General features: G+C 34.7%; 4 protein-coding genes, 1 long non-coding RNA gene and 1 other non-coding gene across 11 annotated transcripts in view; 2 read left to right on the top strand and 4 right to left on the bottom strand.

The window, feature by feature from the left end:
* The window catches only part of LOC131651321 (uncharacterized), a 1,764-nt gene extending 1,054 nt beyond the window's left edge, over positions 1-710 (bottom strand). The window contains exons 1-2 of the mRNA XM_058920986.1: positions 295-710; positions 1-208 (exon numbers count right to left, since the gene is read on the bottom strand). The exon at positions 1-208 is cut by the window's left edge and continues 378 nt beyond it. Coding sequence (XP_058776969.1) covers positions 1-208; positions 295-710 — 624 coding nt within the window. The remainder of the gene's footprint in view (positions 209-294) is intronic.
* Positions 711-21,450: 20,740 nt separating this feature from the next.
* Positions 21,451-22,361, top strand: LOC131653875 (uncharacterized). The gene is made up of 2 exons (XR_009299142.1): positions 21,451-21,708; positions 21,798-22,361. It is a non-coding gene; the product is annotated as an uncharacterized LOC131653875 (long non-coding RNA).
* A 4,734-nt stretch (positions 22,362-27,095) lies between these two features.
* Positions 27,096-30,558, bottom strand: LOC131653874 (receptor-like protein kinase HERK 1). 2 transcript variants are annotated; one of them, XM_058924195.1, is made up of 3 exons: positions 30,343-30,558; positions 30,277-30,299; positions 27,096-30,177 (listed from the first exon to the last, which is right to left on the bottom strand). In XM_058924195.1, the coding sequence occupies exon 3, from the start codon at positions 30,110-30,112 to the stop codon at positions 27,578-27,580; it is 2,535 nt and encodes an 844-aa protein (XP_058780178.1). In that variant the 5' UTR covers positions 30,113-30,177; positions 30,277-30,299; positions 30,343-30,558; the 3' UTR covers positions 27,096-27,577. The 2 variants fall into 2 exon arrangements, with proteins under 2 accessions (XP_058780178.1, XP_058780177.1); XM_058924194.1 differs by having other exon boundaries at positions 30,277-30,558.
* Positions 30,559-62,934: 32,376 nt separating this feature from the next.
* On the top strand, positions 62,935-69,500 carry LOC131653876 (probable NOT transcription complex subunit VIP2). 4 transcript variants are annotated; one of them, XM_058924198.1, is made up of 15 exons: positions 62,936-63,300; positions 63,396-63,499; positions 64,743-64,851; positions 64,930-65,108; positions 65,241-65,289; positions 65,404-65,616; positions 66,517-66,726; positions 66,807-66,902; positions 67,419-67,507; positions 67,613-67,792; positions 67,960-68,385; positions 68,477-68,529; positions 68,622-68,663; positions 68,973-69,117; positions 69,204-69,500. In XM_058924198.1, the coding sequence occupies exons 2-15, from the start codon at positions 63,482-63,484 to the stop codon at positions 69,261-69,263; spliced, it is 1,869 nt and encodes a 622-aa protein (XP_058780181.1). In that variant the 5' UTR covers positions 62,936-63,300; positions 63,396-63,481; the 3' UTR covers positions 69,264-69,500. The 4 variants fall into 4 exon arrangements, with proteins under 4 accessions (XP_058780180.1, XP_058780182.1, XP_058780183.1 ...); XM_058924197.1 differs by having other exon boundaries at positions 62,935-63,300; positions 65,241-65,616; XM_058924199.1 differs by having other exon boundaries at positions 62,935-63,499; positions 64,729-64,851; positions 65,241-65,616.
* On the bottom strand, positions 64,771-64,851 carry LOC131654489 (small nucleolar RNA snoR35). Its single transcript, XR_009299514.1, has one exon. It is a non-coding gene; the product is annotated as a small nucleolar RNA snoR35 (small nucleolar RNA).
* A 1,447-nt stretch (positions 69,501-70,947) lies between the features above and the next one.
* The window catches only part of LOC131648238 (ankyrin repeat-containing protein At5g02620-like), a 3,151-nt gene continuing 2,009 nt past the window's right edge, over positions 70,948-72,089 (bottom strand). For both annotated transcript variants that reach the window (XM_058918012.1, XM_058918011.1), the window contains exon 4: positions 70,948-72,007. In XM_058918012.1, the coding sequence (XP_058773995.1) occupies positions 71,129-72,007 (879 nt within the window). In that variant the 3' untranslated portion in view covers positions 70,948-71,128. The remainder of the gene's footprint in view (positions 72,008-72,089) is intronic.

Genomic DNA, 72,089 nt, shown 5'->3' on the forward strand with positions numbered 1-72,089 from the left:
TACTTTAGCATGATCCCATCCAATCCACATTATGCCATTTAGATGTTTTTGGTAATTGTCAATGAACTTATCTTTAAGGTGGGACTTACCTCTAATGGCAGCAACCTTATTAATCTTCACACGCGTTTCTAGCAAAATCATAATCTCTGGTTTTAGCTCTTGGAGACGGGAGCAGATCTCCCTAAGCTTTCCACCCTTATTGAGCCCCCTAACATTCCAAGAGATTAACATGGATTAAGGATGGAAGCTTGGTGGTCATTCAAAACCTCTAAGGCATCAAATCCATTAACATACGGAATAACTTGTGATTCACTCCTTAGGATGCTCTTCCCTCTATCACGTACTGCTTTATTTTCTGTTGTCCATTGTTCTCCTTCCTCCACATTGTCAGGTTTGCTAGTGTCGCCAATTGCTTGATGTACTACCTCCACCCTACATGGTGTCACGACTTCAGAAGTGCTTGGTTTGTTCAATGTTGGTGTTTTTGGCTGCCAGACTTTCTTTTTGATAGCATCACCACATTTGTGCCCCACCCGTTGACATTTATCACAGAATTTGGGACGCCATTCATATTCAATTGCCTTCTGTAGCTTCCTACCATCATTGTCTTTTATGGTTATTTCATGAAGCAGTTTGCGTGTGATGTCTATCTCCACTAAGATCCTTGCATATGACACTCTTAACTTGTGGACAGTGCATTCATCAGTCATCAATGGAACTCCAATTGCACTCCTAATTTTGTTCAGGCTACGTGCACCCCAAAGTTGGAGAGGTAGTTGAGGGAGTTCAACCCATATCGGGAGGGTTCACAGCATATCTTACTTTAGGTTAAACTCTGGTCTTCACTCTTTGAGCAGCATTGGTACATTTCTTATCGTATATGGTCCTCGCATCATCACTCCATCTTGCTCCTCCTCAGTTTTGAAGCGAGGAAGGAAGTATCCTTCATCATGATAGAACAAATCAGGAAACTGCACAAAATTCCACGTCTTCGTCATGAAGTTCCTCACAATGTTCATACTCAGACCCTCCCTTAAAACATAGAGTATTAGCGTGTTCTCCCAGAACTGGATTTCTGATGCAATATCATCTGCTTCGATCTCAATTTCCATTGTTCCATCAATGACACTCAGTGGAACGTAGGACATGACCATCCCTTTCTCCGGGTTACGATTCTCACTCAATACATCTACCAAGAGTTTAGGAACCACCTTCTTCTCTTCCCCATCATCCTCTAGGGTTTCCCCCGTTGGTACACCATCTACAGAGACCTGTGTTTCAGTTCCTTTGCGACTAACATCAGCATCACTCTGTTTCTTTGTATTTGTCCCTGTATTCAGTGTCGGTGACGGTTGGCTCGCCGGTGACGGAGGAACCGTAGTTTTCGGACGCCCCTTCCCCGTTTTGCCATTCTCTAAAATTATCCCAATAGATAGGTTGTTCTTTAAGATGTTAGCGATGACTGAAAAAATAAAAATATTATATTTTAAATTAAAAATAATTTCAAAATAAAAAATATTAGTAATATTAATAATTAAAAATACTTATTTATTCTACACGTAACATAAATAACTAAAAATAGGTATTCCTTATGTTTTTTTATTTCTGCACGAAATATTTCTTGGTGCATATTATATTTAATTTAACAATATTTATTTCACATGTTATGTTAAAAAAATATTATATCTTAAATTAAAAATAATTTTAAAATTAAAATATTAATAATATTAATAGATAAAATTAATTATTTATTCTACACGTAACATATATTATTTCATATGTTACCTTAAAAAATATTATATCTTATATTAAAAATAATATATTAGTAATATTAATAATTAAAAATAGTTATTTATTTTACACATAACATAAATAATTAAAAATAGTTATTTATTCTGTTTTTTTTTTCTATGCGTAATATTTCTTGGTGCATATTATCTTTAATTTAACAATAGTTATTATAATAACAAGAAGTAGAAAGATAAAAAGATAATTTATTTTAATTTTTATCTTGATGATTGTACTATTTAATATATGTACTACTTTTTTTCGATAATATAAAAAACTCGTTTTTATCATTAGAAAAATTATGACTATATATTATCCTTGTTGAACTAGTGAAATAAAATGAGACATAAATAATTGTTACTAATTATTTGATTTACTTGAGATTATTATTAGTTCAACTATTTATACAATCATATACTCCTTCAAAGAATAATTACAAATTTACTTTTAAAATTTATTAAATAATCAATGTGTATCTAGTATATATCAATTATTCAAGAATTTACAAAATAATTATTTAGTTTTAATATAATCAAACATAGGATATGCTCAGAGAAAAGAATAATATATGTTATAAAAAATGTAAGTAATTGTCTGATTATGATTCGATTGAGTCGCGTTTTAGTTGCCCAATATATAAAAACTCACTGAACAATTATTATACACCAAAATGAAATTTGGCTCCAAAAGTTTAGCTCAATGTAGATTGGTTAAAATAGGAAATAAAAACATGTGACACAGTTGTACTCCATTCAAAATGCATAATATTATTCTGATTTATCATCATGCATAAGAAGAAGAAGAAGAAGAAGAAGAAGAAGAAGAAGAAGAAGAAGAAGAAGAAGAAGAAGAAGAAGAAGAAGAAGTGGTTGTGTGGAGTTGTTTCTAATAATTAATGTATCTAGTATCTACAAAGTGCTATGTGTCGCTACCGCGAAAATTAACAGAGTCGCCACTAACATATTTATCCTGAAACGGAAGGGAATGCCAGCAAACCACAAAACAAAACAACGGTCTCACGACCAGAGAAAAAGGGTAAGGGAGTCGGTTACGCGAGGGGAAGGTATGAGCACCCCTCACGCCCATCGTACTCGATGGTATCCACGCATGTGTCTAAATCTATGGGTGTGTAACAAATCTACGCTAATCTGGACTAAAATGAATGCAGAATGTAGGGAAAAGAAAGGATTATGCTCGCACGGGCCCTACCCCGCTGCCTACGTATCTGTTTTGCAGAATCAGAGCTACCGTAGCTCGGCTAACTAATTTCTGTTTGTTTTGTGTTTTTTAAGTGAACGAGTTACATTCACACTCCGCTGCTCGACCTTTGGAGACTTATGCCTGGGAATGGAGAGGAAATAACAAGTTCTTAAGAAAAGAAAATCAAAGAGTGTGGTTTGTGTTTTAAACAATGCATGAGGAAGACCTAAGCTAAGGGGGAAAGCTTGCTACCTAATGTTATCATACAAAGGGTACAAGTCTAAACTAAACTAAACGACCTACGGGGGAAAAGCGAATGCAAACAATATAGCACACAAACGAGCATCCACTCGTGAAGCAAACAAACCAAAGGCACTGGCCAAGTGGTAGAAAGGCGATCCCGCCATAGCCAAGGGGAGCAGCTCAATCCAAGTCAACCAAGCATTAGACCTCGTGAAAATGATCGGGCCATAGACAAGAGGGCGGTCCCCTCTCAGCAACCAAGCCGTCACGGATCGTAAAGGAAAACGGTGCGTGCGTACACCGAGCATCAACGTCGAGCGACGCGAGCTATAGGAAAGGCGGGGGTCCGGCTACATGAACCCTTTTCCTGACATACTCGATAACAAGATCTTTTGCACGTTCGGAAGCGAGCAACGCGAGGCGTGCGCATACCAAACAGACTCGATGAGACTAGGCGGGGGTTGATTACGAACCCTTGACCGCATGCCTTCCATGAGGACTTAACGGAGTGCCATATAGGACTTATTACACCGTGACTCCCTGCCGCAAAGCACAAATGTAAACACACCAACAAAAACAGAGCCTCTTTCGAGGGCTTGGCCAGATGCATGTCTAAGTCCTACTTCTCATGTTAAAGGATGATGCGGAAAGCGGTAAAAGGGACCAGGAGACAATACCGAACGGATAGCAAATCCGCAGTGAGCTAACAACGCAAGCAGAACTAAGAAACTTCACGTAATCTAACATCCAGCAAAGCCAGGAGTCCAGCATAAGCGTCAAAGCGATGCGATGTGAAAATAAATCACAACCGCTATGTGGTGCGTATAAAACACAACCACACAAGCAACCTGCAAGAAATACAATCCAGACAATACAGGAGTATACATCTCAATGAATGAGAGATCGGATGAATTGCCTCGGGAATAAGTTCGTGTCCCACAAATAAAGTGGAACACAACACAAGTCAAGTCGCACCGGAAGCGAGTTCGTGTCCCACAAATAAAGTGGAACACGAAGCAATCGAAGGCCCTCTCGAAGTACCTCGCACATCTCAACAACCAAATCAGTAATAACAAGGAGGCATGCACCCGCCATAGACAATAAGAGAAAATAAATTCTAAATGAATTCTAAAAGAAAATCTAGCAAGATTAAATTGTTTTTATGACATTTTTATCTAAAAATTAGAACTAAACTATGTAGCAAAACAATTAAATTCTAACAAACAAAAGATTACATGTTTTTTATTATCTCTATCATGCTAAAACAAATATAGAAAACAAAATCTAATTCTAACTAGAAAAGATTAAATGTTTTTATTCATTTTTGTAATGTCAAAAAAAAACTAACAAAGATCAAGATTTTTCATACATTTTGTTATACTAAAAATAAGACAACAAACTAATTAAAAAGAACTAAATTGGCTTGAGTCAGGGGGTGAAATTGCTAGAAATGGTGGTCTATACAGTATTCTGGGCGCTAAGGCCCATCCAGAGTTGGCCCAAGGTGATATCCTTTTTGTTTCAGCTTCTCTTATGGCCAAAAACGTGTGATTGGGCTCTCAAAGGAGGGTATGGCAGTGATTCGTGTGAGCAAGGCCCAAGGTTATGATCAATTTTGTTTGATCCAAATGCATCAGAATTCATTCAATTATTAATCACATTTAATCAACTCTAAGCTAATCAAAATTATGTTAATTCTAATTTGAGAGTAATCAGAACAGAGCTCAATGAATAGAAAAAAGATTAGGGTTATGTTTACGTGAATTGGACTCATCAACTCTCATCTTCCTCACGCCCACGGCGGCTCTTCCCCTCAACGACTCAGCGGCGACGAGTTACTCTCAACTCTGATTCTCCCTCCTTCAACCACGGCGGCGCGACGGCGCGACGACGACGGAGTTGTTCGTCTCCGATCAAAAACTTTGCCTCTCATCTCGCTCGCATCTCTCCGCTCATCATCTCTCTATTTTCGGCCTCAACCTTCTCCGATTGGAGCGTTCAAATCACCGCCGTTTTTCACCTTCTCCGTTCACGATCCTTCTCAAATGTTCTCATACGATTTCGTCTCTCTTCTTTTCGTTCCTTCGTTTCGATCTGAACTTAGTTTTAATTCCTGTTGTTCGCAGGGATGTTGTTGACGAAGGCACGTTGCGATGATGATGAATGAACGTGATGGTTGAAGATTCGGTGAATTGCTGCGTGAATGAAGGTTTTATCGGTGAATTGGTGAAAGCTTTTCTGAGTTGTTGTAAAGGTATATGAGCAATTATGGTGAGAGTTTTTGTTGAATGTAAGAGCAGAAGGTTTTAGGATTGATGGAGAAGGTTCAGCGAGAGAGAGAAGGATCTTCCGGTGCGGTCAAGATCGAAAGAAGATTGAAGATGTTGAATCGTCCATTGTGAATTCGGTGAAGATTGAAGAATTGAAGATAGGCCAAGGTTGAAGTTTGGGCGAAGGTTGCGGATCCGAAGGAGTTTTTCTGTTACATTTTTCTGTGAGTTTTCGGTAATTTTTATGAATGGAGGAGGATGAAGATTCAGAGATGGAGATTCAAGGAAACGGTTATGGTGATGGTTCAAGAAGGATCGATGGAGTAAGAATGGAGAAGGTGAATCAGAAGTTTGTTACGTTTCTGTTACAGGTTCTCTCCCTTTTCATCTGTGAATCTCTTCCTCCTTTTTTTTTTATTCTGTTGTGTGTGTTTATTCGTTTTCTTCCGATTCCGTTTTTCCTGTGAAGCCTTTTGTTATGAACCTCTCCTTTTTCTCATGAAGTTGCTGAATCATTTTGTATTGCCGGTTCGGTTTATTTGGATGCAAGGTCGGTTTTGGTCTCATGTGAAACTTTGCTGCAGGTTGAGATTGATATGGTTTGAACCGGTTTTTTAGAAGCTGATGGGTAGCCACGGTTTGAGCTTGGCTGCAAGTGAAATGAAGATGAATGGAACAGTTGTTTTTGATAGATTTTTGGTGTAAATGTCATGAACTCTTGAAATTTTGTAATGAATGATAATATTGGTTTTTGAACTTGAATATTTTGTAATGAATGATAAATGGACATTGTATGGATATTGTAACTTTGAATGATAAATGATGAATTTTGACTTTGTAGATCGCATTCCAAACAAACCAAAATGAATTCTATCTCAGCATACTTAGGACCTCAATCGAATCTTTGAATTATAATGAACCCAAAACCTTACTCGAATGAACTTCACTTTAACAAAATCTTCACTTAATCAATGAACCATATTTCTTACATTAAAAGCGACGAACAACAACCTTGATTGCCGTTTCACTTTTATATGCCATAGTTAGCATTCGGCTCCAATTCAACATGACAATAAGGCCTTAAGGAATCTTTGAAGAAGGTAGCAATTGAAGCACATAAGAACACACTGACATGAAATTCAATGAATCTCAGTGAATTAACGAGTGCGTGCACCACATATAAGAAACTCTTTATTATTTTTTCAATTGTTGAACGACGAAATAAACGTCATTCATAACTTATGGCACAGTGAAGAGGGCAAATTTTGGGGTGCAACAGCTGCCCCTATTCAAACTTCTTGAACCAGACGGGTGAGAAATGAAAGTTTCGAACCGTCGAGGTGGAAGGAGATTGAATACCAGAATGAACTCGAAAATTTGCGCTCTTGATCAATAGAAGATTCCGTCTTGTAATAAGAAGGAATGTACCACCCCGCAAGCAGGGAGAAAAAACTTCAATTGATCTGGACAATTAAATATGCTCCAACTTGTGATAAGAAGGAACGGGCACCCACAGGCAGGGGAAACACTTCAAATGATCTGGGCATCAAGAGAAGGAACATCTCGACTGATCTGAGTATCAGGCGTAGCAGATGTCTCCGAACATGCATCGGGATAGATGTCTTAGGTCGATCTGGGAATCGAAGGAGATACATCGGTTGAATCGGACATCAACGGGTAATAGGTATCTCTGATCTGGGAATCATGATCTGGGAATCTGGGCAGACATCTCTTCTGATGCAATTAAATCATTAGGTAGATATTCCAACTAATCTGGGAATTAGCGGCTAGCTCCTTCATAAGACCACGGGGATCCGGAGGCGGCTCCTTCAACTGAACTGGTAATCAGGATAGGAACAATATCTCTTCCGAACTGTGTACGCCGGGGAAAGAATGCCTTTAAACTGATCTGGACATGATGCCAGAAAATAAGTAGGACAATCTTCATCTGAATGAAAAAGTCAATCAGGCAAACATCTCCATCTGATCTGATGATATCAGTGGCTTGCTCCTTAGTAAGATCACGGGAGATCCGGAGGCGGTTCCTTCAACTAATCTGAAACTGGATATTAGGATAGGAACGGATGTTTCTTCCGAACTGTGTACGCCGGGTAAAGAAAACGTCCTCAACTGATGGTTAGGCATCAGGACTGGGCAAACGAGTTTCTTCTTCTGAACGAACTAAATCGTCAGGGAGTAGATATTTCCAACTGATCTGATGTATCAGAGGGCTTGCTCCTTCGGAAGATCTATAGAGATCCGGAGGCGGTTCCTTCAACTGAGCTGGATATCAGGATAGGAACAAATATCTTCCACCGATCTGGGGGCATCGGGAATAGGAATGTCTTTGAACTGATCTGAGCTATGCCAGAAAATAAGTAGAACAATCCTCTTCTGATTCAAAACATCAGGATAAGCGCCTGTAATGACTAGGCGAATATTGCTCTCTAGGGAGCATTTGAATCTGGATAACTTTCCTGCAGAAAGAAACAAATATGATATGATTTATGCATGATGCATGTATGAATGTATATGGAATAACGTTTCCGAGAAGGAAAACGCTACACGCTCAGAGAATGCTATGCGAATGATGCATGATTCGAACGTTGCTTAGGGAACAACGGATGAGCACTGAATTGCTGAAGAAGTCCTGGAGAGATTATGGAACTCTGCGGGGAGGACAAGAAGAGTGACCAAAGGTCACAAACTGCGAGCTAGCAAAGATGGATCAGAAATCTGCTGGAGACGATCAAATCTAGACGTGAGCTCTGATTGGGGAATAAATCCTGCTTGGGGATTAGAACATCCCAATTACCTGCTTAGGGAATACCCTTGAAACTTCATTGGAGAAGCAAATTCTCGACATTCTGGGGATGTGGAGATAAGAGCAAGTCATGGAGATAACTCTGATGGGGAGTAACCGACTTGCTTGTGTAGAATGCATTCCGCTGGGGAAATCCTTGAAGGACACAGATTCTGCTGAGGAAAGAATCAGTGGGGAAGATGAATACTTCTTCAAAGCGAGCTGCTGAGGATATGAGAGATCCGCTGGGGATAAGGAACTTGACATAAGAACCTCTTGTTAAGACAACTCCACTGGGGAATAAGATAACTCTCTTGGGGACGACAGGTCAATCTGTTGGGGAGAGAAACGCTCTACTGGGGAGAATGAGGGACTCGGGCAAGGAACCTCATTAAGAGCTTGCTGGGGAATCAGATACCATTCAATCATGATTCAACTAGGGAGAAGACATTCCACCGGGGAAAAGGGCTTCTAAAACACGGAGATTGCATTGAGATGTGCTTTGCTGAGGGGATGAAAATCTTGGAACCAGAGAAAGCCTCGTCTGAATGTACTCAGCTGGGGAATGAGAATCTCTCACTTGGCTAGATCCGCCAATGCGCTGACATGGTATACTCGAAAGGATGTACCTGCGAGGTAAACAGATGAAATTCCCCAGGATATAGCATGACATCTTCATGGGGTTTCCTCACATGGCAGAGATAGTGATGCTCACCCACAATGGGAAAATGCAAGAGCAAACAGATTGTCAGACATCTTGGCTTTGAAACTTTCCAAACAAGCAATGGATTCACGAGCTGACAGGCAAGCAGTGATTAGAACACCAAACAAGTATCGGCCGGAGTATCAAACAGGCATTGATTCTCCAAAAGAATACCACCAGGAAATGGGCTAAAGGGGTCAAGCAAGTGTTGACTTCAAAGGGACCAAACAAGCATTGGATTTCATAGTGTTCTGAATATTCGTGTTGATTGTGAGGGTGCCAACAAGTATTGGACTTTTAGTCTCAGATTAATGCAGAGGATGACGACCCTGATGGTTCTCAAGTTCATAAGTTGTTTAGCTCACACCCGAACTTTAAACTGAACACCTCATGATGAGGAAAGAATGCCACTGCATAGTGTTTTGCCCCAACTTATAAGGACTTTGAAGAGATTCGTCTTTTAAGGACCTTCTGATATCTGTTTATACCAAACTGACTTGCCCCAGTATCAAGAATTTTGGTATCATGCCCCTGCCTGACTTGTATTGTAGGTAGGTTTGACTGTGCTTGGGTGAATGCCTCTGATTGCTTAGCATTTTGAGAGATTTTTCGAATCTTGACCTGATTGCCTCAGATTGATTGAAAAACTTACTCGATAGAGTATTCAAATGCTTCTATGCCCCTGAGGGTGATCAGACTTTGAAATATTGCTGCCTTTGCTCAACGGAGTTCTAAAGACAACTTGTCCTTCGGAAGGATAGAACATTTCATCTGAAGTTCATTGTGGAAACTTTCTTGATGTCCAACACTTGTTCATATGCAAAGAATGTTTATTATGAGAAATATAATTCTAATGCAAAGAGTATGTTTGTCCTGAAGTTTAAAGAAACTTTTGAAAGGATGTCATGACGTCGATTTTTTGTTAAAGAAAGATGGTGTGATACCAATTCAAGCATTTAGCAAAACTCCTAGGAGTCAGCTTACCGTATTCTCATGTATAGTATGCTTTCGAATTAACCCATGCTTCAGTTAGGACTTTTAAGGGTTGTAACGTGGCCAGGTTCACGGTTTTTTAGAAAAAAAGATTTTTAGGCTCAAATTATTTGGTGCCCACCCCCTTCATGATGTTCTCCAGTCCTAAGTTCAGTTAACTTGACACGAGCATTCATCTTTCAAGAGGAGTTCGAAAATGATTGAGGAGTCAAAGAGGTCTTCTAGACACGACAGTCACTTTACCTTTTGTTTTTGGTGTCTGATCACACGACTTTGTTCATTGCTAAGGATTCTTATTTTGTAATCCTTGCTTTGCTTTTGCTTTGCTTCTTTTTTCGTTTCCCTAACTTTTGCCTGGACAAATTCTTTTGAATTTTGATTTGGATGTCCAGCGGGATGCCCTAATTTTTGCCTAAGTCACATGCTTTCAAATTGTTGACTTAGCGGGCTTTTCTTCTCTTTTTTTTTCATTTTGATTCATTCTTTTCTTTTGAACAAGTCGTGTGATCCTGGATCTCAGATTTGTTGGAAGTGATTGTGACTGCCTGAGTCATTGATTGATGAGGAACTACCATTGTGGTATTGTCATCTTTTGACCTCCTGATGTGAGGGATAAACCACAACGGCTTTGATGTCGGTCTCGACCTCCTGATGGAAGGGATAAATTTGATGTCTCGACCTCCTGAGGTGAGGGATAATCGTTGTGGATCTGAGTATCCTCAATATGTTGAAGGATAACCATTGTTGTATCCTTAGATGTGTGCTCCTGATGAATTTTGAATGCTCGATCAGGTCAACTGAATAATACCCGCCCCTGGGTTAAATGTGAGGGTTTTTTCGTATAGAAAAGAAAACTCCTACTTCGAAGGCTCAGAAGGGTTAACGAAGGTTTCACTCCCTTATTTCTCCAGTGTTTGGGAATTTGAAACAATGCCTGTACATCATCAACAGGGTTTTACTCAAAAGCATACCATTTGAGGTTCTTGGTATTATGTTCATCATCCTCCCTACGGAGTTAACATGCTTTATTAACAAGAGTTGAGTATCACAACAAGCATAGAAAAACATATAAGAGCAAAAGCGAATGGATTTTTTCAAGACAAACATATCCAATGCATTATGATTATAGTTCAAAAACAAACAAGTTTTGCATACAAACCGTATTGAACAAAGCAAGAAAGCTTAAACATGAACATGCATGATGATTTAAGAAACCAACATTGAGGAGATTCTCTCTGTATGGACTTATTGCTTCAGAAGATCCGTTAAGTCAAAGGAGAACTTCAATTCTGGCCTTCAGGTGCGAATGTGACAGCCTTTGAATCAATCAGGTCTTGAACCTTGTCTTTGAACGGATGACAATCCTCAATCAGATAACCAGGTGCCCCAGCATGGAGAACACACCAAGCATCAACATATGTTCCTGTAGAACACTTTAGATTACTTCACAGAAGAAGATTTCGGCAAAGTCATACAGAATTTGCAAGTGCTCAGCTTTAGGGATTTGAGTTGTGCCAGTGGTGCACAAACTCAAGATACAAGGCATCTTGCTTATCCCTCGGTCGGGAGCCCTCAAAAACAGCAACGGGATTTTGTGAATGCTTTAGGGATTTGAGTTGCCAATGTTGCAAACTCAAGAACACGGAGTCTTGCTTATCCCTCGGTCGGGAGCCCCAAATATAGATGCTGAAAGAGAAAACACCATCAGGAATGGAGGAAACTTGTGTTACTATCGGCGAACAACAATAACCTCTGATGTTTGGCTATCAAAGTCATTACTTGGAACACATAATAGATGTTGTGAAGGAAACCTCTCGAGGTACCAGATTGCAAGTGATTCTCATGAGTTACTCCTTGAAGAAGAACAAACAGTCTACTTGCAGCAGATGAAATGCGATTGACCAGTAGAAACCATTGTGAATAAACTCAAACATCTCTGCATAGAGCAAGTTCTGGACTCTTTATACTTCAATGCCTTATAAAGCTTGACATTATGATCAGGTTCCCCCAACATGGAAAATACCGAGTATTATCATCGAAACCAAGAGAGCTATCTGTGGTGAGGAATACCCAAAGCAATGAATCTTAACAAACTGAAATTCCATCAAGCAGGGAAGTAACTCGGATACAAGGCACTGGGAGTACATCAACTTGCTTCTTACTTTTTCCGTCTTTGTTGACAAGTGAAGGCTACAGACAAGGAAACTCCAGGAAGAGGAGGTGACTCAGGATGTGAAACAGAACCTTAAGAGTGAGAGGTGCCTTTGCAGAACACTTTTGGTTACTATCTGGCGGAAGATTCTGGTGAAGTCACACGGAATTTGTAGTGCTTTAGGGATTCGAGCAATGCAAATGGTGCAAGCTCAAGACAGAATGGTCTTGCTTATCCCTCGGTTGGGAGCCCCAAGCAACTCCAAAGACTTGTGGATATTAACATCACGACCAGGTGCCCCAGAATAGAACTCACACCAAGCGTCTTCGTCATCAAGCAAAGAATCTGTAGACATCCACACAGTATGGAGCTTAACCAGTTGCAAATAAAGCAAGCATGGAAGCAAATGAGCATAAGATAAGTCTTCAAAAATAACCCCGTCTGAGCTTTCTTCTCAGTAAAATCCCCACAAAGTTGTTCCATAACTAATCTCTGAACACACAATAAGAACAAGTCAAGTCTCTGAGTCTGGTGAGAGTACCAAGTCTGAATAAGAGATCCTCAATCTTGAACACCTGTTATGCATGGAATGTATGAGATGCATGATATGAATGCAATGCCATGTTCATTCAATTTCCAAGGAATCCTCGTGTTTTGATTTTTTTAACAAAAGATGGAAAAGCTCGGCACGAGGCTTAAAGATATGATCCCTTGGAAATGGAAGGAACACGTATGCTAGTATGCTAGTTATTTTTTGTACATCATTTTTTTGGAATGTAAATATGCAATGATGCAACATGGCGGGAACCACAATACTGGATATATCTGATGATGCCGAGAAATCACACGGCACAAGTTCAAAGGTTCGACACCAATTCGGAACTCCCCGTAGATCACGGGACATAATCAATAGAATCAGAACCATGGTCACCATCATGGAAATGAAACCACTCAAATGAGAACCAAAGTAACCCTCGAACAAGAACCACGGTAACCCACGAATGAGGATAGCGGTAACCCAAGAATGAGGATAGCGGTAACCCACGAACGAGAACCAAAGTCACAATTAATGTACCTGTTAAGCAATGATTGATTCCCGCCCCACTCACGGGTAAATCTAAGCCAGGGTAGGTCAAAAAGCCAACAGAGGATCGAATGTAGGCGTTATCATACGATATTGCCTCATTCCACCAAGCTCTGCCCGTGGATACGTGATCAGATCAATCAGGCATACGCCTTCTGTCCGTCACGGCCACTCTAGTCCTAGTTCCTATGGTATCACTCATGACCTGGGTATTGGGTCTTTTACCTCTTGAAACACCCACCCACAGATAGAAATCCAGACAGTCCAGAATATGATGCAGAAAAGTAAAAGCGCAGATAGAATGCAATGCAAACAGGTAAATATGCAAAGCGGTAAAACACCCAAACATAAACACACAAGCGCTAGGATCGACTCGCTAAGTCCGGACCCGCAATAGGTCGAGACGTCCCCAGCAGAGTCGCCAGCTGTCGCTACCGCGAAAATTAACAGAGTCGCCACTAACATATTTATCCTGAAACGGAAGGGAATGCCAGCAAACCACAAAACAAAACAACGGTCTCACGACCAGAGAAAAAGGGTAAGGGAGTCGGTTACGCGAGGGGAAGGTATGAGCACCCCTCACGCCCATCGTACTCGATGGTATCCACGCATGTGTCTAAATCTATGGGTGTGTAACAAATCTACGCTAATCTGGACTAAAATGAATGCAGAATGTAGGGAAAAGAAAGGATTATGCTCGCACGGGCCCTACCCCGCTGCCTACGTATCTGTTTTGCAGAATCAGAGCTACCGTAGCTCGGCTAACTAATTTCTGTTTGTTTTGTGTTTTTTAAGTGAACGAGTTACATTCACACTCCGCTGCTCGACCTTTGGAGACTTATGCCTGGGAATGGAGAGGAAATAACAAGTTCTTAAGAAAAGAAAATCAAAGAGTGTGGTTTGTGTTTTAAACAATGCATGAGGAAGACCTAAGCTAAGGGGGAAAGCTTGCTACCTAATGTTATCATACAAAGGGTACAAGTCTAAACTAAACTAAACGACCTACGGGGGAAAAGCGAATGCAAACAATATAGCACACAAACGAGCATCCACTCGTGAAGCAAACAAACCAAAGGCACTGGCCAAGTGGTAGAAAGGCGGTCCCGCCATAGCCAAGGGGAGCAGCTCAACCCAAGTCAACCAAGCATTAGACCTCGTGAAAATGATCGGGCCATAGACAAGAGGGCGGTCCCCTCTCAGCAACCAAGCCGTCACGGATCGTAAAGGAAAACGGTGCGTGCATACACCGAGCATCAACGTCGAGCGACGCGAGCTATAGGAAAGGCGGGGGTCCGGCTACATGAACCCTTTTCCTGACATACTCGATAACAAGATCTTTTGCACGTTCGGAAGCGAGCAACGCGAGGCGTGCGCATACCAAACAGACTCGATGAGACTAGGCGGGGGTTGATTACGAACCCTTGACCGCATGCCTTCCATGAGGACTTAACGGAGTGCCATATAGGACTTATTACACCGTGACTCCCTGCCGCAAAGCACAAATGTAAACACACCAACAAAAACAGAGCCTCTTTCGAGGGCTTGGCCAGATGCATGTCTAAGTCCTACTTCTCATGTTAAAGGATGATGCGGAAAGCGGTAAAAGGGACCAGGAGACAATACCGAACGGATAGCAAATCCGCAGTGAGCTAACAACGCAAGCAGAACTAAGAAACTTCACGTAATCTAACATCCAGCAAAGCCAGGAGTCCAGCATAAGCGTCAAAGCGATGCGATGTGAAAATAAATCACAACCGCTATGTGGTGCGTATAAAACACAACCACACAAGCAACCTGCAAGAAATACAATCCAGACAATACAGGAGTATACATCTCAATGAATGAGAGATCGGATGAATTGCCCCGAGAATAAGTTCGTGTCCCACAAATAAAGTGGAACACAACACAAGTCAAGTCGCACCGGAAGCGAGTTCGTGTCCCACAAATAAAGTGGAACACAACACAAGTCAAGTCGCACCGGAAGCGAGTTCGTGTCCCACAAATAAAGTGGAACACGAAGCAATCGAAGGCCCTCTCGAAGTACCTCGCACATCTCAACAACCAAATCAGTAATAACAAGGAGGCATGCACCCGCCATAGACAATAAGAGAAAATAAATTCTAAATGAATTCTAAAAGAAAATCTAGCAAGATTAAATTGTTTTTATGACATTTTTATCTAAAAATTAGAACTAAACTATGTAGCAAAACAATTAAATTCTAACAAACAAAAGATTACATGTTTTTTATTATCTCTATCATGCTAAAACAAATATAGAAAACAAAATCTAATTCTAACTAGAAAAGATTAAATGTTTTTATTCATTTTTGTAATGTAAAAAAAAAAACTAACAAAGATCAAGATTTTTCATACATTTTGTTATACTAAAAATAAGACAACAAACTAATTAAAAAGAACTAAATTGGCTTGAGTCAGGGGGTGAAATTGCTAGAAATGGTGGTCTAAACAGTATTCTGGGCGCTAAGGCCCATCCAGAGTTGGCCCAAGGTGATATCCTTTTTGTTTCAGCTTCTCTTATGGCCAAAAACGTGTGATTGGGCTCTCAAAGGAGGGTATGGCAGTGATTCGTGTGAGCAAGGCCCAAGGTTATGATCAATTTTGTTTGATCCAAATGCATCAGAATTCATTCAATTATTAATCACATTTAATAAACTCTAAGCTAATCAAAATTATGTTAATTCTAATTTGAGAGTAATCAGAACAGAGCTCAATGAATAGAAAAAAGATTAGGGTTATGTTTACGTGAATTGGACTCATCAACTCTCATCTTCCTCACGCCCACGGCGGCTCTTCCCCTCAACGACTCAGCGGCGACGAGTTACTCTCAACTCTGATTCTCCCTCCTTCAACCACGGCGGTGCGACGGCGCGACGACGACGGAGTTGTTCGTCTCCGATCAAAAACTTTGCCTCTCATCTCGCTCGCATCTCTCCGCTCATCATCTCTCTATTTTCGGCCTCAACCTTCTCCGATTGGAGCGTTCAAATCACCGCCGTTTTTCACCTTCTCCGTTCACGATCCTTCTCAAATGTTCTCATACGATTTCGTCTCTCTTCTTTTCGTTCCTTCGTTTCGATCTGAACTTAGTTTTAATTCCTGTTGTTTGCAGGGATGTTGTTGACGAAGGCACGTTGCGATGATGATGAATGAACGTGATGGTTGAAGATTCGGTGAATTGCTGCGTGAATGAAGGTTTTATCGGTGAATTGGTGAAAGCTTTTCTGAGTTGTTGTAAAGGTATATGAGCAATTATGGTGAGAGTTTTTGTTGAATGTAAGAGCAGAAGGTTTTAGGATTGATGGAGAAGGTTCAGCGAGAGAGAGAAGGATCTTCCGGTGCGGTCAAGATCGAAAGAAGATTGAAGATGTTGAATCGTCCATTGTGAATTCGGTGAAGATTGAAGAATTGAAGATAGGCCAAGGTTGAAGTTTGGGCGAAGGTTGCGGATCCGAAGGAGTTTTTCTGTTACATTTTTCTGTGAGTTTTCGGTAATTGTTATGAATGGAGGAGGATGAAGATTCAGAGATGGAGATTCAAGGAAACGGTTATGGTGATGGTTCAAGAAGGATCGATGGAGTAAGAATGGAGAAGGTGAATCAGAAGTTTGTTACGTTTCTGTTACAGGTTCTCTCCCTTTTCATATGTGAATCTCTTCCTCCTTTTTTTTTATTCTGTTGTGTGTGTTTATTCGTTTTCTTCCGATTTCGTTTTTCCTGTGAAGCCTTTTGTTATGAACCTCTCCTTTTTCTCATGAAGTTGCTGAATCATTTTGTATTGCCGGTTCGGTTTATTTGGATGCAAGGTCGGTTTTGGTCTCATGTGAAACTTTGCTGCAGGTTGAGATTGATATGGTTTGAACCGGTTTTTTAGAAGCTGATGGGTAGCCACGGTTTGAGCTTGGCTGCAAGTGAAATGAAGATGAATGGAACAGTTGTTTTTGATAGATTTTTGGTGTAAATGTCATGAACTCTTGAAATTTTGTAATGAATGATAATATTGGTTTTTGAACTTGAATATTTTGTAATGAATGATAAATGGACATTGTATGGATATTGTAACTTTGAATGATAAATGATGAATTTTGACTTTGTAGATCGCATTCCAAACAAACCAAAATGAATTCTATCTCAGCATACTTAGGACCTCAATCGAATCTTTGAATTATAATGAACCCAAAACCTTACTCGAATGAACTTCACTTTAACAAAATCTTCACTTAATCAATGAACCATATTTCTTACATTAAAAGCGACGAACAACAACCTTGATTGCCGTTTCACTTTTATATGCCATAGTTAACATTCGGCTCCAATTCAACATGACAATAAGGCCTTAAGGAATCTTTGAAGAAGGTAGCAATTGAAGCACATAAGAACACACTGACATGAAATTCAATGAATCTCAGTGAATTAACGAGTGCGTGCACCACATATAAGAAACTCTTTATTATTTTTTCAATTGTTGAACGACGAAATAAACGTCATTCATAACTTATGGCACAGTGAAGAGGGCAAATTTTGGGGTGCAACACTATGTAAGAGGATACGTGAATTAAAATTTGCCGGATTTTTCTTGAATTATTGTCAGTTTTTGAATTTTTACTTTAAACCGTGACACTTTTGGTGTTTATGGTTCTTATGATGATTAGCGAAAAAGTTTAAATTGTAGAAAATAAATGACACAGTGATTTATACTAGTTTCTGTTATGATAATATTCTTGTTACAAATCTTACGCCAAAAGCAAGTACAATCTTTTTATCATAAATGAAGAAAGCATGCCACTTTCTTTTTCACACTTTTAGAAAGCACACTAATTTTTTTTACAATTAATTGTCACCACTTACTTTAGTGATCAAGTTACAATCACCAGAGTAATTTGAATATAAGAGACTCTTGAATAAATTTCAAGAATTAAAATTGATTTTCCCTTTCAATTTATAATTAAATAATATATGCACCTTAAGTATTTCAGAAATTGGAATGAAACTTTTGCAATAATATGAAAGATGTGTTGGGTGCAAGTGTGAGTGATTAAAGTCTCACATTACCTATGAAAGGGTGAAATATTGGATTTATAAGAGAGAAGACTCATTCACATATCATGTTAAGGTTTTAGGTTGAAATGTGATGTCTCCCTTTCTTGTGGTCCTCCTCCCGACTCTCTAGGACTCCCCAATAATATTATGCATAAAAGTTTCAAAATTTAAAGAAAATATTTTGGTGGCCTGGATTAAAGTGTGATATGACACAGTTTGTGTATGCTTGTTTGACTTTCATAAGTCAAAAGTTGAGCATCAGAAACCTGTAGGGTGGATGCAATATTTGGATATTCCATAGTGGAAATGAGATAGCATTTCGATGGATTTTGTGACTGGGTTTTCGAATACTTCGAGAGAGAATGATGTGATTCAGGTGACTGTGAAGTTACATGGAGTTCCGTTGAGTATTGTTCCGGATAGAGCTTCGATATTTACTTCTAGATTTTGGGAGAGTTTGCATAAAGCTTTGGGGTTCTAAGCTGAGATTGAGTTGTGCTTATCATCCACAAACAAATGGTAAGACTGAGATAACTATCCAGTCGTTAGAGGATTTGTTGAGGGCTTGTGTTTTTTAGCAAGGAGGTGTTTAGGATAGTTATTTACCATTGATAGAGTTCACTTATAATAACAGTTTCCATTATAGTATTGGAATGTTGCATTTTGAAGCGTTCTATGGTCAAAAGTGTATAACACCTTTGTGTTGGCATCAATCTAGTGAGAGTGTGGTGCTTTGACCTAATATTGTTCAATAGACAACTGAGAAGGTGCAATTGATTCTGGAGGAGATGAAGGCTTCACCGGGTAAGGATAAAAATTACCATGACAAGAGAAGGAAGGATCTTGAGTTCCATGAGGGAGACCATGTATTCTTGAGAGTCACTCTGATGACCGGTATTGGTCGTGCCTTGAAGGCGAGGAAGCTTACTCCTCAGTTTATCGGCCTCTATCAGATTTCTAATAAGGTGGGGACTGTTGTATATAAGGTGGCCTTGCCACCCACCCTTTCAAATTTGCATGATGTGTTCCATGTGTCACAACCCCGAAAATATATTTCTGACCCATCTCATGTGATTCCGATGAATGATGTGCAAGTGCGGGATAATCTTACAGTTGAAACAGTGCCAGAGAGGATCAAAGACCGTGAAATGAAGAAGATGATGGGTAAGGAAAATTGCTCTCGTGAAGGTAGTTTGGGAAGGAGCTGCTGGAGAAAATGCGACGTGGAGAGTAAGAGGCGAGATTCTCACCCGGACTTGTTTGCATCAGGTAATTTTCGAGGAAAAAAATATTCTAAGTGGGGAGAGTTGTAACATCCCGAATATTATAATTACTATTTAATTATTTTGTTGTGATTTATTTTATGTAATATATGGTTTGGTGATGTTATATTTGGGGTAGTGTCAAAATTAAGTCGTGTTGAGAATTATTCTAATTTAAATAGTTTATTGGAAATTATTTTAATTTAGGAATAATTTTTAGAATTATTTAAATAATTTCAAATTGGATAATACGAGTAGAAATAATGAGGGCAAGATGGTCATTGCATGAGGATTAGTGAGGATAAAGAAGGAATACCATATTAGGGGTCTAAGGGTTATTTACTAAAAAAGGAAAAACTGAGAAAGAAATCGTATTAGTTGGAACAATCGTGCTTAGAGAGAAGTGGAAGTGAGAGTGAGAAAAAAACTAGGGCTTGGAAGAACCCATTGTTGGAGCTTAGGAACCTTCAATCTAAGGAAGGATGGGGTTTACAATTGTATATGGATTGTATGTTAGTATGTTGATGGGTATCTCATCTCTTTTTGCAATTGTTTGTTATTCCATAAGTTTTGATTGAATTGTTGTATGTGATTATACGTGTGGAAAACACCATTAAATTGCATGATCGATTGACTTGTATGTTTGTCCAATGATTGGGAAATCGATTTCCACATATGAGAAAATCAATTTCACAATGCATTTTTGTGAAAATTTGAATTATGGGTAGTGGAAATCGATTTCCACCTTTGAGAAATCGATTTCTTGTTTGAAAAGTGAGAAATCTGGCTTCTGGAGTGGAGGAAATCGATTTCCTGAAAGGGGGTAATCGATTTCCATCAGTTATGGAAACATTTTCATAAAACTTTAAAAATCCATAACTTTTTACTTGAGTGTTCGTTTGACGCGTCGTTTGAACCTATGGACAACTGAAAATATTTTCGAACACAGTGAATGATTATTTATAGGGAACTGATGCCCTTCCGTATAAGATTATGTCGGTTATGCTGAGATACATGCATGTTATTATATGTGACGATGTTGTTAGGTTGTATGAATTGCATGTTGCATGTATGAACAATAAATGGTCTGTATTGGCGTGTCGCATTTATGGATGTAAAAAGTGATGTTTCCAAATCATATAAAATTAAATTTTAGTGGATATTAAATTTAAAAAAAAAACTTTATTTGACTATCACAATTCTCTCAAGTTTATTTAATATAAATTGAAATTCTTTACTTGTTTTTGTTTTTATTGGAATGAACCATATTTTTGTTTTTATTGGAATGGACGATTAAGGCTCTGTTTGATAAAAATAGCGGTTAACTGATAAGTTAACTGATAACTTATGACTGATGGTTGATGGCTAATAGCTTATATCTTATAGTTGATGACTTACAACATAAGTTAATTGAAGTGTTTGATAAAATTAGCAGTTTAATTAATTGATAAATTAAAATGACATAAAAGACATTTAATATATAGTTATTTTATTTTAAATTAAAATAAATTATAAAAGATATTAATGAATTTTATTTAAAATAATAAAATGCCAAAAAAATAACAAATAATGATAAGATATAAGCTAAAACGCTAATTGAAATAACGTCTGAAAAATAAACTATAAATTAGTTAAATAAACTAAAAGCTCGTGATGAAATATCGTTACCAAACAAATCATTTATAATCTTATAAGCTTATAATAAACTATAAACTCAAAAAATGACTTTCGGAACGGAGTCTAAATATTTTAAATCCTAATTTTTTTTAAAAATATTTATTTACTAAATTGCTATCCCACTATGTTTAATGCGAAGTATCCAAACCTCCCAAAATAAACTCGCGCGATGAAACCCGCCAATCCCAAAAATCACATTTCTCTTCTTCAAATCAAACTCTAAACAAAATCACTATTGGACCACCTAGCCACGTCATCGATCCATGCGAATTCTCACATTCAATCTAAACCGTCGATAAAAATAAATCAACCGTCCAAAACACCCTTCAAAACCCATCAAACACATGTGCTTTTCCAAAACAAAAACAAAAAAACACATCACCCCGTAAATTCCACTACCTATATAAACCATACCCATAACCATAACCACCATAACTTCATCTCTCTCTTTCAACAACTCAATCTTCATCTCTCAGGTAAATCAATTTCACCAATTTCAATTAATTTTTCTATCTTTTTATTTAATTTTCTAATAATTTGCATCTAATTATGATTTTTTGTGTAGATTTTTGTTGTGAAGAATCAAGATGTCTGGACGTGGAAAGGGAGGGAAAGGATTGGGAAAGGGAGGAGCAAAACGACACCGTAAGGTGCTCCGTGATAACATCCAAGGAATTACGAAACCTGCCATTCGTCGTTTGGCTCGACGAGGTGGAGTGAAGCGTATCAGTGGATTAATCTATGAAGAAACAAGGGGAGTTTTGAAGATCTTTTTGGAGAATGTGATTCGTGATGCTGTTACTTACACTGAGCACGCTAGGAGGAAGACTGTTACTGCTATGGATGTTGTTTATGCTTTGAAGAGGCAGGGAAGGACTCTTTATGGATTTGGGGGTTAGGGTTTTGGTGCTGGGGTTTGTTGTTGGTGGTTGTGGGGTTGGAAATGGAAAAGTCTTGCTGTCAAGAAAGTTTGGCATGGGATTTTGGTTGGATTGTAGGTGGTGTTTTATAGGGTAAGATTAGTAGGAAGTTTATCTTTTGTGTAATATGTGTAAGGTAGTTTACTTTTCATGATGATTCTATGGTGTAACTACTTTTTTCAATGAAGAAGAGATTCTGTTTCATTTTAGCTATATTTTCTCCCAAATTTTCTAAGTTTTTAATGATTATATATCAGTAAGTTAAGTAACTCTTGATTTGACATTGGTTTTGTCTAGAGTACTCTTAATGAATTCGTACATTGGTGAACAAAATTGAATCTGTAATGCTGTATTTTAAAATCTAAAACTGAAGTTGGATAGAGTTTATTCACCATGTTTAGGTGCTTATAATTATGATTTTTGATGGCTCATTTCTGCTCAGTTTAGTCTTCATGTACCCATTCTATGAATTTGATGCGGTTTTAATGTACATGGCTTATAATTCTGGAAGAACCTTGCTTAAGAGTAGTTTACTGCAGCTTGTTATTGGATACTCCATGTTCATTTTGAATTCTGTTCTTGTGGATGCAAGATGTTTCAAGGAAGGTTTACTGATTGCTGGATGGGTAATCATGGTTCATGTGGCTATTTTTGTGGTGTAATACTCTGCTGGCAAAATGGTTGTAAGTTTTTGTTGATTGTATTCCATCTTATGATTTGGTCCTGTGATGCTGGCTTCAACTAGCCGAGGAGTTGAATATGAAGAGGAGACTGGTGCACTCGGATACATCTGTTGTGGTGGACTATATGATTAAAATCTTGTGTTTTAAAGCCATTCACCTTATCATTACGGGATGCTAAGATACCATGCAACATAGGGATGTTTTCGAAGTAAATATAAGCTGAACAATGAGGCTCATTGTCTGCTAGGAGTAGCTAAATTGGTAGGATTTTGAGCTTCTGTTTTCTGCTCACTCACCCAGTATACTTTTTGGTTTTGTTTTGATATGCTTTGAATAATCTTATTCCTTCGATTCATGTCTACTTACATATATTCTGACTCTTTCATTTTGCTTTATGCTGGGACTGGGAGACTGCTTGATTTTTCAATTCAACAAATTATCTAGAAACTTCATGGACATAAATATGAAAAAAAATATTTATGTGATACGTAGTTTACTTTTCATGATGATTCTGAGATGTAACCTTTTGTTTCAATGAAGAAGAGATTATTAATCAGCTATATAGTTTTTCCTATTGTTTGTATTACACGGCTTTTTAACTTGCATTTTATTTAAAATTATCTGTCATCATTATTCACCGACCTTGGTTACCTATGTATTCAAACCCCTAAATGTTAGGATAATTCATGAGTGTGATTAGTTCTTGATTGTATCTTGAATAAGTTCCTACATTGGAGATAAAGCTTGTTGAAGCAGGAAAGCTGTGCTAAAATCCTTGAACCAAATATAATGATAATGAACTGTTCTACATTGTTTTACCACTTATATCTGATAAAAAGAATGGTTAACTGAATAACTGTTAATGGTTTTGATAGCTGTTCTCATCTGACTTTCCGCTTAATTGGGTATTCATGTACCACAAATTGATGCAGTGGTTACATGCATGGCTTAGTTGTGTTTGTGTAGACATATCATCCAATGTTTATACATATGGTCTCAGATAAAACAATGGAGCCTACTGTAGCAGCAGGAGCAACACAATTTTGTTAAATTTTTTTAGTATTTATATTTCTTGAAGAACTTTGCTTGAGAATTGTATGCTGCAGAGTGTTTCAATGAAACTCCTTGTCCATTTTGAGTTCTGTGTATGCAGGGTGTTTCAGTGATGGTTTTACTGATTGGGAGATGTGTAATTATCTACTAACAGGCTATTTTTGTGGTGTAACTGGATGGGGGACTGTTAATCATTGATCAAAAGGTTACTGTTGTAATGCTTTCAGCTTGCAAAGTGATTGGATGTTAATTGTTGATTATATTTCATCTTATGATTTGGTCACGGGATGGTGTCTTCACAAGCTAAGGAGCGGAATATGCAGAGGATATAGTGGTGCACTCCAATATACATCTGTTTAGATGGACTACATGATTAAAACCCTGTGTCTTGCAGCCATTCTCCTTGCCATTATAGGCTGCCAAGATACCACGCAACACGGGGATGTTTTCAAGGTAAAAGTAAGCTGAACAATGAAGCTCATTGTTTTCTTGGGGTAGCTAAATAAAATGGTTGGAGTTTGAGCTTCTGTTTTCTGCTAAATCACCCTGTATACTTTCTGGTTTTGTTTTGATATGTTTCTTTAATCTTAATACTTTGATTCGTCTGTACTCATACATAGATATCCTCACTATTTCATTTTGCATTTTGCCTATCTGACAACTAGCTTCCTCAATTAAACTAAGGTCATCAGCTCAGAAGATTATGAGCTTGTGGATGCCACTTGAGGAAGATGAAAGCTTGGGTAGCTCTGAAGATAATCTAAATACTAAAAATAATGACTTTCCTGCCAACTCTTGGACAACCCTTGCTGACCAAGAAATTCCTGAGGACTTTTCTGAGGAAGCTAGAGATTTAGATCCTGATGCTCTTGGCTTTCAATTATCCCTTTCAAAATCCCCAAAAAGAAAATTAGACAAAGGTCAAAATCTTCCAGAGGTTATGCCACCAAATCCAAGGCTGGTCCAAAAAAACCTACCCCATGAAGTGCCTCTACTGGAATGCAAGGGGTGTGGCTAATACCCCAACAAAATTGGCCCTAAAATCTATGATTTTGTACCACAAACCTGACTTTTGCTTTTTGGCTGAACCTTGAAATGAATTCAATAAGCTCCCCTACAGATTCTTTGATAACTTAGGTCTGAAGCTGTTTTCCCATACTTCTAGTCCAGGGTTTCTATTGGATTGTAGGTGGTGTTTTTTAGGGTAAGAATAGAAGTAATGTCGTCTTTTGTGTTTTATGTGATAGGTAGTTTACTTTTCACGATGATTCTGTGATGTAATGGCTTGGTTCAATGAAGAAGTGATTGTGATTCAGCTAAAAAATTTCTTAATTTTTTTATTGTTTGTTGAATCACAATGAATCACAAAAGACGACACAAAAGAGGTTATTGTTGTACTCTCAGTTTGCAAAATGATCAGAAGTTTTTGTTGATTTTGTTCCATCTTATGATTTGGTCATGAGATGGTGTCTTCAACTAGCTAAGGAGCTGAATATGCAGAGGAGATTGTGGCCCACTCCTACATATTTGTTTAGATGGACTACATGATTGAAATTCTGTGTTTTGCAGCCATTCACCCTGTCATTATAGGCTGCTAAGATACCATGCAACATGGGGATATTTTCAAGGTAAAAAAAAGCTAAACAATTAAGCTTTGTTTTCTTAGGGGTAGCTAAAATGATAGGATTTTAAGCTTCTGTTTTCAGCTCAATCACCCTTTATTCTATCTGGTTTTGTTTTGATGTATCTAATAATCTTATTACTTTGATTCCTCTGTACTCAGATATTTTCACTCTTTCACTTTGCATCATGCCCTGTGATAACTCCATTATTATTAATCATATAAATTGTCTAGCGTGTAGTTCATACAAAGTCTCACTTGAGATGAATGACTTGATTTCCTTAAACTAACATTATCTTTATTTGTTAGTATATAAGCTGTAAGAAAGACAGGACTCCTCAATATTAAACGTTCATTTCAAAGGACACCTTAGCATGGCATATTCATAATCGATTTTATAGGTCATCAAATTTATTAAAAAAAATTATTATGTCACATTCTGTCACTTATATAAATATTATTTCTCTGATCACTAAGATTTGATATATATAAAAGCCTCACATTAGAGTATTAAGCTCTAGAATTGGAATTCTTAACCTAAATTTCATGGATTCAGATTGCATATCAGTTTGTGTCAATAGCAAAAGTATCCTCATTAGGCCAACCTTTGCAAACCTCTATAAATGGCCAGAATCGGAAGTAGAATTTGTGAAGACTATGAACACAAACAGTTATTGCAGCAACAGAGTTGAATTAAATAGTCTCTCTTGCAGGCAAGTGTATCTGAGAAGCTACAAATTCTCAAGGAAGAAATTGAGTGTCTCTGGGAAGACCAGAAAATATTTCAGCTGTGTAAAAGAGTGGGTGATTTGTGCTAGCAATAGATTAAGTTATAATATTAAGAGTAATTGTAAGATTCTAGAGAGAGCTAAGTATGTTACTCATGCTTCTGTTTCAATCTTTCATAGGATGCTTTCTCGATTTAGTAAGGTTCATCTCGCTCGTTATGGTTACTAATGCTGCGTGCTTGTTTGTTTTTTCGGGGAATCAGTGTACATCGCTCGTCAAGATCAAAACTACAGTATCTAGTTTCTAGTTTCTGTAAACAACAGTCAATAAACATCTTTGCTCAATTACTAGTTTTTACATGTACAAGTATTTACACTTATATCACCTTTAATATGTGTGTATTTTTTATGGTATTATTTAATTTTTACTTTCCAAGTTAATTAGCATTTATTTATACATAAGGAATTCCTAGTGTATTGTGATTGTGTTGCTTTGGTAGTAATCTAGGTGGATGAAAAGAGAATATACAAGATAGTGGAAGTGGTGGTGATGTGTGTAAATTGGCCATAAGCTTTTTCCTGACCTCAATCTAGTCATGGACAACTAACTTCAAAAAGAGAAAACACTAGTAGTATTTTCCATGATAGGGATGTGCACTAGATCTAAACCACTACCTATCAAAATAGTCCAAAACAGAATATGTCAAATACAGCCAATACTCATCATAGTTCACAAGCTTGCTCTCTGAAAATTTGAACCAATTATAGGCCAAATCATACAGGAAAATGCTAAATTTTGCAAACACAAGACAGGATTCAACTCATAAACAGTAACAGCAAGTCAGTAAAAACATATAATAACAAAATGAAAGTACAGCAAGCCTTAATCTTTCATATGGTACAAAAATACAAGACTGAATTCTAATAAGCTCGACAACATTGCCAATTTTTAGATGTAGGTATTTCTCTGGTTGATAATAAAGTACATCTAAATAGTTGCAGAACTTGCACTCAACCATGGTGCAAACCTTTGAATACCATTAAGAAAGTGTGTTTGAGTAACTCCATCTTTCTTTACAAATCTAATAAGTGCCTCAATCACTATGAAGAACCGACTCTAACACAACACACCGGTAATAATTTGATAAGGTTGAATAAATGAATGTAACAACATGTCAGTGTTGTGTCAATGTCGACACTGACACGTGTTGGACACCAGACACACTTTCAATGTGAAGTGTCGATGCCACATAGGTGATAGAGAGCTATATTGATTCGAAGACAAACAGTAAAAATGATAAAAGAAGAATACTGTAATACATGATTTAGAAAAAGGGGCCTCATCTACCCTCGGACTTCACCAGCTGTGAGAATACCCTACTCATGGAAACACCAGAAAGATCATCTACAGTTGAAGTTTCAAACTGTACAGCAGAAGCCGAAGCAGAAGCAGAAACATTTGCGTCTTGGTGGAAGTTGTTGACCTGTGGAGAGAGTTCGCCGATCATGTTTGTACTATTTTCTTCAGGATCACCTTGCACCTCAGCTTCTTGAAGTTGAAGAGCGTACTCTAAATTCCACAAGACATCTCCCATTGAAGGTCTGTCAACACCATAGTCAGCCAAGCATTTTTCAGCAGTTTCTCCAAACTTCCTAAGAGATTCTGGTTTGATTTTCCCTGCAAGTGCTGTATCGATGATTTGTTGAAGCTGTCCTTTTTTAAGAAATTTCATAGCCCATTCTGCCAAGTTTACCTTTTCCCTAGGAAGTGATGGATCTATAACAGGCCTTGCACAAAGAACTTCGAACAAAACTACTCCAAAGGAATACACATCGGACTTTTCGGTCAGTTGCTGCCTCCTAAAATATTCTGGATCAAGGTACCCGAAACTCCCCTTGACGGCCGTGCTCACGTGTGTTTGATCAAGTTCAGGACCGGTCTTTGACAATCCAAAGTCAGCCACCTTAGCCATCAGGTTCTCGTCAAGTAAGATATTTGCCGACTTCACATCACGGTGAATGACTGCCTTAGCATAGCCGGTATGAAGGTAATGAAGTCCTCTAGCAGATCCGATGCATATCTCAAGTCTCTGCTTCCAACTTAAGCTCGGGAGTCCAGAACCATATAAATGACTCTTAAGAGTTCCATTTTCCATGTATTCATATATCAGGATCATTTCATTATTTTCATCACAATAACCAATCAAAGACACCAAATGGCGATGACGAAATTGCGACAGCATTTCAATTTCCGTCCTAAATTCAGCAATCCCCTGCTGTGACAGTGGATTCCCCCTCTTCACCGCCACTTTCCTGCCATCCCTTAACTCTCCCTTGTAGACTTTCCCAAAGCCACCTACCCCAATAACCCAACTCTCATCAAAATTGTTTGTACCCTCCTTAACTTCCGCAAAAGGAACACGGTACTCAAAGTTTGAAGCAGCGCTAATTGTTGTGCCGTTGGAATATTTACTTCCCATCGTATGTGTATCGTTGACGGACAAAGGAATCCATGTCTTCGACTGCCTTTGTCGTGCCAACCTCCTTCTTTTCCTACACACTATGCAGCAAACTCCGGCCAAGACCAATACACTCACTACACCAACACTCACACCAGCTATCAGACCAACATGACTTGAACTCGAACCAGAGGAATCACCTCCAGCACCAGACGCCGCATTTGCACTTAGACTGCCAATAGAATTGTTCATTTTCATGATCTCCAGCCCATTCAAAATAGCATTAGGGTCGTCCTTATTCAAAGTGGAAGGGCCAATACTTATATTTAGTTTATTGCTGTCAGCTACTGGCATAACCAAATCCATAAAATATGGAGCACCCAAAACATTATTTCCTTTAGTACTAAGATCAAGATCCTTAGCAGCTGCCATTGAGTCAATATAAACATTGAAGTAAAGTAAATTGAGAGCTTTACTGACTATATCACAAAAGTGAGCTCGAACAAGGTATTGAAATCCCGGCTCCACATCAAATTGCCATGTCACATTGAAATTAAGATTAGTATCACCGGTCGTGTTCGTGTTCATCTCCGCGGCAGTACCATAAACATTAGACGGAGCAGTATTTTCTGTTGCTCCTCCAGAAGCATACTTAACGCCAGGAATATTCGAAACATCAGTGGCAAGGTTCGATGTTAGAAGAAACTTTTTATCCGAAACCCAAGTTCTCTGAAGAGGGTCCACTCCAGATGCAACAACAGGACCACCCATGTTAACCCTCCAAACAGTCTCCAAAGCCTGAGTCCCCAAACCCGAATACGACGTCGACGGATTCAAGTTAAGAGCATCATCGGTAATGAGATCATCAGGAACAGAAACAACCTCAATTGCATTCACAAATGCAACCGAACTATCCAAAGGCCTAAATGTAATCTCAAGAACATCAGTGGTAACATTGATAGAATACTCCTTCATAAAAGGATTCTTCTGCATAGTCAAACCACTAATAAGCACAATGGTTTGCGTCGATACATCGAATTTCGCAGCATTCAAATTGTATCTATCATAAATAAAAGGAAAAAAGTAAAACCGGATCCAGTGTCTCCCCTTTTGGTTAATAGGAAAAGTGTACTTTGAAGATCCAGTGAAAACCCTTGCAGTTTTATAGAGTGGTGATTCATCATCTTTAGAAGAAACTGAATTTGCAGAAGTACTAGCAAGAATCTCTTGCTGAGTTGTAAGCAACTTCTTAGATAAAGTATCAGAAGTGAAATTGCGGCTACCAACTGAAGTAGTTGAAGTTGATCCACAATCTATAAGGTAATTATCAGCTGGAACAAAAGTTGCACAATAACATACCAAAGGTAAGAGATTCAAAGTACATAAAATCAAACCAAGTTTTCTCCAATCCATCATAATGGGTTTTCTGTTTTGCTTCCAAAAAAACTATCTTTTTGAAGCAATTTGAATCCTAGGAAGATCTGTGGTGGAACCAAAAAAAGTAACAAATTAGGGTTTTTTAGAAACTTATTAAGCAAAAAAAAAAGCAGAAAAGTCAAAGAAAGAGAGAAAAATGGTACCTTTTAACACTGTTGTAGTAGTTCAAGTAGAATGAAGGTAGAGAGAGAGAGAGAGAGAGGAGAAGACAAGTTTGAAAGGATCTGTTTTTTTTGTTGTTGTTGTTATTTTGGGAGAGAGATTTGAATGGAAGAAGAAGAAGAAAGACAAGTTGAGAGAATATAGCTAAGCATAAGCTGGAATAATGTTTGTGACAACCTAAAGTTTTGACATATTCATAGATTCTTAATATTTTGTCTAGTTTAATATAGAGAGAGAAAGTGTGTGAGAGAGAGTGGAAACGGTGGTAGTTTGGTCAAAAAAACTAGTAACAAACCCATGCGTCCGCACGGGTTCTGGAACGGGACGCGCATTTGTTTCAGATATACTTTTAATAGAAAAATATCTGGTTATCCGTAAAAAGTAAATAATTGAATGTATAATTAATAAAAAAATATTTTGATTAGTAACTTCATGTCCCGTTAATAATTAATATTTTGATCAATAATTCTATGTCCTGTTAATAATCAATATAATAAGAATGTAAAAAAGAAAAACAAATTTTTTTAACTTAAAGAGCTTATTGATATATGGATTAAAAAATGAAATTATTTGGATTTAAAAAACTTGTTCCCATTTATTAAAAAAATATATTAAAGTTTAGTCATTAATTTAAAAATAACACTTGTCATTAATAATATATTTCCTCTGTCTCAAAATGATTGTCAATTTGGCGTGTGTCTGTTTTTTCATCTAAGCAAACGCCACCGCACGTCCAATCTAATGCTACAATTTGTAGCTTCTAAACATATACTTAATGACAAGTGGACGTGAAAATTGGAATGGAAACGCCAAACCAAACATATACTTAGATTAATATTAATAAAAAAATGGATAGTATTTGGTGTCAAACCTTGGTGTCAATTGATTCATTCCCTTTAAAAAAAATACTATTAACAAACTCATGCGTTCGCACAGATTCTGATATGGGACGTGCAATTGTTTCAGATGTATATTTTTTAATAGAAAAATGTCTGGTACCCGTGAAAAAATAATAATTGAATGTATAGAAAAATGTCTGGTACCCGTAAAAAAATAATAATTGAATGTTTAGAAAAGTGTCTGGTACCCGTGAAAAAAAACTTGAATATATAAAAAATGTCTGGTACTCGTGAAAAAATAATAATTGAATATATAGAAAAATGTTCGGTACCCTTGAAAAATAATAATTTAACTATATTAACTTTATTTTTTACTACCATTAAATCATTGCAATAAGGAACATTATATGGATTATTTTTCTTCTTATAGTAATCATTTGTGATTTTATTTTTTTCCAAAATTGCATGCATTATGTAAATTAAGTTATTTTTATCATGGATTACAATAATTAACCGTCTTTTTCAATTAATTAAATTTGTAAATTTTTTATAATATCATGTATTTCAAATTGATTGTAGCAATTGTGCACATGTTATGTTGCTCCTCACATTACTCTGTTATGTATTTTAATTATTTATTTCGATATGTTTGTTACCTATCAATTTATTTTTCTTTTTTATGTGATAGTTTTAAAAAGCTTTAGAGATCAATTTATACTTAAAATAAACTATTTGTAGTGTTAAAAGACTGGAATTAAAAAATTGTAAATATTTTATATTCATTTTTCAAAATTTTCTCAATTATATCTTAAATATTTGATTAACCCATGAATTATATTCATTTTTCAAAAATTTTGAATAAAAATATAAAATACATCATGCTGCTATTATTAATTAATAAAAAATATTATTAATTATAATGTCCTCCATTTGTTTTTTAATAAATTAGTTGTAAGAAAAAGATGGAAGGTGATTGAGTTTTAGCCTTGGGAAGATAGTTGAGTGTAGAAGAAGATTGTTGAAGAGAGAGAATGAAATGAGAGTATATGTAGGAGTAGGAAAAGACCAGTGAGTATGAGTAATAGAAGTTGAAAGAAAATATTTGGGTTTCCAAGAAAAGATTTAAAATATTTGAATAAGATTCTACCTTGCAATATAGCATCATAAAATGAAAAGAAATGTGATAAGATTATATTTTCATCAATTATACAAACACTATTAATTATTATTAAGTATTATAAATAATATAAAATAATACTAACATTTTATCAATCATCTAATATATTATAAATGGTATAAAAAATATTGATTATTATTAATTATTATTATACTTATTACCGATTAGAATAAATTTAAGTAATAATAGTCTCCCTACAATAATTTCACCAATTTTTTTTTGACAGCAAGAAACTAAACCATTTCATTAATAATAATATTGTAAATACAAGTAGGTACATCGTTAAAATTGAATATATAGAAAAATATCCAGTACCCGTGAAAAAATAATAATTAAATATATACTTGGACGAATGTCCGATTTTTAATTAGAGGATAATTATTAAAAACTTAATTAAATACAATATAAAATAAATTATTTTAACCAATTCAAAACCGACTCATATTTAATTGGTCAACTACGTGTTTTATTTACAAATAAATTTATTCTTATTCATATTTTATTCTACAAATCAATAAAATATGTTAAGCTTATTCTTTTATAAAAGTAGTGTTGAAATTCAATTTTACAACCTTTTTGGTAAAATTAAATACAATATATTTCTGTAACGATAAAAATATTATATGTCAAATTAATGATGAACTAATATTTTATAAAATTAAATACTACTATTCATGCATTGGAACTCCAAATACATAATGCATTTCTATTCTAAGTGGTTGTAATGCTTGCTAGTTGCTTCTATCCCTCTTTTGTCTCTCTCACGTATTTCTATAATCAATATTCACTGACACTTCCTTCTTGTATTTAAATTAATAGTATATTTTTCACATATCTATATTAATGATACAAATTTATCCTGTCACTATTTAAATTGTATTGAAGTGACATATAAGAAAAAGTTAGTGTACTATGACAGTAAAAGATGAAAATAGTAAAAGAGAAAAAAAGTATTGAAGTGAGAGAGTGGAAACGGTGGTAGTTTGGTCAAAAAAATATGAAGAGTAGGTGCTGGATATTTGAGTGAAACTTGAAAACGTGTGTGGTGTAAATAGTGATTTAAAAAATTGAGATAGGTGAGGAAATTGAGGTTAGTGTGTGTAGGTTGTTTGATTAAGACTAGTACAAATGGAGAATGAATAGAAACAAAAAAGGAAGAAAAAGTGAGAGTAATGAAATGCACTTCTTTTCTCTCCTTGCATTTTTCTCCTTCTCTCTTTTCTATTTTTCTTATAATTTCACTTTTTCTTCATTATAAAATTATTTTTGTTTTAGAAAGATAATAAAATTAAAAGAGAGAAAGAGAGGAAAGAGAGATGGACAGAAAGTTAGGAAGAGAGGTCCAAAATGGTAATGGAATTGTTAGACTTAGTTTTAACTTATTTATAACACATTCAATATAACTTTTTAAGAAAATTCAACTAACACTAGTTTGGAAAATTTTTAATTTTTATAAATTTTATAATGTGAACCAACATTGAGATGCAAGAAAATAGGGGTAATAAAACGGATCTGGTCTGATGAGTATGTTATATTTATTCTTATTTTAGTGCGGAGCTGACCAAAAGCTTAGGTCCCCATCTTCTAATGTGTCTGTCCCGCTTTATCCTATTATTTTGCGAGTGAAAGCATTAATATAAATTTTTTATTTTTAGGTTTAAAAAATATAGTGTTCGCGGGCCTGCACCACTCCATATTCACTTTTTTCGGGGCGAGTCAATGTTTTATGTCTGCACCTTCAATTATTTTTGTCCTGTTTTTTTGTGGATTTTTGTAGGGTGTGTCTAAATGAGGCGAGCATATAGCGAGCATATGCCTGTTTGCCACCTCTACAAGAAAAGAGTAGATCCTTAATCTAAACTATATTTTAAGTATGTATTTGGAGAGCCGTTCAATATAATAAAAATTGATGACAAACAAGTATATGAGTTCGTAAAAATAGTTGATAGTTGGTAGTTAATAACTAATAGCTGGTAGTTGGTAGCAGATAATTGATAGTTTATAACTGATGACATATATCTGATAAGTTAATTCGAGTGTTTGGTAAATTAGCGGTCACACTAGTTGATAAATACAAAATGACATAAAAGAACATTCTTAATTAAGAAATTGATGGTCTTATTATATTTTTATATTACATTATTAAATTAATTTTTATTCCATAATTAAAATAAAATAAATAAATAAGTTTTGACGCTTTTCTTTCTGAGGAAGACGTAGAGGGTGATCATGCAGTCAATTCTGCGCTTGCACCCTCTGTAACTTTAGGAGATCTGGTACCTCCTGCTTTCATCGACTTGGAGATGAAAGTCGTTATCTTGAATTAGGAAAGAAGCTTGAAAGTTCATTAAAACTTACCACGCTGCATATGGACGGAGTCTGAGTGATGCTGACGTTAAGGATCATCTGGCGTGCTCAGGATGGAAAAATGGGTCTGACCCATTGTGCATGCCTGTTTTACTCGCACTTTAGTGCAGGACAGAACAAGAATTTAGACTCTCACTCTCTAATGAGCCCGCCCCGCCCAATCCTTTTTTTTTCTTCGGGTTTTTGTGGACACAGACATTAACATGATTTTATGCATCTTTAGCCTTAAAAATGCAGTACCCGTGCCCCACCTTCTTAACTATGCCCGCCCCTTCATGCCTCATTTTTGCGGGCTTTTGCAAGACATGTCTAAATGGGACGGGCTTGCCCGTTTGCCACCTTTCGGCGTGGGGATCTCGGACTGAGGGTGTTAGTTGGTTCAAACCTTTGAGATATTTCGGGCTGATGAGATACCTCTTAAAGGAGTCATGTTAGTGGAATCGGCTAACGCAAACAAATATAACTGAATAAACTCTAAGATATTGGAAACCCCTTATACTTTAAGTGATCTAGCGACTATGCAACTAATATCGTAGGCGGCCGCCCCACTGAATGTTGGGTTCACCTTGTAGAACTAGGCAAAATGATATGTAGCAGTTTTGAGGAGTGCTTCATTCCTTTTTATGAGTGTTTGTTAACCCAGATAAATAGGTGGTTGTCCTTTTATGAGTTTGAGGTAGAGGTGTTGAGGTTTTTGAAGGCTGCCCCATCGCAGATTCATCTTAGTGCTTGGAATTTTATAAAGACGTTCGAATTCTTGCCAAGTATCGGTCCTGGAAACCCTCCTTCTGGTTATTCTTCCATCTTTTTTCTATGATACACACCTCTAGGTATAATGCATGGGATCAATGGCTTATTGTGCTATACTAGAAGGTTCCCATGTTTAGTCCTTTTTCCTAGAGTCGAAGAAATTTGCAGGAGCGTTTTGTGTTGCTAAAAATATTACACGCTAAACTAATTACAAAGTCAAAGCAAATATTACTAAAAGTCTCATAAACATAAAGTTTCCTAGTAATAATTTATTGCATCTTATTTTCAAGTGGATTATGTAAGGAACACAATGTAATTACCATATTCGTCCAAAGAGATATGATGATCAATTGAAAATATTCACTGAATGAACACAAGCATATACAATTAGTATTTTTTTTAAATATGGAAACTAATATATATAATAGAAAAACCACAATTTTAAAATTACTCACTTATTAAGAAATGGTGCTAAGTAACAGTCTTTTCTCCCATATAATCATGATGTTATGTATGTTTCAATCTTTTTTGCAGAATTACTTGTAAATCAAATACTAACGGGATTCAAGAATCTTTAAATATCTGATTTATTTAATTCTATACAAACATGGTGAATGTAACTTAATGGTTAAACAAAATTAAAAAAATAAGTGACATATTAGTTTTATACAAAGTGATAAATGTACCATAATGAGATATTCCATTCTATATACTTACGTGCACTAAACCTACAGTAACCCTATGTCCAACCACCGATTTCCAATGACCAAATCATTTATATCTATAGGATCGACAAAGAAACACTCAAACTCTTGATCATGTTCTAACTCAAGAGGAATTAGATTTATCTTGTCGATAACGTGACATAACATTTTGGTTAATGATTTTTAGAAGGAGTCAATAACTCGTCATGGATCTCGTTATCGCTAGGAGCGACTGGAATAACATTCTGATATACAATCTCTTAATTTTTTTTTTTTTTAAGTTTTAGGATTTTATGCCTCATTAATTTGAGGTATTTTTACTCACGAGTCATGTTGATTCACGATTTTTACAAACATATACAATTTTCTTTTTACCAAGAAGAATGTCTTTCTTGCCAAACTGAAAGAACTCGTAGGTCTTCACACTAAGGAGGTAACATGTTACTTTTTACTACCTATTTTCAATTATTTAATGAAAATATAATAAAGTTTATGAGTGAGTTGTGTTGGGTTTCAAATATAAAAGGTTTAAAGCCCCACATCGATTAGAAGTGAAAAAATATTGAGTTTATAATAGAGGTGATTTATACTTCTATTATCTTATCTTAAAGATATATTTATTTAGTTTCATATGATTTCTATTTTGGTTTAGGTGACGTCATAAGTTGTCTATGTAAAATTTTGTGATGATCACTTTTAATTTGAATGATTGAAATCTTTTTTTTTTAATTATAAAAGTATATTAACTGCGGATTTAAATCTATGAATTACTGTGAAAGGTGTTAGAAGATTTACTAAGAATAGAAAAAACGCAAGGAAATTTAGTTTAAATTCACAAGTAAATAAAGTAAATAAGCAGGAAAATATTTTCTAGATATTAATTTTCTCTAGCCAAAGTTATTTTGATTAATTTTTTAGTAATTAAATTAAATCTCACAACCTACATCTACATGTTGTATAAGTAATAAATGTTTGAATCTCTTAGCTGTTTTATTTAAAACTTGATCATTAACAATAAGAGATATTTATGAAAAAACACATATATTGAAAGATGTCAATCCTTTAAATCAGATTATTACTCTATCGTACTAATCTTCACACACGTGCCTCAAAGATATTTTTGGAAATAAAATGAAATCTCGCAATTTTTATCGGAATTAGATTATGTATTTAGTCTAAGAAAGACATTTGGAAATGATTTTTGTTGATCTAGCCGTCCGAATCATTTGAAATTATGAAAACACATGGGCAGGAAAATTGTTGGTATGAAAGCATGAATAAGTCATGTGCTTGTGTGCTATATTATGCCCTACCAAATTGTAGGAAATTGACGTGTGCATAATTAACACCGCATCAAGTGCTAAGTAATAACAATTCCTTAAAATGAAAAACAACACTTTGTTAAGAGTAATGTGTAAGTAACTTAGTATGCATTTGATTTAGCTAAGTAGTAAGTAAGCACAAGAAAGAAATACAAAACAATATAAAACACTATAAAACAATTTTATACTCTATTGTGTTTAGTATGCATTTGATTTAGCTAAGTAGTAAGTAAGTACAAAAAAGAAATACAAAACAATATAAAACACTATAAAACAATTTTATACTCTATTGTGTTTCGTAATAATGTATTGGACTAACTTTTTCAAATATATTTTATTTGATTGAATTAATAGGGAGAATTATAATTCGATTTTCCACAACTAAGATTGTAAGGGGTTGAAATTATTTGATGTCAGAATTAATCTCCAAATAAGACTATATCGGTGATGAAAAACAAAAACAAAAAAATGATATAATTTTTACAAAATATTAGTTTTTATAGAAAAATATATTTGAGATAAAAAGTTGTGTTATAGTTTAGCAAGAGATAATAATTAACGTTGTTGTTTAATCTCTTATTATCTGATTTGCCCAATTTCATGATTAGTTTATACATCAAATAAAGTATAAAAATAGTTGTTTTATCCAATATCTCATTTTTATAGTAAATTTAGAGTGTGTTTGGATGAAAATATTTTAAAGAGGAAATAATTTTTTTAGAAAATTTAAAATGATTTAAAGTTAAATTTAAGAAATTTTAAATTACACTAAAAAATAAAGAATTTGAAATTGCTCATTCACTCACTCTATATAATATTCAGTCACTCTATACAATGTAAATGTTAAATTATTTATCATTATTTTTAAATGGGTTAAATAAGTTTTTGGTCCCTATAAATATCTCAAATTTCGTTTTTAGTCCCTATAAAAAAAATGTCGACATTTAGTCCCTATAAAATTACTTTTTCATTCACTTTTAGTCCCTCTACAGGGACCAAAAGTGAATGAAAAAGTAATTTTATAGGGACTAAATGTCGACATTTTTTTTATAGGGACTAAAAACGAAATTTGAGATATTTATAGGGACCAAAAACTTATTTAACCCTTTTTAAATTTTGCATGATGGTCCTTATATTTTATAAAAATTTCAAAATTCACCCTCCAAATAATTGTAGATAAATCTCTTAATAATTTTCAAATTTTACAAATTGATCTCTTCAAATTTTCAAAAATTACAAATCTATCTCTATTTTTTTAATTTTAAATATGGTCTAATTTTTTTTAAAAATTTATGAAAATGACCTAAAAATTTTAGCAATAAATCATTTTAATACTTTATCCAAATAAAAGAATTTAAAAATGAATGGATATTAATTGAATTATTTGAATTTCTTAGAATTTTAAATTTCTTAAAAAATTTCAATTACTTAAAGTGTGTTTGGATGAGTCATTTTGATGAAGTAATGTAATGTTTTAAAGGAGTTTAAAATAATTTGAACAAAATTTATTGTTTAGATAAAAAAATAAAGAATTATTAAAATAATGGAAATTTATTAAATATTTTGTCCAAATTAAATTTTATGATTTTGAAATAATATCTAAAATTAAAAAAATTCCAGAATCCTCTTATATTCCATAGAATTTAAATGTCCAATTAGCTAATGCTACTATTTTAAATTTTGCAAGTTGATCCTCATATTTTTCAAACATTTAAAATTGACCCTCAAAATTTTCAAAAAATTACAAGTTATTCCTCAATACTTTTAAAATTTTACTAATTGATTCATTTATACTTAAATTTTTAAAATAAATTGCTATTTTTAAAATTTAAATTTCGCCCTAAAAATTTAAAGTTTATAAAAATAACCCCAAAAACCTAATAATGATTGATCATGATATTATATCTAAACAAATCAATTTTTTTAAAAAATAAATAAATTTTAGTTGAATCATTTAAATTTAAAATTTAAAATTCTTTAAAAAATTTCAATTACTTCATTCAAACACATTCTTATATATTTTTAATTTAACGAACATTTCAATTTTGATTAATGATATAGTTAATTGATAAATTTTTAAATGTATTTTGATATTTTATTTTGATCAAAATAAATTATTATCATTTAATGGAGAATTGTTATCAATTGTTTGAAAGAGACATTGAAATGGTTGGGAATATCGACTGAACTATCTGAGGGGAGTATGATCACCTCAGAATGTTTAAAGAATTAGCAATAATATTATGTTGCTCAACAAAACACATGGAGAGTTGTACTCATATGGAAACATTGACAATGAAATATTTACAATTATAAGGGAAACAAAAGTCAGAGAAAATAAATGTTTGTGTGAGGCTATTAAATTTCAAAATCGATTGTAAGTTAGTACTTTGAAAGCTCCAAAATTTGAATCAATTTTGGACATTAGAATGGATATGTTTAATGCAATCCAAACAACTTTTTAAAAAAAACTCACGTTTGCAGCATGAAACACAGAGGCCATTCCAAAGCAGATGCACACATACCAAATGATGCAGGCGTTACATAAATTTAGCTGGACCCATTTTAATTTCAATCAAAGTAGTATGTTTTGGTAGCATAATTATTCTTTAGGATGGTATGGATTTTGTAACTCGTTACTAAATAACGATTGTTATTTTCTATGCTATGCAATTTGAGAAATGTTTATTACAAATATAAATGTTTTTCTAGACGCTAGAAATTAAGTTAATTACCTCACTCAATTGATAGATGTAAGGACATTTGTTTGCAATGGTACAGACTTGAATTCTCAACATTTTACTTCCTAATTTTTAAGTGAAATTCTAATCATTAAAATATAAAATTAAAAAAAAAATTGATGTTAAATAATGTTTGAGTATGATTCATATAAAGATAAAGAGATAGCCACAATAAAGACAAAAAAGTTTAAGAAACTTCAAACGTGTCTTAAGTCTAAATATTTATTGTGGGCTAATAAGTGATATTTTTATGTTGGAAATTTTCTTAATTAATTAAAATTTTATTAACCCATACTTAATTCAAGATGAAATAGAAAGCGGAAGCGTATCTTTAGGATCCATGAAAATTGTAATGAGAAGATGATGATCTTGATAGAGAAATGACCTTCCATTTGTAGATTCTTTAATTCCTTAGTTTCTCTTCCAATGGGATAAAGAGAATAAATATTTTATGATATTTTCTAGTAATGTCTACAATTGGGGACCATAACCCCTTATTTATATGAATTACATGCCCTTTCATGAAGAGTCATGTTTATTCAAGTTTAGAATCTCATGCCCTTCCATGAAGGGTCATGATTATTCAAGGTTTCTTATTCCAATTTTACCCATCACAAATAATAGAAATAAGACTTTTGGTATCTACACAATATTTTTCATGACAATTACTCCTTAGCCATAAACTTTACATTAAATATATCACTTTAATTTGGCTAATTAAATAATGGTCCTAACACATTAATTTATTACATGTATGACCCCAAAAAATTCTAACAATCTCCCACTAGTCATATATGTATCCTTATAAATGTGTTAGACTTTATGAGCTCAAAAATTTCCATTATAAACATTGGACATATCCCCATCTCGTCCATTAATTACATCAATATATAGGACCAAAGCGGTTTTCATTATATCAGTCATAATTAAACCCATCAATGATCACAAATATAAACACAACTAAATGACATAGATTAATCATGAAATGTGCAGCATGAAAATCACATGAAAGTGATCAATACATGTCAATTTTCAACTGGTCCACCTTACTTTAATAAAATCCATATTATCATACAAAGTGCAATAAACTAAATAACTAAACTTTATTTCTGATCAGAACGTAATATGAATATACTATCAAACATAGAACATAACTGATAACAATGACTAACTCCCACTAAACCAAAGAATCCTCTAATTCTATAACACCCATGTGAGCATTTTGCTCATGAAAGACTTTGGGTGGAAGCCCCTTTGTCATAGGGAGTTTGTCCTTAAATATTCTATAAAAATTTGTCCATTTTGTACTCTCTCCTTTTGCCAATTATAGTTTATCTTAAATTGACCAAATTGTGCAGGAAGAGATATTAATACCAAATGCACGAGTAAATTATCCGACAACTCAAGATTTTGTGCCTTAAATTTATTGGAAGCAATATTAGACATTTCCATAATATACTTTATTATGTTTCCTATGCCTTTATACTTTATAGAAATCAAGCTTTGAAGAAGTGTGCTTGTTTCTGCTTTATCGCTTTTAGCAAAGCGCTTTTCTTTATTCTTAATGCAAGGTCAAAATCCATGCAACCAAGAATAATTATAATATTCTCTTTTTCGTCCTTAAAGTTGACATCATTAAGAAACGGAACTGATGATTTGAAATCAATCATAAATAAACTCAATTAATATATGTTCAAATAATGTCATAACTTCAAGATATGGGATCGAACCCGGGTACTAGCCGGTTCCGTCCCTTTTTGGAGAAAGCTCATTTGCCAACTGAGCCAACCCTTTGAGGATTAACTTCAAGATATCTAATGCACCATCAATATCAAGTATTTGGACAATAATATTAATTGCTAGTGATACTCTTGTTATAATGATCCAACATTGATAATAAAACATGTCAAATAATAAAGGGTTAATACCTATTTTCACCCCTGCCATATGGGGTGTATTTGAAAAACCCCCTGCGAAAAAAAAAATTGCAATTATTACCTTAACAAATTTTAAAATTTTCAACTTGGTAATTAAACCAAAACTAATAATGAAATGTGAACAACAACTATTATAAAGTAGCTAAGTCATTCGTATGACATAATGTGAAGCTCAGCGCAGTGGTAAGATGTTGGAAAAAGATGCTATGGTTCCTGGGTTCAATACCTCTTGGGGAATATAATAAGAATAACAATGCCACGTGGAATTGAATTAAATAAAAAATAATAATAATGCCACATAAGCCTGCCACGCAATTAAAATAATAATAATAAATTAAAAAAAAATGCCACATCAGATTTTTTGATGATGTGGCTGGCTAAAGGTCCAAGTTGAAAATTTTAAAATTTGTTAAGGTAATAATTGCAACTTTTTTTTTCGCAGGGGGGTTTTTCAAATACACCCCATATGACAGGGGTGAAAATAGATATTAACCCAATAATAAACCTCTCTTTGGATTGGTTTATCATTCACACGTGAAGCCTTAAAATTGTCACATATTTATCATTACAAGTGTGTGTATATGTCAAATATCAATTTTCCTTTGGGCCAATTAATATTCACATAGAAACATATGCACCCCATCATTTAATATTTCTTATATGCAATAAAAAAAATCACTTTGGTGACTTTTATTTTAATAGACTCATTTAAAATATTAAACAATTATATAAAATATAATTCATAATCAAAATTTGAACATAAAAATTACCAAATTTAATGAATAGTATAATTGTATGTGCAAACCAATACAACTTGTCAGTGTCACTTTCTAAATAAATAAAATAATGCACCAAAATGATATTGATATCAGAATTTGAAGGAACTGTATATACTGGAGTTTAATATAAACTTGCTACTGTTATGACCATGAAGAGTTTATTTATTAGGAACTTAATTCCTTTATGTTGCCTAAAGTTTCTTTTGTATAAAATTAATTTTGTGACTATCAATTTCGTACTTTATGTATATGTACGAATTAAACGTAAAATTATATGGCAATTAAAACATAACATACCAAAAAAAATCATTTGTTATTCCTAAACGAAAAAACAAATTGTTTGCAACATAAACTAATGAATTAATTCCAATATTTATTCTTCAACCAAATTCAAAAATTAATATCAAAATTCACACATGAATTAAGTATGAGTGGCTCTGATACCACTTGTTGAAAATTTTCTTAATTAATTAAAACTTTATTAACCCATACTTAATTCAAGATGAAATAGAAAGCGGAAGCGTACCTTTAGGATCCATGAAAATTTTAATGAGAAGATTATGGTTTTGATAGAGTAATGACCTTCAATTGTAGATTCTTTAATTCTTTAGTTTCTCTTCCCATGGGATAAAGAGAATAAATATTTTATGATATTTTCTAGTAGTGTCTACAATTGGGGACCATAACCCCTTATGAAGAGTGATGTTTATTCAAGTTTAGAATCTCATGCCCTTCCATGAAGGGTCATGATTATTCAAGGTTTCTTATTCCAATTTTACCCATTACAAATAATAGAAATAAGATTTTTGGTATCTACACAATATTTTTCATGACAATTATATCCTTAGCCATAAACTTTACATTAAATATATCACTTTAATTTGTCTAATTAAATAATGGTCCTAACACATTAATTTATTACATGTATGACCCCAAAAAATTCTAACATTTTATTGTTTTAATGGTTATCTTTATCGTTTATTCTAGTATTTTGGTTCTATTTTTCCTTCTATTTTACTCCCGTTTTGTGTTTATAAAAAAGTTAGTAGCGCGTCCACACACTTATCATGGACTTTTTATTTCACATATAAAAAAAAATGTTAAAGTAATTTGTTGATGTAATTAGAGCTTTTGAGAGCATGAAATGTTGAGAAAAAAGCGTGAGTTGTTAGTCTCACATTGTTTGAAAAAATAAAGGTTAAACAGTTTATAAGTGAGAAGATTCATATACCTACCAATTATTTGAATGTGCTTTATCATATATATATATATATATATATATATATATATATATATATATATATATATATATATATATATATATATATATATATATATATATATATATATATATATATATATATATGGACATTAAATACATCTAATTTGTCTATTAAAAAATAAAACTCTAAAAAATTGTTTAAATCTCTTAACTATTTTATCTAAGATTCGACCTTTGACCGGCATTTATAAAAGAATTTATATTGCAATATGTCAAAGCTTTAAACTTATACCAATTGACTAATATTTGCCGTTTTGCGTTACATTTGAAAATAAAATAAAATATGAAGCTATGAACGAGCCAAAACATATGGACTGGAAAATTGTTCCAGGTGGTGTGAAAGCATGAATAGCCATGTTATGTGCTGTCTTGGATGAAATTGACTTGCATAATTGACATCGGATCAATGTGCTGTATTTTTGTTTTTGGATACTAGTATCAACCGTTGTCTTAAATAATCACATATAAAAACGAAGTGTCACCAACTTTACTAAAAATAAATTATTTCATGAGTCATTGACAACTTCTACATCACTCACAATGATTCTAAAATATTGGTTAAATTACAGTTTTGTCCTTCTATTTTAGGTTTGTCCTTTTATTTTAGGTTTTTCACGATTTTGGTTCCCCTATTTTCTTTTTAAACAGTTTTGGTCCCCATCCCAAATTTGTCCATGAACAGTGTATGTCCGTAGTGCATGAACAGTTGCATCAAAATTGGGATTGGGGACCAAAAGTGTTTAAAAAGAAAATAGGGGACCAAAATCGTGGAAAACCCAAAATAGAGGGATCAAAACTGTAATTTAGCCTAAAATATTTCATATATTCTTTGGAGAAGATGTGTTATCGATTGTGAAGATAAAATCTTCTCAATCATGATTGCTAAACTTTTAGATAATATTTTTAATTTGAGAATTTCTTTACACACCTCCTAACCTTCTTACTCACCTCTGGCGAAATTACCAAAATACCCCTTATTTCGGAAATACATTTCCGAAAACGTACTTTTATTGGAAAAAAAATATTTTCGGAAATGTACTTCCGAAAACACGAAAAAAATGTGTTTTCGGAGATGCATTTCCGAAAACACCCCCCTTTTTGAGTTTTCGGAGATGCATTTCCGAAAACACCCCCTTTTTGGGAGAGGGAGGTGTTTTTGGAGATGCATATCCGAAATATTCCAAGACCAAATTGGTCTTGGAATGTTTCGGATATACACTTCCGAAATAATTCAATAATTATTAAAAAATTAAAATTAAGGTGAATCAATATAATTAATAGGTATAAAATGAAAGTGAATCAATAAAATGAAGGTAAATCAATAAAGTTAAGGTGAATCAAAATTTCCTAAACAATTTTAAAGTTAAAAATTATTTTATTAACTTATATAAATCAAGATTCTTACTTAAAATAATTTTCTCAAGATTCTTACTTAAAATAATTTTCTCCTATTTTTAATAATAAATAATTTTCTCTCTAATAAATCATAATTCCCTATTCTCATACATAAAATAGATTTTTCACATTTTTGTATAACTATCTAATTATACTTCATATAAAAAAAATCATAATGCTAAATATTTTTATTTTAATTTTAATTTTATTTAAATTTAATCATATTGAATTCACTTAATATAAATAATAAAGTTGTTTCATTTTTAAATATAATATATACAAATTCACAAAGTGTCTATAAAAAATATACAAAAACTAAATAATAATTAGCATAATAATTTTATTGTGAAAAAAAAATATAATTATATTTTAAATAATTGTGAAATTTGTTTCAAATAATGAATACACGTTTTTTTAATTAAAAAATCACATTTTTTCTTAATAAATAATAAAAATAATGTATTATAATTAATAATAATAATAATAATCACGTAATTTATATTAATTTTTCTTAAATAAACTTATATTATATATACTTTATATACACTATAAAAATTGTTATATTTTTAAATAGTGCGTTAAAATATAAAAACTATATAAACAGTAAATATAAAAACAAACAAGGATTAATGATTAATCCAAAAATATTATATAAAGTGAACAATGAAATTGATAATATTTTGTTATCATTTTTAAACATTTTAAAAAATATTATATATTTTTTTTATTTTTACATATTTGTGTGCTTATTATTCATTATTTATGCACATTTTGAGCATTATTTTTTATTCTATTTAAAATTGAAACAATTTTATTATTTACTTTAATTAATTGAATATGATTTTTTTAAAGAAAATAAAAACGTGAATTTTGTTTTAAAATAAGAATATTTTATTTTTTATAAAGATTAACAATTATTATAAATATATAAATAAAAAATTATAACTTATTTTGTAAGTGAAATTATTTTAATTTTTTTAATAAAAATTATTTTAAATTTTAAAATTTGAATTAGGATAGAAATATATAATAACTATTATTCATAACTCATAAATTATATTAAAATATATAATTATTATTATTTATTACTCATTAATTATATCAAATTTATGATATGTGAATTAATTAATATCCTAAAATTAATTTTTGGGATTTTTTAAGATTTTTTTTTTGTTGTTTCGGAGATGCATCTCCGAATTAGTCAAAATCCCAATTTTTGGGATTTTTTCGGAAATGCACTTCCGAAGTCTGAAAAAAATTTGAAAAAAAAAATTATTTCGAAAATGCATTTCCAAAGCGGGGTAAATTGAGTTTTTCGCTGGGGGTGACCTCCATAGGGAGGTGGGTAAAGAAATTTTCTTTAGTTTTTATGTCTCGGAGTGAACTTAGATATGTCAAGAATTTATGCTTCTAAAGATGACATTGTAGCCATTAAAGATGACTGTGAACAACTACGAATAATAGATTTATCGAATAGATTGAAAAATACATGAGATTTAAAATGAAATATGGACGCTTAGTGATAGAGGATTTCTTGAAAATATATGATAAGGTAGCTTTAAAATATGCTTTTTGAAAAAGTAGACTCTCGAACAAGCCAAACCAAATCACTTTTGTCAAAGTCGTTCTTACTTCTTTACCTACTTATAGTATGTAAATTTATTAGTTTTCTTTTATATGTTTGTGAGACATTGTATAAAGATGTGAGGAATTTTATTTGATATGGTAATAATAGGCATCGAATCATGCATATGGTTGGTTGGAACAAGATTTTAAGCCTATAAAGATAAATAGTTTAAGGAGTCGTCCGGTCCAGTTACAAAACACTACTTTGTTAGACAAACTTGTTTGAAACTTAGGTAATAAGACAATAAAATTTGAATCACTACTACAAATAATATATTTTATGACGATGCTTTCACCTCTGTTAGAAAAAAAATGAGGTATTATGTCTAGACGCGCCATGTTTTATTTTTTTATAATAATGGAAACAATATATTCCCTCAGATTTTAAGAAAGCCAATAGGAAAAATAAATCAGGACACGCTTCGAATCTCAGCTTTTGCAGTTTATATTTTTATTTGCTTATAAGTGTAAACTAAATGAACTAACCTTTCGTTTTTTTCGATATAACTGATGGATCAAATAATCATATTTCACTATAAAAACACTCATCAAACAAATTTAACCTAATCCTTACTTATATGAAGTCACCCCAAACTCGCGTGCATCATTCTTTGGAATGAATTGCTAGACAGAAAAAATCTTCAATGTTCTTCTATCTAGAACAGAACATTTTTTCTGCTCTACAATTTATCTCACATAATGGTGTTGATGTTGTTGTTGTTGTTGTATTTTTGCTCATTTGATAGATTGCAAGTGCAGAAGATCAATTTGACTTCAAAGAATTATTGTACATTTCCTCTCTTCAAACAGACATACTACTAAAAAATGATGAATTTGAATAAAAAGTTCTATCATTCAAGCTTTATTCTTTTAGAAGTTGAAACTTAAACAAAGAAGGGAGATTTAAGTTACACAAAGAATGAAGCATAACCTTTAAAAAGATTTGTTGTAAACAATTTATCTTAATATTTTGTGTAAACAATATAGTATTTAAAATAAATAAAAATGAATTATTCACCTCGATTTTAATCCAAAACCGAGGTGATAATTCAAAGGAGATGATAATTTACTTCGGTTTTATAGTTAAACCGAGAGGTATAATAATTATATTTTACTATGAAAACACTCGTTAAAAATAAAAATTCTCATTGGGCCTGGAAACATATCTCTAGCATCTAAATCTTGATATCATCGAAGATTTGTTGCTTACAATGTATTTTTAACATTCTGTGAAAACAATGTAATTAATAAAAATGTGCATTCAACTGGGTGATTTGTCACGATCTATGTGATAGTTAAGCGTTTTTCTATACTATATACACCGACCTTAACAAATCTTTGTTGTCCATTTAATGATTATCAACGCCTAAGACGTTGCCATTAGATGTGATCCACATGAAACCTAAGGAACATCCATTATAAAAGCATGTTGAATATTGAAAATCTAACCTAATTAAAATATATGAAGCACTTGAAACTTAAGGACGCTTGAAAAAGTTCTCTATGATGGATTGCAAGAGCAGAAAATTTTATCGGTTCAAGGTTTGTTTTCTTAAATATTTATTCGAACCGAAAATGATTAAATTTTTTATATTAATTATCTTACCCTTTTTTTCATCAGAAACAATTGCATATGTAATATCCAACAGAAAATCTTCTCCTAGATTCAATAATTCGAAGTTCTAAAGTCTAATTTTTAAAGGAATTTGATTTTTATCTAAATTCCTAGAAATTTTGATTTTTATCTTGAACTTCAGAAAATTTGGCTTTTATTTTAATTTTAATATTTTATATAAAACAATGTAATATTGAGATTTGAGAATCTAAAAGTAGTATGTTTTGAGATAACAAAAAAGATGGCGCACCTACATGAGAGTTATTCTCAAGGCTCTTGATGTATTTAATCAGCAAAAAATTATTAGGGTATACATTGGATTGATATTGCGAGTTACTCTATGTTTAGACGATAGAATGAAATATGAACAATAAAAGTCTTGGTCGATAAATAAATTAATCAATACAAATTCAATTTGAACAAAATATTTAAATTTAATTTTTATTAATCAGTGAATCAATCTAATACTACAGTTTACAAACTAATTTAATCGCAACTCGTAAGTAAGATAATATAAAATTAGTTGTTTTTAACTAATAGACTTTCTATAAATGATTATATATGAAAATTTCTTTACCAACCTCCCAACCTTCTAGTTCACCTCTGGTGAAAAACCCAAACTACCCCTGACTTCGGAAATGAACTTCCGAAATGCAAGAAAAAGGTGTTTTCGGAGATACATCTCCGAAAGCGCTTTTTTTTTAAAAAATTTGACATATTTCGGAAGTTCATTTCCGAAAACAGCATTTCGGAAGTTCATTTCCGAAATACTGCGCGTTTTGCAGATTAAGCAAAACGGCCCCCTCCCCCAAATCATTTACCCTAATCTTCTTCAAACTCAACCCCAAAGAGATTTTTGTGCAAACCAGTTCCAAGCTACCTCAAAGGCTCCATCTAGTTGCTCTATTACATTCTAAAGTCCTCCAATCTATTCAATAGGTAAGCATTTTGATTTTAAGATCTATGATTAAAATGTATATTAGGGTGTTTACAAATAGCAAAAAATGTATTAGGTTAGGTTTATACTGATATTTAGGATGTTTAGAATGTGTATACATAGGTTTGAATTTTGATTTTGGGGTCTGCCATTGAAGGTTGCAGAAAAGCTCTGCGCAGGGGTGTTTCGGAAGTTCATTTCCGAAAACACCTCCATCCCAGTTTCGGAAATGAACTTCCGAACTGTATCAGAAGTGCAATTTTTTTTTGTTTTTTCATTTGTCTCGCATATTAATCGATTTCAATTTCAATTGTTTACAGGAACATGACAGGCAACCAGCCAGCACGCATCAGACAGGGCAGGGAGTCCCAGACTGCGTCGGCTAGACGCGAGCGGGCGGCGGCGCAGCTGGCGTCGACACGCGGGCGGGGCCGGGGACGCCGTGTGCGCGTTACACAGGACTTGGTGGAGAGTTCATCTCCTTCAGGCTATAGGAGTAGGCTGGCTCGGGTATCTTCTTCCCGCCAGCGAGAGGAGGAGGATGATGATGATGAGGAGGAGGAGGAGGTCATACCGCATGTTGACCCTCCAGTCGGGGAGGAGGAGGAGCAGGAGGAGCAGGAGGTGGATAGCTATCCGGGAGGGCATTTTGACACTTCCCTGCTGATTCACTACCAGGATCACGTCGCTCGGCGGATCTGGGAGGGAGAGGTATTTTTTTTAACTTAGCCGTTTATTTGTCACCATTTTTTATAATTTTACCGTTTATTTCTCGCTTATTTGTTTTTTGTTTGTAACAGGAGAGAGAGCCATTGAAAATGGTTAACCACTCCAGGAAGATTTTCGGTCTGTTTAAACCAGCAGCTCAGTGGTTTAACGACCATGTGCGAGGTTCAGGGCTTAGCGGGCTCTGCATGACCGGGTACACCACCATCAGCACTAGCATGCAGGGGGCATTTGTGGAGCGCTGGCACAAGGAGACGTCATCTTTCCACCTGCCGGTTGGGGAGATGACGATCACCTTGCATGACGTCCAGTGTCTTCTCCACCTGCCTATTAGGGGGCCGCTGTTGACCCACTCCAAGATCCAGAGGGTGGAGGCCATTGAGTGGATGACGCTCTATCTGGGCATGGAGGAGGAGGTTGCTCACTTTGAGTGCGCCACGACTTGTGGGCCTCATGTCCGGTTCACTACACTGAAGATCTATTTTGAGTTCCACCTGGACGCGGCGGCCGAGGCCGAGCAGGAGGATAACGACCTGTTCACACAGTATAACCACGACTGCGCTCTCCGGTGTTGGTACATGTATGTGGTAGGCGCTGCATGCTTTGTGGACAAGAGCGCCAGGTACGTCAACGTGACCTACCTCCGCTATTTCATGGACCTGGATACCGTTCACCAGTGGAACTGGGGGGCAGCTACTCTGGCATATCTCTACCAGAAGCTGAATGAGGCCTCCAACTGGAGGACGAGGCAGCTGGTCGGATCCTGCACTCTTCTTACGGTACGTTTGATTTTAACACATTCTCGTATTTATTTATTTATTTATGTTTCGTATTTAATTTTAATACATTATCTTGTTTCTGTTTCAGAGCTGGATGATCTCCTACTTCTCCCGCATCCACGGCTTCCACATCGATCCTGAGTATGTGGACCCCATGCCCATGGCCGCCAGATACGTTCTCCAGAGGGGGAACGATGCGGTGGGACCATACCGCCTGTACCTGGACCGCACGATGCACGACGACGTCACCTGGAGGCAGTTCGCCGACTACGCTCAGGTTGTCCCCTTCGACGGGGTTGCTCTATATTCAGGCTGGTTGGCATGCGGGACCGGCATCATGGTTCGGTATCTCCCGGAGCGGTGCATGCGTCAGTTCGGATTCGTGCAAATCATACCCAGGTCACCCTTCGAGGCTGCTCCTGACACAGTGACCAGAGTGCAGCTCACTGCCATATGGGAGCATTGGGAGGATCATGTGGTACCGGAGGAGTACCGTCGCATGCGGGTCACCCAGGACTGGCACAGTGTGGAGGGGTACGTCACATGGTTCTACCGGGTGTCCCATCCTCTCTTGAGACCCGACGTTCCCGACGCTCCTAGGCCAGCACACGAGGAGATCCTGGAGAACCAGCAGGCCGAGGATGATCACGCCATTGATCTCATGCCGATCTGTCAGCGGATATCGATGATTGGGCGGGACGCGTTGGATCGAGGTATCGTGGAGCGGGGCAGTCCAGAGGCAGTCGCGGTGATGGAGATGATCGTCCTTGATGCGGACCGTGCGGCGACATACAGGCGGCAGAGGAGGGCCCAGGGTGAGAGGGTTAGGCACACCCAGTAGTGGTCGGGTTTATTTATTTTTTGTTTTCGGATTGTATCTTTAGCACACTATTTTTATTTGTTTCGGTTTGTATATATTATTTTCATCGGATTAGTATTTTTTTTGTTTATTTATCATATTAGTGTTTTCAGTCTATCTATTGTTTATTTTATTTGCCGGTAACGTTTAATTAAAATGCGGTTGCGTTTAAGAAAAAACATAAAAAAAAACACAGTTTCTGCATAATTCGGAAATGAACTTCCGAATTCACCCCCCATGAGGTGTTTTCGGATGTTCATCTCCGAACGCACCCCCCATGAGGTGTTTTCGGAGATGAACTTCCGAATCAAGGAAATTTTTTTTAAAAAAAAAGCGCTTCGGAAGTTCATTTCCGAAGCAGGGGTAGTTTGGGAATTTCGCTGGGAGTGACCCCCCATAGGGAGGTGGGTAAAGAAATTCTCTTATATATTTAAGCGTGTAATGCTGAATTATGAGTTACCGTATGTTTTGGAAGGTGTGGCTTAAATGATCATTTAAAATCATAAATCTTTGGAAGTTTTTAGCTGTCCATTTTTAGTTGGTTTGGTTTAGTGGTGCATTATCAAATAGTGCATTTAGCTCTGGTCAATAATATTGTAGTTCTTACCTAAGTAACAAGATGGTCCATGAGAGATTTTTTTTAAAAAAATATTTAAATCAATAATAATTTTTTGAATATAAAAATATTTAAAATAATAGTAAATTTTTGTATATAAAAATATTTATATCAATAATAGATTATTTTTCCCATATATCATTTTTGAATCAAAATTTTGTGGATCATAAATACTATTTTTCGTATATAAAAATATTGAAATCAATAATAAATTTTTTCCCGGATACAAATATTATTTATGTTTAGGTATCATTTATAAAAATAATTGGATCAATAGTAAATTTTCGTATATAAAAATATTTAGATTAATAATTAATTTTTTTCCGTATACTATTTTCGGATCATAAATACCATCTTTCTTATATAAAAATATTTAGATCAATAAAATATTTTTTCCCGTATAAAAATATTATTTATGTTTAGGTATCATTTACAAAAATATCTGGATCAATAGTAAATTTTCGTATATAAATATAGTTAGATTAATAATAGATTTTTTCTCGTATATAAAAATAATACTTTTTATAAAAATACATAGATCAAATAAATTTTACTCGTATACAAATATTATTTTTTGTAGGCATCATTTATCAAAATATTTAGATTAGTAGTATAATTTTACTTTGACCTATAACAAACCTTTGACATATAATTAGGTTAATAACATATATTTTGGAAACTAAGTTTTTTGTGATTTAAAAAAAATAATAATACTCATGCACATAAAGTGTATATTTATTTTACACATGTAAAAAGTAAAATTTGGACACAAAATATCTCCAAAATAGTATAATTTAGTTGCTAAAGTACAATTTAGAACAAAAAGTACAATTTTATTGCAAAAGTACAATTTAAAATAAAAAATATAATTTAGTTGCAAAAAGTAAATTTTGGACCTCCCAAAGTGATAAGGTAACAAATAAAAACAAAAAATTAAAATAGTGTTTTTTATAACATCTAATTTTCTTATAATAAATTTATATTTGGATAATATGAAAATAACACAATAATAATTTTTTTTAAGGAACAGAGTTTCCGTTCTAGTGGTTTGTTTATTATTTTGTTTTTGTGCGCGGTTTCAAGTTAATTTCGTTTGTGGCTGTGTAATTGGGTTTTTTGTTAATAACTTGACATTGGTAACAACTCTTGTAGTTTGTGTGTGCTCCTGACATATATTTTTTAGATTCTTAAAAAATTAAAAATATCAATTGATTATATCAAAATGATAGAAAAGTTATTCGTTCTATTAATTTTTTCTTTTTTTTTTTAATTTCTATTTTTAAATTTGATATGCTTTCTCTATCAACATTATCCATTTCCATACATATATGATGCAAAGAAACCTTCACACATGAAAATTTAAGACCAAAATGTAGTATGTTTTGTCTATGACATTTATGTGGAAGAAGACATATGAGTTGACACTAATGTGTGTTATGTCAAGTGCAAAGGAGACACTTCATTTAAAATGCATTAACTTATATTAACAATATGAGATTAACTGATTAACATTTTGGAAAATTAGATATAATATTTAAAATATGAGATTGATATTTATGTAGTGCCAGCTTAAAACATTTTTACTTATTTATTAAATCACATCACTTTTTTTTTTTCAAATGGTTTAGTGGTTAGAGTTTACTGTTTATATATGAATAAATAGTATGCCGCAGATTCGTACACGCAACTCTACAACTCATGCCATTACACAACTATCAATTGAGTTGGCTTAACGAAATAAATCACATCACTCTTTAATATTACTTTTTAATGTTTATTTCAAAACTAATTTAGTAAATATATATTACATATTAAAATAAGAACTTAGATAGATTGATGACGGAATAATGATGATGAGCTCTTATTACGGTGATGTAGACTTCTGATGCAGCAATATGGGGGTAGACTGCAAGTTTAACACTCAAACACCCAAGTCAGTTTTAAGTGGATAAAAAGTAATTTTGGGATGAGAGAATGTATCTTATGTCTCACGTGCGCCAATTATATATGATAAATAATTTTATAGGGTTTTGTTTCATTGAGCTTAACATTTGGGTCCTGTCTGTATTGAGCCTTTTGTCGACCCAAAACAGTTGTCCCTAAGACTTATTGAGTGTTTCATCAATCGAAAAGTCTTTTAAAGTTAGGATCGGTCTTACGTTATCAAAACTGGCCACAAGGAAAAACGAGAAGATAATGAGACATTTATAAAATTAGTGGAAAATAAGTACATCAAATGTATTTCTCATTATTGAGACATTTCGTCGTTTAGGCATATGGCCTTAGGCTAGTAGGTTACGATATAATGCTCTTCTTTAAAACATTCGAGTGCACTTGAGCTCAATTATATTTCCAAGGAAAAATCTGGTCGTTGATTTTAACTTCACATCTTCCTTTTGATCTGGCTCACTGTTCGCTTTCTCTATATAAAGGTTTTTTTAGTTCTTTGAGTGAATTTTTCGCCACTCTTAAAAACCAGCTTCCCCTTTGTGAGAACAATTTTTCTTTCCTTTTTCAAAAGGCTATGTCTAAATGTTTGTTTTGTTTCAGAACATAACATTTTTCATCTTGCATTTAACCTTCAATCTCTTCGCTTGCTCCCATCCTCTACAAAGTACCATTTTACCATGAACTTATTTTCTCATTTTCAGTCTTTATTTTCGCTATATCCCATATGAACAAAAGGATAAATGTTAGGCGGACGATCATGAGAAATCTTAACTTCAGAAGAAAGTATTGGATCCTTAAGAGGAACTAGACAGGTTGAAGTCTCTTTAAGAAGAAGTGAAAGTTCACGAGACCCTTCCTTCCTTGTTGCCAAGAACGCTGAGCTATAATCCTCTTAGGAGACGAATAAAAAGTTTTCATGAAGAAGCGGTCACTACTGCAGAGATGTTAACATCTCACACCAATGAGTCTGTGAAGGCTCTTGAGAAGGTGAACAAGTCACGCAAAGAGGATCAAGAAATCTATGAGGGACAATTGGCCAATTTGAGGAAGAAGGTTGATGAGTCACTTGACCAAACCGTCAAAGAGGTGTACAATGCTCAACTGAAGGCACTTTCTTTGGAGTAATTATGGGATAGGTGACCTTCTAGGAAGTTTCCCGGAAAGCGTGTGAGTGAGGACAAATCAGGCTGAAAAGACCCGTGTTGGTTTGTGGGGCTAGTCGATAATCCCGAAAGTAATCTAGGCGTTACAAATGGTATCAGAGCCAGATCTCTCCCAGTACGATGTGGTTCGAGGACGAACCATGTGGAAGCTGGTGGGCATGTAACACCCGAGGCCGAAGAAGGCGAAGGGTGGTTGCACTGCATGTAACACCTGAGGCCTATAAGGGCTAGGGTGGTCACCACATCAAAATGAGAGGGATCCTAAGGCCGTACAGGTATGGGATTGCAGGGTTGAAGGAAAACTTATAAGGATTGATGGGTACTACCTATACCAACAAGATGCATCTTCTTTTCGGTAGCCTGTCCATAATAACTCCATGGTTAAGCGTGCTTGACTTGAGCAATTATGGGATGGGTGACCTTCTGGGAAGTTTTCCGGAAAGCGTGTGAGTGAGGACAAATCAGGCTGAAAATATTGTGTTGGTTTGTGGGGTTAGTCGATAATCTCGAAAGCAATCTGGGGCATTGCAATGAGGGTGCTCAATACTAGAGCGGTGATGCATGATTTTACATTTTCGTGACCGTGAACCTTTAGGTGCACGGTCTCGGGGTTGCCTGGGTAGTAGTGTTGATTTCTTTTGGGGTCTTCTTCTTTTCCGCTAAGCTGGGTTTTCGACTTATATAGGCCCTCGCATTCGGTGTTTGTCTGATGTCGTGACCTTGGAATCTCTTTCGACTTTCTGTGCCCCTCAAACGTCGAGGTGGATTGCATAAACTTTTCTTGATTACTCCTATATGGCCTTGGCTGCTGGCGTATTTCGACTTTGTTATTGAGTCACTGCATGTTTTAATAGTTCGACTTGATTGGTAGTCACTGGTAACTACTTTATCGTTCCCCTTCAGGCATTCTCTCTCTGAAAGATATAGGGACAACTTCCTTTGTTTGTTGTTAAGGTTATCTCCCAGCTAATCGATAATGAAATGTGTGTTTTTATTTTCGTTATCATTTGCTGAAAAGATAAATTCAGCGGGTAGACCATTCTTCGTAGAATGGTGGCGAACTCGCTTGATGCACAAAGTTTTCTTTTCTTTCCCGTTCCTCGGCATTGCCGCTCAAAATCTACCTTTACGTTCGTTTTAGATTACGTTTGAATTAGACGAGTTTCTGTTGCACAATGCGTTTTCGCGCATGGCATGACTTGTCATAACAATAGGGACGGATTATGAACTTCGCGTTGAAGGTTCATTTTCCCAGTCACGGTGGCATTAGTTCATAACTTCTTTCGTTTTACGTTTTCGATAGGACGAAATCCGCCTCCTTGACTTCCTTAATTATATTAATCAAAATTAATATTCAATCGGGATGTTCAAAAGAATTCCCTGGTGCGAAGTTAGGGATGAATTCCTCTTTCCTATTACAGTTCAATCGCAATATGACTTTTGGACCTAACGAAACATGATCGTGGAATTTTGTGAGAATTAAAAGTTGATTCTCACAAACGACACCACTTTTTCGTACTAGAATCATAATTGTGACATATTAGTGATGATGGACTATTGTTACGGTGTTGTGGACTTTCGATACGGCGATGCAGGGTGGACCTGTAAAGTTAGTAATCAAACACTCAAGTTAGTTAAGAGTCCAAAGTGAGTGTAAAACAAGTATTAAATGAGAAAATATACCTTATGTGTCACATGTGTCAGTTAATAGGGTGGGAAAACGGGTCGAGCCTATTGGGCATGCCCATTTTTCCTGCACTTTACTGTGGGCGGGCCAAAAGATTTAGGCCCGCACCCTCTAATGTGTCTGCCCCGCTCCACCCCGTTTTTTACAGGGTTTTTTTGGGCACATGAATTTTTATATTTTTAGACCTAAAAGGAGCAGTGTCAGTGGGTCCGCCCTGCTCCGCTCTCACTTTTAGTGCGCGATGTGCCTAAGTTTTAGACCCGTATCCTTAAGTATGTCCACCTTCCTCTGCCCATTTTTCGCAGACTTTTCCGAGACAGGCCTAAATGGGACTGACATGCCGGTTTGCCACCTCTACCAATTACATATAATGAATAATTTTAATGGGCTTTGCATCATTGGACTTAACACTTCCCTAACTGACATTTGATCAACCCTGAACAATATCTATTTAATATTATTTGATTAAATACATATGTAAAAATATTTTACATCAATATAATATTTTAAAATATTAATACTAAAATGATTAAATTTATTTAAATGTATTATGAAGATTAAAATGAATATTCATCCCTCCACTCTTTATTATTGATACATGAATATTAATATTTTACAATATTAATGTATAGGTAATATTAAGTTGATTAAAATGTCAATTATTCATGTTAAAATAATTATTTTGATATATTCCTTTAAATTTTACATAAATGTGACAATATTTTTTAATTTTTTAATAATTTTACTTTATATATATATATATATATATATATATATATATATATATATATATATATATATATATATATATATAAATAAAATAAACGGATAGGATATTAGAACGATACTATAGTACTCGTTCCCATACATGTAGTTTGAAAAAATCACCATATCCAAGATCATACTTACATGAACATCAAACTTTATATCGGTATCTTGTATGTACTTAAATACCCTTACCCTCATTTATAGTAAAAAAATTGTCAATTGAAAAATAACATTATTTTAACTTTTTTAACAAAATTAACAAAAAATAATATATTTTTTTTTTTTTACTATTGAATGAAATAAAAGAACACTTATATTAACATGTGCAATAGTTTAATGGTGATTTTTTTTTAAGGATATAGACATACATCTTTTATATGATGATATTAGTTCAAATATACAAATATGTATTTTGCTAGTATGGTAGGGATGACAATGGGCAGGGCCCGTACCAATAGTATGAAAAAATTCCCGTACCCTAACACACACAAAGACAGAGGAATTAACATGCCACCCCCAAATTAAACATGCCATCCCTCCAATTTTTTTTTCCTTTTTTACTTAGTTTCCGGATGAAATTTCCAGTACCCATATCAAATTTTCGAGGCAGTACCGGAAATTTCAGTTTAATTGCAATTTCTGATATGTTTCAATATTAGGTTTTTTCAACGGTTGAGATTTTGCCAACACTTTTGGAGGGTCCTGGTTGCATCGACATATATGTGTGGTCTAGAATGCACCACCATTTGTATAAATATGGGTCTTAGGGTTATTGGATAATGCATCTCAACAAAATGCCTCTTCCTCAGTATTTGATTAAAGTACTTGTGTATTTCAATGGCTGCAACCCTGCTGTTCAAGCCAAGATTCTAGATGAGGCTATGTACAATGGTTTTATTATTCAACACTCTTTTTTCTTTCTTTCATTTTTTATACTACACATCATCTTCTCTTTCTTCCACCTAATAATTCAACACACATTCAATTTATACTCACTACAATGATTTTGTTTAGTAAAATTCAACATCCTATTCCACCACCATTCACAACACACTACAAAATTTAAACATTCAAAATAACCAATAAAATTTTACAAAGTATTTTGTGGACCCCACTCTTTCCACATTCAACATGTTGAAAACTTTCAACACTAATTAATACACCTCACTTTAAACACCCTATTCAACACCCTCATTGCAAGGATTCAACTATTGAATTTGTTTTTCAACACCCCCATTGTACATAACCTGACACCGAATCCTTTACCATCTTGAAAGAAATGTTGAATAATTTGCTGCCTGATTTCGATAACAGAAGGGTGACAAAGATCAAGTTTCAAGAGGACTGGATTGACATAAATGGAAGGGTGAAATACAACCTAATCGAGTTGAAGAATGATGAAGATGTGAAGGCCATGTGGAAATCATTTCGCCATAGGATAACTAAAGGTCCGATCGAGTTGGATGCGTATATCCAAAGATCCGTGGACGACATAATGAAGTGTTTGAAACGTCCAGAGTTATCTGTTAGTGCTTATGTATTCATGTTTCAGAGTACTATTTATGTTTGCTGTTTGTCATATGATGTTTGTTAACTATGTTTGTTTGTTATTGATGTTATTTTATTTTCTTTATCTAGTCGAAACATGTACTAGCAAAAATTATTATGCAATAAAAAAGATGTCAGTACAAAATATACTTATAATATAATCAGAAAAAATAAATCTACATAGGCCATCCACAGGCAACATCGGCCAAACTAGTTAAAATAGTATGAACCTCACCATCAGGGTTCACCAAACCCATGAGGCTATCTAAGTGAACAGCGACGAATTGTAGGCGATTGTCCTGGTCACTAGCAGGAGGTGGAGGTGGTGGTGGATCGGAAGAATACCTGGTACTTGATGGCCCTAGAAAATCAGATGTTGCGGCACGTGGTATGACCCTAGGGTGTGACACACAGTGGAACCACTCCAGGTATCCATCCTTGCACTACCCAGGCTCTTGAACCGCAACGGGTGTATCAATGATCTCACGGGGGTGCTGATGATGTGACTCTGAAACCATCGATCAATGCCACTAAGTGGAGCCACTGGAACCAGACTTAGGATGCCCTGTATATAATCATACCGGCGTAGATACCTTTCAGGAAAGTGTCTAGCCACATGACTCTCTCATCTGACATACACTGAATATAAGGAAGATACATCAAAAGGATGATGAGTGCAGTGAGCTGTATACAGTGTCCAGATGATATCATCTAGGGTCAGAGCATCCAACATCTGCCTGTACTCAATCAAACCACTTGGAATGGCCTGTTTGGCCTTCCACCTCTTCGCACAAGGGTCAACAACCACAACACGTTGGATCTTCCGCTCACAGATGCGAGGGAAGTGCTCGTAGGTCCAACACTACATAAATAAAAACCATAAATCTTAGGTAAATTATAATTAGACACAAAAACATGTAATAAATTATAATATACCTGTAACAAGCTCAAGTAACCACCAAGTTGTTAGGACGAGATTCCACATCAAGCATCGTATACAGCATCGTCAATGCTGCCACTCTTCAAGTCCAACATGGGGTGTCAAGGGCGTTGAATAGATAAAAATAGCGAGCATCTATATAAACTCCAAACTTGTCCGCAAAGAGAGTATATGCCACTAGATGTAGCATGTACGCCTTAGCGGCATCATGATACCTCTCTGCATGCACAAGATCCTGATAAATCCTCCTCAACCAAGACATCCTAGAGTGAAAGCCCCGAGTCTCACCATACTCACTCAACACATCCACCTCATCAACCTCCAACGCATCCATAACCATGCGGACCGCCGTCGGCTGGTCCCTATAAACTGGTGTGAAAAATGTACCAACAATCAGAATGTGAAATAGGGCATCCACATCATCTAAAGTCACCGTAATCTCCCCAAATGGAATATGGAAGGATGATGTCTCCGGGTGCCACCTCTCAACTGATAACAGATGGAAATTCTTAACTATCCTCTTCATTTGCTCAGGCATCTGACTCTCGGGGAAGTTCTTCAACTTTGACTTATGAGAAGCGACCTTCAACACTGGACGCTCCTGTAAAAAAATAATACAATTAAAACAAATTAGTATAAATCAAATCACGTAATAAACTTAAAAATTAAGTAGTTAAACAAGACAAATATCACATACCTCGCCCTGCCATATTATATAAGCGACATGGTCAGCGTATCCAGTCAACACGGACATGTCAGAAGGTCCTTCGGGAAAACCTCCATCAATGTGTATTGATGGCTCCGTAGATGCATAGGTGGTGGTGTCTGTATCATGAACCACCCGCTCTTGACCTATATGATTCTCAGCTACCGACACCTCGACCTCAGCCACCGACACCTCGACCTCAGCCACCGGCACCTCAACCTCTCACATCGACACCTCAACCTCAGCCACCGCCTCCTCAATCGCACCCACCGACACCTCAACCTCAACCACCGGCTCCTCAACCGCACCCACCGACTCCTCAACTGCAACCACAACAGTGGATGCTTTACCAGTTTGGCGTCGAGGTGCGCGGAACCCCGTAACCACCTGCTACTCAGCCTTCTATTTCTGGTTAAAATTAATCGGAAGAAGGCATCCACCACGTAGATCTGAGGCCTGCGCCTCATCATCAGCTCGAGCAAGAGCACCGACTCTATCGGTGGCCCGTCCCGCAACAAAACCGTCCTTGCCTCTGGTCCTCACTGCAAAATTTAAAAATATAAGGAAAATAACCTTTTTAAAAAAAATAGAAATACTAGAAATTTCAAAATTTCTGGTGCACCAGAAATTTCAAAATTTCGGTATGATAGTAGGTACCGGAAATTTCAGTATTTCTGTATAATAATTAGTAAATAAAAATATCGGAAATTTCAAAATTTCCGATAACAAATACCGTAAAATTTGAAATTTCCGATAGCAAATATCGTAAATTTTGAAATATCCGGTAGAAAATACAGGAAATTTCACCTAAAATACCAAAAAACTTAGTTGTTTTTGCCAAATATCCAGTACGCCTTCGAAATTTTCGATATCGTCTGAAAATTTGAAAAATCCGATTCCTCCTATAAATTTATAAAAATGTGGTAACAACAATTAGTTGGATATTTTAGTGATATGTTAATTCCTCAAAGAGACATATAATAAAAGTTGTCATAATTTACAGGATTATGACAAATCATGTTTTTCCGACCACATCAAAATTCATCAAATAATGTGCCCTCACATCATTGGTTCATGCTATTTTACTACTCCCCCGTTTTTTATTATAAGTCATTTTGGAAAAAAAATTTGTATTTTAATATAAGGCGCTTTACAATTCCAATGAATAATTAATGCTATTTTTCTTATTATATCCTTAAATTCTCCTTTCAATTATATAAATTTAGCTTCCACATGTCATTAATGAAAAATAATTTTGTAAAAACCTTCATAATTTCTCATTTTCATACAACAATTATTATTTTTCTTAATCTGTGTGAAAAGTCTAAAACGACTTATAATAAAAAACGGAGGGAGTAATATTTTATATAAACTACCAAGCAAATTATATCCATTCTTTATTAAGAAAATTATATCCATTTCAAATCAATTATTGGGGAAATGGGCCCAAATTAAAACAGTAGCCCAATTTTAAATCAGTTTCCAGTGTCTACCCTAATTTCCTCATCGCGTCACCTTTTGCAGCTCAGATCAACCATATCATTTCTTTCATCTCCGATCTGCTCAACCCTTTATCGATCGTATTTTCCGGTAACGATTCAACATACAGCTCAATTGTCCCAAAGTTCCAGTTTTTCTGGTCGGAAAGTAGTCGGAGGCCAGGGTTTCGGATTCCCCATCGCAAATTAGGGGAATCAAATTACGCTAACCGAGACAAAATTCAGTTTCAAAATTCTCGTTTCAGATCGATCCGTTTCACCTTTTTCGTGATCTTCCTCTTACGATTGCAAGTGTGGAGTATTGTGCTTATTTTGTTACTGTTTTGATGGTTTATTAGTGAGTTGTGTTGCATCTGATGCTGTTTCTTCAACATGTTATTGTAATCAGGTTGGTGATTTGTTTCTAGGAGAAGATTTTAAACATTGTTCTCGGAGTGGGGATGAATTGTTGCTTGATCTGTTGAAATTCCTGCAATGTCCGGCTTACTTAATGTATTCCCCTTATGCCCTATAGAATAAGCAAAATACAATTTTCAATAGTTATCTATCTTATCTTGCTACTCTGTGGACTATCATCAACAGCAAATTGCTAGTTAGAATTTTTGTCAATTTCATTGAATACCTTGTTTAGTAATGCTTGATCAAGTGAATGCCTCTTACTAGGATTTATATGACTTCATCCCTAGTTTTTAGTTTAATATTCAAGCTTATTTAGATATTGTGTTAATATTTGGTGTATCATTTTTTTGTTCATTTTTCGTGTATTGCATTCTAGAGTAGAGAAGATGGTGGAGATTAGACTTGGTGGTTTGGACATGTAGAGAGAAAACATGTAGATTAAGTGAGGAAAGTAGATTAAGTGGTAAGGAAAGTAGATTAAGTGGAGAGAAGTCAAACAACTAGAGGAAGTGGAAGATCTAGAAAGACTATAAGAGAAGTTATTACGAAATATTTAGTTATGGATAGAACATTATGGCGAAAGTTGATCCCCCCTTAGTGGGATAAGGCTTGGTTGTTGTTGTTGTTGTGTATTCCATGCTGATATTCGTTAATATAGTTACTAATAGTTAGAATGTTTTGCCAACTTTTTGATATTTCAGAAACCAATTTAAATATTAGCTTATTAGCGAGAGAGGAACACGAATGATGTAGAACAATGAACCTATAGTACGTCTCTGGTAGAATATTCCTCTAACTATAACAATGAATCTAGGGTACTTTGTGGGGCACTCCTCTTACTTTGATTTTGGATACTCTACAAGGACAAGGAAAAGTCAGTATTAATTATTATAATCACCGCAAAAATCGGAACGACATTAGTCATTTGTAATGTAGTTTTTATCCAGAGTTACTGAAAGTAAAATCTTAAACAAATCCAAATTAGGTATAAAATTCTACCCAAAAATGAATTCTATTAAGAAGAGTCTATGATTCTTAATCATTTTTTTTTACGATTGTTCTAAAAATTAGTTCAAGTTAATTTATTTCTGTTCTATATATCATGCCTTATGCATATTGGATCTATCACATTATGTGTTTTTTTTAGTAAGTTTTTATAATCATTATCATATTATTATTACTATTATTGTTGTTGTTGTTATTATTATTATTATTATTATTATTATTATTATTATTATTATTATTATTGTTCTTATTGTTTTTTGTCAGATATTGATTTATTTTTCTAGCCTTTCATTCACTATTGATGTAAATTATAACAGAGCTCTGTTTGCAGTCTTCTCTGAACGGATCTGCTTCAAATCTTCCAGACGGTGCTGGGCGTTCTTTTACTACATCGTTCTCTAGTCAGTCTGGTGCAGCCTCGCCAATTTATCAGCACACTGGTGGGAATATTATGCTGGAATCACTCCTTTTTATTCTCTCCTTTATTTAGTTTCATAATCACTACCTTTTTGCTGCAGGTGGTATTCAGGGGTTGCACAACATGCACGGGAGCTTTAACATTCCCAACATGCCCAGTACACTTACATCAAGAAACTCAACAATAAACAGCATGCCATCTGGAGCAGTTCAGCAACCTACATCGAGTCTTTCTAGTGGAAGATTTTCATCAAATAATCTACCCGCTGCTCTGTCACAGGTACATATGAGTGCCAACATCTCGAGAATAATTGCTGAGCTATTGAGCATAATTAACTATTCTGTCTTTCATTATCTTTCTACTGGTGTATAATTTAAAGTATTTCCAAATGTCTATACATCATATTTGCAGCTATCGCATGGAAGCTCTCACGGACATTCAGGAGTCAACAGTAGAGGAGGTATAAATGTTGTAGGAAATCCTGGATTTAATAGTAGCACAAATGGAGTTGCTGGTTCTATTCCTGGGATTCTTCCAACTTCTGCTGCAATTGGTAACCGTAATGCTGTTCCAGGATTGGGAGTATCCCCAATTTTGGGAAATGCAGGTCCGAGGATAACAAGTTCGATGGGAAACATGGTTGCTGGGGGAAACATTGGGAGGATAAGCTCTGGAGGATTGTCCATTCCTGGTCTTGCTTCACGTCTAAATTTAAATGGAAGCAGCGGATCTGGTGGCCTAGGCGTGCAAGGACAAAATCGATTGATGAGTGGCGTGCTTCCTCAAGGTATGTATTTTGGTAGTCACAAGTTCATTAAAATGACGTGGAAGTAATATTTCTCCTAAGAAATATCCAATTATATTGAGGTTATCTTCCTATTTTCAGTCCAGAATCTCTTTCAAAAGAGTTAGAATATAGATATTAAAGTGATGTGTTCTTTTGTTTATATGAATTTTTACATATAAAATTATATTAATTCAGGGAAATATAGTGTACTATACTACACTGCACAATTTTTTTCACGGATGAATATGAACTTTTCAAATCTTAATAACTTAATTATCTTGGATACAATTTCTCCTAAGAAATATCCAATTATATTGAGGTTATCTTCATATGTTCAGTTGAGATCTCTTTTAACCTTCATATGTTCAGTTGAGATCTCTTTCAAAAGAGTTAGAATCAGGAGGAATGCGTGTTTTTGCTTATAAATCGTTACGGATATATATATATATATATATATATATATATATATATATATATATATATATATATATATATATATATATATATATATATATATATATATATATATATATATATATATATAAAAGATGTCATTTTAATTAACTTGTGACTACCAAAATACATACCTTGAGGAACTTTTCAAATTTTAATAACTTAATTATCTTGGATACAATTTCTCTCAAGAAATATCCAATTATATTGAGGTTATCTTCATATGTTCAGTTGAGATCTCTTTCAAAAGAGTTAGAATCAGGAGGAATGCGTGTTTTTGCTTATAAATCATTACGGAGGGAGTATGATATACGGAGGAATGCGTGATAACTTTTCAAAAACGAAACTTAAAACACAGCCATGTTTCTGAGTTTTAATTTTTGAATCTCATGAAGCTATGTTGTACTTCATTTTGATAAAGCCAGACTTTCTCATGTTTTGATTCAGGATCTCCTCAGGTAATTTCAATGCTAGGAAATTCTTATCCAAGTGCTGGAGGGCCACTTTCTCAAAGCCATATGCAAGCAGTACACCACTTGAACTCTATGGGGATGTTGAATGATTTGAATTCCAGTGACAGTGCACCCTTTGACCTCAATGACTTCCCTCAACTATCAAGTCGTCCTAGTTCTGCTGGGGGGCCTCAAGGACAGTTGGGTGTGTAATGCAACATTTTATTTAGCTTATTATATTATTCACCATTTACAATAAAGAATAATGTAATATATAAATTTCAGGCTCTTTAAGAAAACAAGGTCTTAGTCCTATTGTACAACAAAACCAAGAGTTTAGCATTCAAAATGAAGACTTCCCGGCTTTACCAGGATTTAAAGGTACTGTTTATAATTTGACTGATCTTTGTGTGCTAATTGGTTACATATTTTGTTGTTAGAAATTTTTTGTTGCTCAGTTGTGTTATTTTCTTGTTTTGGGGGGTTTATTTTATAGATTTTAGAGTGAAATTTATACTCCCTGGGGGTTTATATGCTTTTTAGCTTCATAATGTTGTGCAGAATGCATCGATGTATTCTCTCCATTTGCTTTTCATTGTTGACAGGAATTATTACAGGTCCTTGCATTAGTGTTGTGTATATATCTGTGTGACATATCATACATTTAACAAAGATGCTTTAATGGTTCCTATTGTTGAAGAGGAGTGAAAATTTTATGATGTCGGCACTATTGAACATTTCATGACTTGTTGGAAGTAACATCTCAGTAGTCTGTACCTATCTGATGACATTTTTATTAATTTTGGTCAACTTTGTTCGCAGAACTGAGAAATCTAATTTACAGAGGTTAGTCAGTTGGCATTGTGCATTTGTTTTTATCATAATATTTGTACACAGGTGGTAATGGAGAGTTTACTATGGATATGCATCAGAAAGAACAACTTCATGACAATGCTATGTCAATGATGCAGTCACAACATTTCTCCGTGAGTTTCATACAGTAAAAAATTAAGATACATTTTATCTGTTTTTATCCTTGTTTATTATTGGATCAAAATCTGATCTCACGTTTATCTGGGTTCTTTCTGCAGATGGGAAGGTCTGCCGGTTTCAGCTTGGGAGGGTCTTATTCATCACATCGAACTCAACAGCAACAACAGCATACTCCTGTCAGTAACAGTGGTGTCTCTTTTTCATCTGTGAACAATCAAGATCTTCATCTGCATGGGTCAGAAGTTTTCCCGTCTCCAAACTCTACGTATCATTCACAGGTACACAGCTTTCCTAAATGTAAATGAGGAGGCACTTGCTTTTGTGTGAGAATACATCTCTATTTTAAAACTTTTTATGTGACATTAGGTTTCCAATTGAGCTGAAATTCCATATTCCCATCAAAGCATGTTTCTGACGTTCTAGTTACTTCTGGTTTTTGGTTTAGACCAGCGGACCTCCTGGCATTGGATTAAGGCCACTAAATTCTCCAAATAATGTTTCTGGTACGGGTTCATATGACCAGCTCATCCAGCAGTATCAGCAGCACCAGAATCAGTCCCAGTTTCGCCTTCAGCAAATGTCAGCTGTAAATCAGACCTTTAGGGATCATGGCATGAAGTCTATGCAAACTGCACAACCAGCTCCTGATCCATTTGGTTTGCTTGGCTTGTTGAGTGTAATCAGGATGAGTGATCCTGATCTGACATCTCTTGCTCTTGGAATTGATCTTACAACACTCGGATTAAATTTGAATTCATCAGAAAATCTTCACAAGACTTTTGGGTCTCCTTGGTCCGAGGAACCGGCTAAGGGTGATCCAGAGTTTAGTGTGCTTCAATGTTATTATGCTAAACCACCTCCTGCCCTACACGTGAGGCGTTCTTTCTTTTCCTTTATTTATTTTCACTGTCCTTTATATATTTCCTTCTCTATATTTTGTCTAAATCTTTTATGTGATGCAGCAAGGGTATTTTGCAAAGTTTACTTTGGATACGTTGTTTTACATATTTTACAGGTGCCTATTGAAACCAACCTTATCACTTCCACTATGCTTGCATGTTATTATAATAACAGTAGTATTAATTTAAATTTGATCTTATATTGCAGCATGCCTAAAGACGAAGCACAACTATATGCAGCAAATGAACTGTATGATTTCTATCGATTCATATACACCCTTTTGTCGTGTTATGAACATATGCACCTTTTTGTTTTGTTTTATTTTGTGATTTGGTCTTGTTTTCAAGTTATTCCCGGATAACCATGCTCATGGGTTCTTGGCAAGAGTTTTTAATTTGAAAATAAGTAGTTGTAAGTGGATAATTGAGTTGCTATATGGTTATAGCAATCAACCACTCTAAAAATCTTATCCATTCGTCCAAGTGGTTATTTTAACTTGAACTATTCAGTTTTTTTATCATTAAAAAATCACTAACAAGCTATGGTTGTTGCTCTCAGGTACAAACGGGGCTGGTTTTATCACAAAGAGCATCGCATGTGGTATATAAGAGTTCCCAACATGGAGCCGCTTGTCAAGACAAACACATATGAAAGAGGATCTTACCACTGTTTTGATCCAAGCACTTTTGAAACTGTCCGAAGGGTGAGTTTCGTCACTCTTCTGTTATATGTTATTTATTTACAAAGCAATTGTCCTATTTATGCTTCTAATGGACAAACTTCTTGCAGGATAATTTTGTTCTTCATTATGAAATGGTGGAAAAGAGACCGTCTTTACCGCAACATTAAGGAGAACATAGAAAACCTTCAGTGTAAAGCTTTATATGTATCAATATAATTTGTTATTATGCAAGCTATTTTATTTATACATTAGTGTAACTTTAATCTGGTGTTTCTCTTAGCTCGTTATTAGAGTAGATGGAGGTTAGCCTAACCTAGCTTTCCCTGTATGTCAAACACACATATATCTAAATATATTGTATGCAGTGTCTGGTAGTTTGACCCATACACAAATAAAGTTATTTTAATATGTTGGGAAGAGGATTATGGCTCCCGAGTAGGGAATTAAATCGGATTAGCTCATGTTTTTTTCCTTCGATTATCAGTATACACAGATTGTGGATTAGAAGCTGCATATTACCACAAGACTGTGGAACACTTGATTTTCCAATTCTTGCAGGACATGATTTCCGTTGTAGTCATTCTTATTGATAATAGCTGTCTTCAAAATCAGTTTTGCTTGTGGAATCTTTTTATTGTTTTGTTGGTCTTTTAGATTCTGACAGCAGCTGAACGAACTCCTTCAATCAGAAGAGGGTCTGAGTACAAAATCCAAAATAAATATCTCGATAAGTCAACAGGAATTTTGCCAACATTTTTTTACCAAGTCAAGGCATGAGGTAGATGGGTTGTACATGTCACTTGAAGGACAAGGAGTAGCAACTCCCTGGACTGTTTTGTACATAAAATAAGAGGTGGAACAGGTGTTGTTTCATTTTGATAAGATGTCCCAAGAGCTTAAGGGCGTGCTACCTTAAAAGAAAACAAGATCACACCTTATGTTATTTTCCAAGAGCTTAAGGGCATGCTAACTAAAAGAAAACTAGATCACACCATATGTTTTTCTGGAAAGAATTGTTCTTCCTTCTGTTCACATCATTATAAGATATGTTAGAGGCTGGAATTGTCCGCTCAAGCCAAATGATATTCGAGTCTGTCAATCTTAGTGAAAAATGGTATGTGCAGGATATGTGTTGACTATTGGCTTTTGAACAAGGCTACTGTTTCAAACATGTTTCACATTTCCTTCATCGAATAGATTTTGGATGGGCTCCAAAGAGCATGCTTTTTTCTCTAAAAGAATATCCTCATATCAGGGATATCACCAACTTCGTACGTGTAGTGAAGAAGTGCACAAAACTGCATCTCAGACCCATGAAAGACATTATAAATTATTAGTGATTCCATTTGAAATACATTAAATTATATCAAATTAAAGACATTATAAATTATTATCAGGGAAATCAATGTTTCTTGAATAATATCTTGCCCATCCAAATTAACAATCATTGTTTGATAAGGCTGAAGAATCAAATTAACAATCATTATCAGGGATATCAATGTTTCTTGAATAATATCTTGCTTATAAATTTATATCAAATTACATAAATTACTCCATCAAATCATAAATACATTAAAAAAATCATCCAAAACGGAAGAATTTCATAAATTTTTAGAGTTTTATAAGTTAAAACTACGATTTAGTTTTATCAAAATCATCTGGTAAAATTGTGTAAAGTCAAGTAAATTCGGTTAAAATTATGATCGAGTCTATCCGATTGAGCTCAACTCTGATTGTATCAAGATTCGATTACAAGCAATTTAACTCAATGTATAACTAAAAACTTAAAATCAGACGATTTTACGAGTTAAAAAGAGATTTTACAACCCCTATTGGAATGAGCGAGACTATTTAATATATTATCATCTGGTTAGTAGTACACTGTTTTTGTTTACATATATAGCCATTTCTTGAGAGATATACATTTGAAATTCCACCTTAGTTGGACATAGTTCCATCAAGTTTGGTGCTATACATTAAAGAATCAGAAGAAAAAAAAATGAATAGAGAAAACAATGTTAATATAACTCTCCTAAATAGCATACATTTTCTTAAAGTCATTGTTTATCAACTCAGAATCTGATAAAGGAGCCACAGAGAATGACTTTGCACTACTATCCAAAGAAGATTTCCTTATGTTCTTCAAATTTTTGGCCTCAATTCTATGCCTAATCACCCAATAACACATAGTTCCCAATGTTGTTGCCATTATAGTTGTCCCTATAACGGTAACACAAATTGCCATCCATTTTTCTTCCTTTCCAACCACAATAAATGACAATGCCAAAAATGACACAGAAATAAGCACACAAGCCAACCACATTAGCTTATTGATAATCGCCATCATTTGTTTCTTCGCCTTGCTTTCTATAACCACGACCGACGTTTGAACTATCACAACAGCCAGAGAAATGAAGAGCGCGATTGAATCAAACACGAAAAATATTATAAACGGTGCTTCTGGCGCTATATTCGCTTCACCGAGTGTCATCCCCGGTGGAATATTTTTTGGATCGTCCACAAATTGACCAGGGACGGTGAAAATCGCGGCAAATGCAACCGTTGCTATTAGTACTGCAACAACGGTTGTTGAGTTTATTGCATTGTCGAGTCCTTCTGTATGCATTTTGTTGATCCGTTTCGCGATTCCTTGTACGCGTTTTCGTGTTTGTCGGGTGTGTTCTAGTTGGTAATGTACCTCGTTCTTTATGTCGCTTACGGTTTGTTTTAGCTCGCGAGCTGTTGTTGTTCCTTGTGGTTTTATGGTTTTCGCACTTTGAACTCCATGGTCTAATAGAATGGCTCTAACCTCTTGGTTCCCTATTTTCTCAGCAGTGTCTACCGCGGTTTCGCCTGATCTATTAACAACATTTGTATCTGTTTCCTTTTGTGCTAGAAGCATCTTTACAATCTGTACAAACAAATTCACAATGTTGATTAAGTGCTTATTAAATAAGCGCTTATCATAAAACATGTATAACTAACTATAAGCT

Source organism: Vicia villosa, linkage group LG2, assembly GCF_029867415.1.
Source record: "Vicia villosa cultivar HV-30 ecotype Madison, WI linkage group LG2, Vvil1.0, whole genome shotgun sequence".
NCBI classification, from domain to species: domain Eukaryota; kingdom Viridiplantae; phylum Streptophyta; class Magnoliopsida; order Fabales; family Fabaceae; genus Vicia; species Vicia villosa.

Coding starts and splice junctions, on each gene's coding strand:
- LOC131653874 (XM_058924195.1), bottom strand. CDS start 30,112: ATGATGGATTGGAGAAAACTTGGTTTGATTTTATGTACTTTGAATCTC.
- LOC131653876 (XM_058924197.1), top strand. Junction 64,852..64,929: donor GCCAATTTATCAGCACACTG/GTGGGAATATTA, acceptor TTTTTGCTGCAG/GTGGTATTCAGGGGTTGCAC. Junction 68,530..68,621: donor TTGTTTTACATATTTTACAG/GTGCCTATTGAA, acceptor CTTATATTGCAG/CATGCCTAAAGACGAAGCAC.